The sequence below is a fragment of the Jaculus jaculus genome, chromosome 16 (genome assembly GCF_020740685.1).
Source record: "Jaculus jaculus isolate mJacJac1 chromosome 16, mJacJac1.mat.Y.cur, whole genome shotgun sequence".
NCBI classification, from domain to species: domain Eukaryota; kingdom Metazoa; phylum Chordata; class Mammalia; order Rodentia; family Dipodidae; genus Jaculus; species Jaculus jaculus.
The window spans coordinates 1,396,868-1,468,591 of NC_059117.1; the positions used below are offsets into that span (position 1 = coordinate 1,396,868).

The window sequence follows — 71,724 nt, forward strand, 5'->3', positions numbered from 1 at the left end:
CTGGGGAACCGAGCCTCGAACCGGGGTCCGTAGGCTTCACAGGCAAGCGCTTAACCGCTAAGCCATCTCTCCAGCCCAGAACTGGCTTTTAACTTGTTCTGTCTTGAACTACTTACCTGATCTTCCTGATACCATTACCTCAATTATCCAGTCTTTACTCTCTTATAGAAATTTTCTTCCAAAACAAAAATCAAATGTGCTCATGTTTCTACTTTAGAAAGTTTTATCATTCTTTTGAACATATACAAGTGCCAAAATCAGTAGCATTGACTGCCCTTCAGAGTCGGTCCTAGTCTAGTTTCATGTTCCACACAACAGGCCATACTTAAACCTCTATTTTAGCAACTTCAAACTAAGCTTCTTTATACTGAATTTCATTGACTGCTCTTTTCTCAAGTTAAACTTGCTTCTCTACCCATTATGTTCCTTCCATTTCCATGTATATATCTACTTTCTTTCTCCTTAATTTACCAGGCATCCTTGAGACTCATTGTAAACTGTTTCTAAAATCTTTTTGAATGATTTCACTATGCCATTGTCTTCCCATTGGTCTGAAGCATGTTGAGAGTAGAGATGTTCTACTTGCTTCCATTTATATCTGGGGCTGCAAGCAGTCATTGTCACATGCTATGAGAATCCTATAAATGTTTATTTTAACATGCCTCCAATAAGGAACACAATCAAATAATAAAACTAAATGCTTTTTCTTCAAGAAATCTACATTTTTTATTATTTAGATCCAACTGATTTTGGGGGGCCTAGATTTTTAAATTTTATTTTTTGTACATCATTCCCTTAGCTTTGGCCAATCATCCAAGCCTGACAAGATGGTTTTCTGTGACCAGCTTTATCAAATCTTGAAGTTGTTATTCAAGGAATATCCTTCTTCTTCCAGGTGAATCCTAGTACCATTTATTATTGTGCTGCCATTTTTCTCATCCAAGCTATACATAACAGTTCTGGATAGGGCCTTTTGTATGGTGTGTACCTTAATCTCTGCATGGCTAAATTTATGTTTTCTATGTTTCAACTAGCATGTGAAATCCTCAAGACAGATATCAAGTATCACTCAGATTGTGATAATCCCTTCACTTTCCTGAGTTTAGTAAACAGTATAAAAGTTCCATTATCCCTGATGGTGGCAGGAGGAAGCTGACTCTGGAATCAGAAGGTCTGGAATATGTGGCAGCTACCTACTTTGGATGAATTTAGCAAATTTTAGGCAAGCCCTCCAAGCTAAATTTTAGGCAAGCACCTCAATTCACACATATAGAACATTTCATGTATAAAATGGGAGAAATAATAGTACTTATGTTATTGTGTTAATTACTTATTAATTGCTGTGATCAAAATACATGACAATGGCAATTCAAGTAAAGAAAGGTATGTTTGTGGCTTCTTGTTTCACAGGGTCCATGTGGATAATGCTGCTCCCAGAACCATAAGTTATTATAGGAAAATCTCAGCACCAGGAGTGTGAAAACTCCCAGAATTGTTGGTCAGTGAGAGTCTTGAGGCCCCCAAAATAATATGTTCATGTTCTTGATTGGCCAAAAGCACTACATGGTAAGAACCTATTGTTGAAAGCATCACATGCATCAATTGCTGAATAAAGAAATCAAGGTGGAACCAGGCTGGAAGCCTCTTTCCTCCTGGCTACCTCACAGTGCTAAAAGTGCTATGCAAGCTGAAGAGAAAAAAAAAAAACAAAAACATTTCAATCATCTTAACTACTAGTGGACCCTATAAGCTAAATAACCAACCAACCATAAATAATGTGTCCACTGGTCCAATAGTAGCGTGACTGTTCTGAGGATAACCAGCTGTTGCAGTCAGGTTCGCATTGCTGGCAGGAAACACTTGACCAAGAACAGCTTGTGGGGGGAAGAAAAGGTTTATTTTGGCTTACAGGCTTGAAGGGAAGCTCCATGATGGAAGAGAAAACAATGATATGAGCAGAGGGTGGACATCACCTCCTCACCAACATAAGGTAGACAAAAGCAACAGGAGAGTATGCCAAACACTGGTAAGGGGAAACTGGTTATAACACCCATAAGCCTGCCCCCAACAATACACTGCCTCCAGCATGTGTTAGTTCCCACATCTCCATCAGCTGGGAACCTAACATTCAGAACACCTAAGTTTATGGGGGACATCTGAATCAAACCACCACACCAACTTCTTTCTGATTGGCTTTGAGACCCACTCCATGGAAAGGAGTGGGTGCCTGATACTGAAAACCTTTCAAAAGTATATGGCTGAGAAGATTATAGTCCCATGGAGGGAAGCTACTACTGTTTTTTTTTTGTTGTTGTTTGTTTTTTGCTGTTTGTTTGTTTTTGGCTAAATGGATACATTGTGCCCACCAAATTGCCCTCTAAATATGTTTGTGTTCACAGATCAGAGAATTCTCACCTTTGGTCAGAGAATTGTTTTTGTAGTTGTCAGTGAGTACTGAGGAGACTTGAAACTCGTCAAAGTATTGACAATAAGTAACTGCTGAGTACTCAGCACTAAATGAAACTTCTCTACAACACCCTCCAAGGCGGCTTAAGAAACTGGCAGAAAGAATGTAGGAATAAGAGGATGGTTTTTCTTTGGTAGATGCTATTGGTATTCTTTTGGGGGAGCGAAAAGTCTCAGTCAGTCTCTGCAGGGGTTGGGAGAAACACAACACTTCAGGCTATTTCCACCCACCCTGAGGCTCTTATAATCTATCTGTCCCTTCTCCACAAGATTCTCAAGGGAGAGTTTAATCAGTAAGAAAGTTCATAGAGCATATACCTGGGCTTTCCTTGAGCCATCACTCTAATTGCTCCATGATATGAATGTGAACCATAAAGTTATTAGAATTTCCTATGATCATGCAAGACTGAATTCTCTCTCTCTCTCCCTCTCTCTCTTTCTCTCTCTCTCTGCATGTCCCTTTCAACATGACTCTGCCAACACAAGAAAGCTATCACCAGAACTGAGATCCAAGATCTTTTCTTTCTTTCTAAGTGGTCTGTCTACTTCAGACACTTCACCCTATAAATGACAACACACACCAATGTACCGACTGCCACTGAAAAGTTATAAAATAACACTTGTTAGGTTTTAAAAGACATCTCACACAGTAACAAAGAATCCCTTACTTAACATTTATTTATTTATTGCCATTTTTATATGGAAACTGCAGACTTAACTACAAACTGTAATAATGAAAATCAGGTTTAAGTGAGAAAAACCCCTGCTTTGCCATCAAATATTATCCTGGTAAAGGGAAAAAAATGCAGCTTCATGATTGTTAAATATAGTATACTTTTAGGCATGTTATAACTACAACCACGGGATAACACACGTGTGCATGCACTCATATTATTACATAAATGCAGTAAACTTTGTATTCACTGTAAATTACTCCTGTTATAGGATAATTACAGCATTGTTGGGATTGAACTTCATTTTACAAGCTTAACTATGAAGTAGAAATTTAAAAAATCATTTTATGAATGAAATATTCAGTGAATTGTGGACCCAATATTTTTCTCCACATGTTCCTGAGGTAGTAATTCTACCCTAAAACAAGTAAAAGTATATTTCTATTGCTGCCCTAGAAAAACTCTTAAAAGGCTTGATTATTGATCTTAAAATATCTATGAAGTTAAATTTTATTTAAGGGGCATTTGTAAATCATTCCCAAATATTTGGCTAAAAAGAGGCTTATTCTCTTATCCAATTGAAATCTTGAAGTTAATTTCACTGGACATGAGTGACAGACATTTCTTACATTCAGCTGGAGGAAGGCCAGACCTACATACTGAAAAGCTGAAACACATCATGTATGGAACAGGCAAATTCCAAGCCAAGTGACCAGAATTGTAGAAGTGATAAGGGTGGAGGTAGTAGAGGAGACCAGCAAGAGGTGAATGCTGGGTGCCTTTTTAAATTTAGCAGAATTCAGTATGGTGGGGAATGAAAAGCATTTCATAGAGTAACATGAACTTTTTCTCCTTTGAGGATTTGAATAATTTTAAGTGTTCCAATGTTAAGAAGGACAAGCTGTAGTTTCTAGTAAAAAAAAAAAAAAAAAAAAAAAGTCACCCTAATAAGACAGCCATTGGAAGCAAAAAGCTTAGGCAGGACAGTCATGACTTAGGGCTTATAACTGTGAATGAGTGAATGAGAACAGGATGGTTTCTAGAGGAAAGGTCAGGGATAGAGTGGTTATGACTCTATATGAGGGTTTTGTCTTCTTCAAGCTGGCAGAGCTGAAGGCCAGTGGAGAGGTAAGCACTCCCCAGTGCTGGCATGCATCCTGTCAATTTTGAAATGGCAAGGCTGCTTTGAGAAAGGTGGAAATAACTTGTTTCTGTGAGGCAAAAGGATACAGCAGTACAGGACACAGGGTGTCCACAAAATAGCACCCACCCTAGTTGGTGCTCATGTCACCAATGCTCTGTAATGCTCTGCTTGAGATGTGAAGCAGTGGCTGCTCCTCCTCACTACAGGAGCCAGTCCCTGTCTGATGTATGTTCCCCTTTATTTTGTCTATGATAGCCATTAGCAAGCATCTCTATAAGATCTCTGACTGAAAAGCCTTCCTGTGTTCAGAGTAACTCAGGTATTACTTCTCCAAGAAGGGCTGGAGAGCCACCTGCACAGTGAATAAGAGATCTGCTCCTGGGCCTCGGCCACTGCTTGCTGCTGCTTAGTCAGTGGAGAAACACAGGACACTGGCCTGCCCCGCCTGTATTGAGATCCCGCCAGATGGAAAATGCCTCTGGTCTTTTTGTTCCTCTCTGTGATTTGGCTTAATAACTAGAATGGGCAAATTGGAAAAGAAAAGGACACTCACCGAGCTGAAGAGATGGCTCAGTATTTAAGGTACTTACCTGCAAAGCCCAATAACCCAGGGTTGATTTCACAGTACCCCTATAAGGCCAGATGCACAAAGTGACACATGCATCTGGAATTCTTTTGCAGCAGGTAGAGCCCTGGTGTGTCTATTGACATGCACTCTCTTTCCTTGCAAATAAAAAATATTTTTATTTTTAAAAAAAGGCACTCACTTTTTGGTTTCCTTTTTCTATAGAATGAGGATGTGGCCAGGGCTGGGAGTTTCAGGCTTAGGGGTGATACATTATGTGGGCAGGAGCGGGACAATTTTGTGTGGGGAGGGGGATGGGAAGTTAGCAAACATTACCATGAAATCTTTACAATCTGGGACATCTGGGAAGCAGGTGTAACATTCTCCCAGAAACTGTGCCCTCCAGTGGCTGGTTTGCATGGGCTTCTCTGTTCTGTGTGACTCTGGGAATCAGCATGGGTTATTGCAGAAAAGAGATGCACAGTATTGGCTTATAATTTGAATGAATGAATGAATCGAGAACATAATGTTTTCTAGAGAAAAGACCAGAGCAATATAGAAGGAGTGAACATTCCCCAAAGCCAAGGATGTTAGAAGCCCACACCTGATGAGAACTGAAGATAGGAACACATGCAATAGATATAAGAACAACTTTGATGTTATTTGGGGTCCTGATTGGAGGAAGAGACCTGTAGGGAGAAAATGTGTCAAGATTGACTATGAAGTTTCCCTCCACCCTAGGCAACTAGGTTTTAGGGAGCACAAAGGATAATGGCTTTGGAGAGAGGCTAACCAATTTGGTTTTGATTACATGGATACTTTATTTACTTATTCAAAAAGAGTTTTAACTCCTTTATGACCAAGCTCATTTATACTTATTTAAAAAGCAAATGCAGCTGGGCGTGGTGGTGCATACCTTTAATCCTAGCACTTGGGAGGCAGAGGTAGGAGGATCACCTTGAGTTTGAGGCCACCCTGAGACTACATAGTAATTCCAGATCAGCCTGGGCTAGAGTGAGACCCTACCTCAAAAAAACAAGACTGGTAGATAAATAAATAAATAATAAAGCAAATAGATAAAAGAATAATTAATATGAGATGCTATTAAATATGTTTATTCATACAGATAAGCAATAATATAGATTGTTTACAGCATAATGAAGTCATCATATATTTCTCTTGATAGCTAAAGATGATGCACATCCAGAAGATCCACAGTAACAAGGTGACCTAGAATAATACTTTGTATACTGGAAGTCTCCTTGGTGATTAGCAAACACCTCAACCTCACTTTAGGCATGAGGACACTAAGGACATGTGAGGCTAGTGTCCTTCACTGTGCACCTGTTGAGGGTACTGAGTATGTGGCAGGCACTTCCTTGGTACTACAGACATCAATAGAGAACACAGTACCCGTACTCAAAGGTTTATTATCAAGACAATGAAAGGTAGCTTTCAGGGGCAGGAGTTCCTCACCCAGGATAAGGAATATCATGAGGAAAGTGTGCTCAAGCTGAAAGGTGCAATTAGTTCAGTCATGGGAGCAGCTATTAGCAGAGATCGTCTGCAAGCTGATCTGCGCAGGGTGAGCAGAAGGCGTATAGACGTAGTGGATTGTGAACCAGAGTCCAGGCACAAGCCCGTCGACCCAAGGAATTCTAATCCTGCCTTGGGACATACTACTTTTCTGAATCTCAGTTCAGACTGTTTTAGAGGCTACCTTTCCCTGGCAAGTATGTAAGTTTAGGACAGAAATCAACAATTTTGCTTATAAAACTTACTTATAAAACAGGAAGCATTCAGGGCTCATTCCTCATCACATATAGAGAGTAAGGTAGTCTTAAGGTCTCCTGTTTAAAATTCCCATTTCCCTTTTAGGGAAGTTATTTGTATTATTATAGCTTTTAACTTCCCTGTAGAATACGTAAACCCTTTGGGACATGTCATAAAACTGAAGTCTGGGTGGAATTCTAAGGGTCACTTTGCAGTGGTGAACAGCAGGAGTAGGGGTCATGGGAACAGCTGCTGTCCTGAGGCAGTCAAACAAGAGGAATTCTTGTAAGGAACTTAACAGTTCTCAGTAAAACTGGCCCAAATCATTCTGCATTTTATTGTCACCTGCAATTTTTAATGTCAATAATAAAATACTCGTCCCTCCCCAGGCAAATTGTTCCTCTGATCTCCTCTGACTCCTTCACACGCCACCACATGTACTTAACACATGGCACACAGCAAGCACAGACCCAAGCCTGATGGTTTCAAGATGTCTTAAATGTCCATCAGCCATCAAATCAGATTACATGGTCACATGTTCTCCACTCAGTTTCCTCTATAAAGGAAGCCCAGCAGCCAAAATCAAATGACCTAGGGAAATCCACATTGGTGCTTATCTTCCTGCAATTTTATTCATCTCCAGTGAAGAGTCCCATCCAAACTGCTCTCATTAGTTTCCAGCCAGGGTTCCTGTCACTACCCACAGGTGCTCTAGGAGCAGTCCTCACTCATCTTTTTCAGTTGGGCTGTCTGGCAAGTGCTCGGTGGAATGAACACAGAGGGGTCTTTGATGCCTAGTTGAACATCAAAAAACCGCGTGGACATGAGAACAGTGTAATTTTTGATGAAGGTCTCCTGGACGGGATAACAATCCTTGGCTGTGTAAACGCCAATCCAAGTTTCATCTGTGGAGGAAGAAAATTTATCTTTTAAGAGAAAAGAGAGGCAAAGTGCCTGTAGTTTTTCTTATTATGGTAAAATGAACACAACATAAAATGTACCAATTTAACCATTTTTCAGCATACTTTGGAAGCATTAACATTGTTCTACAACTACCATCACCATCCATAATTAAACTCTTTTTTTTCCCCAAATCAAAATTTATATACCTTTTAGACATATTCCTATTCCTAAACCCATTCCTCTCCCCAAATCTCAGGATACCAGCATGCTTCTGTCTGCATGGATCAGGAGTAGCAAAACAAAGGCTAAGTCTGTGAAGGCCAAAGTGACAGAGATGTGGAAGTGATGCTGGAAAATGGCACTGTGTCAAATAATCTGCTTAGGTCATAGGGCCACACAGGAGCAAAGTACAAAGGGGAGCTTTTTAAGGAGTTGAAGCAATTTATTTAACATTTTAAGTTTCCCTAACAACAACCTTCCTTAAAAGACTTAAGTTGTATTCCCCGATCATGCATCCCAAGATACAGTGCTCAAATTCTTTCCATCCTTACAGGATCTAGCTGATTTTCTGTCAGACCACTCTTGGACCATGATCTGCTCCTGAGGGCCACCAATGGAGTACTGGTCTTCAAAGGTGGAGTTCAGCGGAATGTCAATAGGATCCCAAGTTTCTGTCAGGGGGATCTTTGAACACTGTTTGGTGGCTTGTTCAATCTGAAACATCACTCCATCTTTATAGAGCAAAATATATTCAAATAATCTAAAAGATAAAAAAATTAGTTTAGGATATTTTTGTTATAGTCATCGTGTCTTTTACCAGCATAAAGTCTAGAAGGTCTTTGACACAAATTACTTTAAAAATAATCACTACATAATAATTTATTTCTTTACAAACATGAGTCATACAAAACCACCCAAATAATTAAAATTCAAAAGTTAAAATTAAATATTCAAAGCTTGGGTGAGGATTCATAGGTTAAAGATGTTTACTTTAAAGCCTGCTAGCCCAGGTTCAATTTCTCAGCACCCATGGTTAGTACAGACCCAAATGGCACAAGCATCCGGCATTTGTTTGCAGCAACAAGCGCCTCTGGAATACCCACACATATACACAAGAAAATGTATGCACAAAACATACACATGTGCAAATAAATAAAATATTTTTTAATTCAGTATTCACTGAATGAATGATAATCAATGGCCTGTTATATAGAGGTAGGATTTCAGCACCAAAAGGACATGGCCCCACTTTCCCGTTTGTGATCATATGTTAAGCCATAGGGAAAAACTAGGATTTCATTCTTGGCTTGGTTGAGTTCTTACAGTAGTAGGTCAAGGAGTCAGAGTCACAGGTTACCCTGAAAGAGAAGCAGGAACTCACAGAGGACAGATGGAAAAAGTACTTATACCTCCTGGATGGCATCCTAGTCATGATAAAGGCACACCTCACCTAGTCTGGAGAGCCGGGTCAGCAAGGACAGACGCTTAGGCATCCCCAGAACCTAAATGCTTTCAGCCTTCCCTGGTGACCATATACAAGTCCTGCATGCAGGAGGTGAGAGTTGAGAGGAAAGTCCTTCAGGGCTGTGCCAGAGTCACTAGGTACTCTGTGTTGTATCCCTCTTTAAGCTAAGCCATCCTGGCATTGGGTAAAACCCAGTGGGTTCAGTATCAGTTCTAAACTCAGACCACTTCTTCTGGGTGAGCAGAGCAAGTGTTGAAGCCTGACTTCAAAAAGAGAAACTTACAACAGCCAAGGGCCAAAGAACTAAGAAAAATGCTTTTCACAAGAAATAAAGATGACCAACCGTGGGATTGAATGTAACTCAGGGGCAGAGTACTCACATAGCACATATAAGGCCTGGGCCCAAACCCCAGCACACAAGGAAAGCATACCACTATTCAGTTATGACTGCAGTAGCAATTACTCCACTATGCACTGTCAGGGAGAATGCATCTTCTCCATCCCAAGTCCGAACATGGAATTATTTTCTTCTGTGTCCTTAACAATGAAAACTACCTATACAGTCAAATTAATAGTGCTGTGCTGTGTTTTGTTGTAGTAGGTTCCACATTGCTGGGATGAACTTCCAAACCAGGCACAGTTTAGAGGAGGAAGGGATTGATTTTCAGCTCACAGACCCAGGGGATGTTCCATCAGTGGTGGAAGAAGCTGCTTCCATGCATCCAAACAAAGAGGAGGCCACAGCAAGAAGCAGCCTGGACCCTGCCCGAGTTGAAACTGCTCTGCATATCTTGAGGCTGGAAATCCAAGCTGGTCCCAAATACACTTTAGGGTTGGACTCCAAGATCTGCCCCCCAGTGACACCTCCTCCAGTCAGGCTGCTAGAGATCCAAGTGACAAGCTTTAATGAAACACCAGAATATATGGGGTACATACCAAACTATCACAGTTTCTATGGCTACTATAAACATGATGCTGTCTTATAAATTTAGATATATCCCACTTAGATCAGAAAATATATGAACTGGCTTACAAGAATAATAATAAAAAAAGAACAAAAACAAATGAAGAAAAGCACCTCTTGCTTTTAGGCTTGTGGGAAGGTAGGACATGGTGAAGCAAGTAACAAAGCAAGCTTTCCTTCTCATGCTCTTCAGAGAGAGAGAAAAAAAGGAGAGAGAAAGAGAGGGAGAGAGAGAGAGAGGGAGGGAGGGAAGAGAGGGAAAAGGAGGGAGAGAACAGAGGTGTGTGTGTGCTAGAGTCTCAATATTCCCATCAAAGGCATACCCAACTTCCTCCAACTAGGTTTATTAAAGGCTCTATGACATCCCAATATTGGCACAAATTGGAGACCAAGCCTTCAGTACATAGGCCACTGAAATATAGCCAGGATCCACACGATAGCAAGCTGCAAACAGCTGCTCTGAGAAAGGCATGTGTGGGCCAGCCACCTGCAGCAGAAAAGAAAGGAACACTAAGAAATGGATTTTTTTCTAACGTCACTACTTTTGAACTCTTCCCATTCATAGAAGTACAATTTAAATTTAAACTGAAAATTCTGCATGAGAAACAATGCTTATGCAATGTTAGCATTAGTGAAACCAGGTCTAATTTTGAAGTGTTTAACTATTTAAGAAAAGAGCACCTTAGAGTGAGGTTATGCTGAGCATGTCTTAAGTAAAACTAAAACTAATCATTTCAGGGCATAAAAAACAGGAATGAATAATTCTTTTTTTTTCCCCCAAAAGCCAATATAAGTATAAGTAGCAGTACTGTTACAGACATTTGAGGAAAGAAAAGTCCCATAATTCTCCAGGGCCTCACATTTATGTGAATACACAGACAGCTGAGATGCAAGTTTCTCCATCACAAATAGGTTATAGACCCCGAGGTTTGATAAGAAGGGAGAGACAAACACAGAGATCAGCTGAGGAGTCACTATTACAGAATGCTGAAAAGGTAATAAACAAGAGGCAGGATCAAAACATGGCTCTGTCCAGAGGTAGGAGTAAGGGTCATAAATAATGCTCCTGGGTACAGTCAACCAGAGTAAGGTTCTGTGGATGGACAGGCAGGAAGACAGCCCTGGGTCAACACTACCTCTTTACTGGCAAGACAGCAAAGAAAACAGAGTTCTTGGGAGAAGTAGACAAGAATTCCTACAAAGGCTTGCCATGCACTGCCAGGCCACAGCTGTGAGCAAGTTTACAGTGGGTCAAACCCAGCCAACGGATCACAAGGCCAATCTCTCCAAGACATCTGCAGGGCAGAGCAAGTGTCCATAATTTGGCTTCTCACTACATAGGACTAAAGATTTTTGGTGCTTGTGACAAAATTCTTGACATGATAATATCTTTCATTTAATGCTAGATTGATATTCTAATACAGACTCTGTGATACTTATGTCTTCTAAAACTCTGACAACATGTAGAAATGTTATATCTTCACAAAATAGGTTTATGGGTTTTGTAAAACTGATTCTTGTTCAAGATAAACAAATTCAAACAAACCAGAAATTAAAAGGGGGAAGTATAAGTTGTCCAGAAGTTCTTGTTTTTAAATATCATTTTATTTATTTTTCTTTTAAGTGGCATAAAAATGAGTTTCATTGTGACACTTCTAAAAAAATATTTTTTATTTATTTGTGAGCACAGAGAAATTGAGAGAGAGAGAGAGAGAGACAGAAAGTATGGGCACTCCAGAACCTCTTGTCCCTGCAAACAAACTCCAGACACATGTTCCACATTGCACATGTGGCTTTATGTGGGGAAGCCAATGAGTATTGGTGAACCAGTGAATTTATTGGGATTGCTTACAGGAGCATGGATGACTCAAAGGCAATTGCATCACCAAAAAGTCCACCCTAGCATAGGTTACATCTCACATGAGCTGATTCTCTGGAGTTCACTGAAGTCAACTAGCAGACACCTCTCTGGTAGAAGAGTCTTCCACAAGCAGTTGCTAATCTTTTATATAACCTTAGGGAGGGGTCCTCATAACCTTGTAAGTTTTAGATCTCCCACACTTGTTAATCTCCTGAGCCTCCTGAGCTCTCCCCACAAGGGGGGAACATCTCAATTCAGAGGAATTTGATATATAGTTATAAGTAGTATTTCCATAAATACAGCTATTGGTTGTGCAAGCATATTTTTAAAAATTTTATTCATTATTTACTTTCAAGTAGAGAGAGAGAGGAGAATGAGAATGAGTGTAACAGGGCTTTTTGCCACTGCAAACAAACTCCAGATTCATGCACCACTTTCCATATCTGGCTTTAAGTGGATACTGGGGAATCAAATGATGGCTGTCAGGGTTTGCAAGCAAGTTCCTTTAACTGACGAACCAGCTCTCCAGCCACAAAGTTTTATTTTTAATATATGTAATATGCTTGTTTTACAAAAATGAGATTGTTTCCTACTTACAACTAAAAATCAACAATTTGTTTTTGATATCTTTCCAATAAAATATTAGAGAGCTATGGAATAATTTGTTCCTAATTTGTTATCATGAGATATTTTAAATGTACAGAAGAATTAGAAGATAATTACAATGACCATGTTTATATCTTACAAATACAGTCAAATATTGTTTGCATCTTGCCAGATTTACTTTCGCTGTTTTCCAAATATTTCTTTAAAACAAGGTCAAATTATCCACATAACCATAGTATTTTCAGCTATTGGATGTTGATATCACTTCATTAATCTTTGAGTGATTCCTGACTTTCTGTGGCACTAGTGTGCTGGGCTCAACTACAGCTCTCCTTGCCCTGGTCACACTTCATAGGAAACAACTTAGAAACTGGCATCAATGCGCTTTCATTGCTTTGAGGGTCTTTCAGTGGTCAGAGACTCCTATAAGTTTATAGAGGCCCTTTTTAAACCATGTTACATGTTCATGGATGGCCAGCTACTTTCCATGTGTTCATGTGTTTCATATAGTCTGTCTTTAGCTGTGTCTAAGCCTACGTCCATGATATGTTCTGATTTTAAAGGGCGTATATGTTCATAGATATATTTTAAGATGATGGTGGGTTGTTGGAAACAGGTTTACAATATGTCTAAAAATAAGTTCAAGGGCTTTAGAAATGGCTTAGTGGTTAAACACTTCCCTGTGAAGCCTAAGGACCCCAGTTCGAGGTTTGATACCTCAGGACCCACATTAGCCAGATGCACAAGGAGGCAAATGTGTCTGGAGTTTGTTTGCAATGGTTGGAGGCCCTGGCATGCCCATTCTCTCTCTCTCTCTCCCCGTTCCTCTTTCTGTCTGTTGCTCTCAAATAAATGACTAAAAAATTTTTTTTAAAAGTTTTTAAAAATAAATTCAAGTTTTCTTAAATATGCTTATGCTCTTAATGTTTACAAAATGCTTAATTTTCTGTTTCCAACAATAGATTTCTTACATATTTCCATAATTTTACTAATATTTACTAAATGGTTTATAAACAATGATTTTAAATTCATATATTTTCCATTAAATTAAACCTTTATTTTGTTTGATAAATAATATCTGTTTCTGTACTTACAACAGTAAAGTTTCTTAAATATTATTCTGCTCTTACATATTTTCCCACTGGGTAAAGCCTATATTTGTTTGATGGAAAACTTATTTTATTATCATTATTATTATTCTAATAAATAAAAATTTGGCATAATTATACAAAGTCTCATGGGCCTATAAAATGAATGACTAGCAAGAATAAGTGGGAAAGATTAATCAAAGCTTTTAGCTTTTTCAGCCTGATATACTATCATTAGTTCTTCTAAGGCTAAGACCTCTTTTGATATAAGTAAAATTTGTACAAATAAGTAAAAATTATAAGCTATCTATATTAAGCACTATTACAAAAACTTTTTTTTTTTTTTTTTTGGCTTTTCGAGGTAGGGTCTCACTCTAGTCCAGGCTGACCTGGAATTCACTATGGAGTCTCAGGGTGGCCTCGAACTCATGAGATCCTCCTACCTCTGCCTCCCGAGTGCTGGGATTAAAGACGTGCGCCACCACGCCCGGCTTACAAAAACTTTTAAACCTGTTAGCTAACAACTTTAAAATTAGTTAATTTCTTAAATTTTCTTTTAAATAATTCAAAATTATTCAAGATACTTCAAATGTTGCTTCAATATTATTTTCTTATACTCCCTAGATGATGTTACTACCAAGATTAAGTGATTTAATGGTCACACTAGTCAAACAGTGGTTGCCTTACCAAAACAAATGTTAAAAATACATCTTGTATTTACATATATACAATACCATCCTATTAACTACCACTTCCTTTCCTCTCTCTTCTCTTTATATCTTACAATGTGCTCCCCCCAGACACAAAATAGCCTGGATATCCATGACCTCACAGTGCCTGACACTACCTACACAAGGCCATCATAATAGGAGGAAAAGATCATGACATCAAAATAAGAGAGAGGCTGATTGAAATGAGGAGAGGATATAATAGATAATGGAGTTTCAAAGGGGAGGGAAGGCATTATCATGGATATTGCTTATAATCATGGAAGATGTTAATAAAAAAAATTGAAAAGAAAAAAAAGACATCTTGGTACCTAGATTTCATCCACAGTTTGTCTGGGCTTGATCATCCCCTTAGTTTACAACCACTTGGCATGATTCCACCTTGGTGGTCACTGAATTGTCTGTGCTTTGTTTGTCTTTTGTAGTCAGAGGAAATGGCTGAAAAATACTTGCCTGCTGACAAGCAAAAGTCTGGATCATCAGACAGTTTTTAAAAGAAAAGTAAAGGGGAGACATGAATTTCTTGCTTGTCAACAACAGGTTGAACTTTGCACAGGCTACTCCCGAGGGCTTGGAAAACCATGAGTGTTGGGTGTGCTCCTGGGACACAAGGAACTCAACAGCTTCTACAAAGATTTCCTGGTGTAATAAGCATGTTCCACAACAAAATTTTTGATTCCATAACCCATGACCTGAGAGCAATAAATATTTTTTGGTTTAGCCTAAACTGTCCACAACTTTTACTGCCTTAAGCTCTCAGTCAAAGCTGTACATAAAGTCAGCTGACTTCATCACTCCACTGGAGCCCCTGGCTCTCCTTCAGGTTTCATCTTGGGTGTCCTGTGCTCATTTCATATCTTCTAACACTTGTGCATACTCTTATCTTTCAGATAAGATAGCAACTGTGTGATGTCTACTTTTCCCTACCTTGCTTCTTTCCCGCTTCATACACACAGTTTTCTTTTTTAGGGGAAAGTACTTACTTTAGCATACAAAGAATTGGGTTTCTTTATGTTTTCTTCCACATAAATTATTTATTTTCCCTTCCCTATCCTTTCTCCCAGCCCTCTACCCATTCCCTATGCTATGGTCATAGCCTGGCTTCCACTTTCATGTGTCCAGAGTTATTTTGACCAATCCTCCCTTTCTCAATACCTCTTGCTCCTCTTTTATGTACCCCTACCTAGTCTTTTAGCCTGTACCTACTTCTACAGTCCCTAATTGCCTGCATAGAAATATTAAAAGTTAAGATCTGCATCTGAGATAAGACATGCGATTCTTGTCTTTGTGGACCTGGTAAGTAACTTAGTCTAAGTCTGTTAATAAAATCTTTCCCAGTTCCATCAACTAAATTGTAAGTATGTCTAAGTTGTGAAAAATATTATGATACTGATACTTTCACTAATGTTTCATTGGAGTAGTATCCATGAATTATTTCCATTATTTCCAACAATGCATGCATTTTTGGCAATAAAATAATACATATCCTTATAGTGATAATAAGAAAGGGTTTGTGCATTGCAGGCATAATAAATGTTTTGGTATTCTTAAGGTATGAAATTTGTCTTGGTTTTAAGTTCTTTTGAAGGAGAGCCAGAATATATTGGCAATTCAGGTAACAGTTTAATTGGTTCATCTTATTTAGTTATTTTGAGACAGAGACAGAGAGAGAGAGAGAAAGAGAGTGGGGGGGAGAGAGAATGGGCACATAAGATTTTTCAGCCACTGCAAATAAACTCCAGATGCACATGGCACCTTGTGCATCTGGCTTACATGGGTAGAGGGGAATCAAACCTGGGTCGTTAGGCTTTTCAGGTAAGCACGTTCACCTCTAAGCCATCTCTCCATCCCTCCACCTCTAGTTGAATAATCTTAATCACAGTCCCTAGCTGAAAATAATAGTGTTATTGTTGACATTGCCAGCATGCAATATACTGATGATGTATGCAAAATCTGTAGCCACATGTCAGTGCTTCATAACGTGTCTTCCACAATGAAAATGAAAGTTATCCCTGTCACATAATCAACATCTCTATGCTTTTGCACCATATAGGTTGATTTATCAATTAGTGACTATTAGTAATAATAACGTTTTGATTATGAATAATTACAGTCATCCCAAAGTGTCATGAGGTTTAATTATACCATGTTTTCCATCAAGGGGAAGAAAAATGTGACTTTAAGGCATCAATATGTAAGAGTCTGGAATCACATGAGCTATAGCATTTCAAAGATAATTTTTAGTATGTTTTATTTACACACAGGGAAACTGGCAGCACAAATATTTGGCTAATTGAAAATAAACTTCTGCTTGTTTATTTTCATATGAATAAATGACAGGAGACTTTTAGGCAAGATAGGATCTTAATCTGCAGGACACTTTGTCACTAATACCTGATGTCTATTTAACCTCAGTAAGGAAATCTCTCTCTGTTTGTCTCTGTCATCTCTGTCTGTCTCTCTCTCCTGTCAATAATAGCTTCTTCTCATTACTCCCAGGCTCTTGGACTCTCTTCAGTGTCTTCTTTGCAGGCTCTGATATTAGATTACCATCTAAATGTGAGCTCCTTTTCTTCTCTTTGTTCCAGCTTTGTAATTTGGCTAGTCTATGACTGTGGTTTAATGTTAAACTGTCCTTAACTATCATCCCTCTCAGTTTCGTCTGCTTAGAAGATGTCAAAATGAACTGTGGCTTTAGACATCACCATCAATAAGTTTATGTAATTCAAGTAATAAAGACTCTTGCCTATCCTCATGAAAACTGCTACTAATAAACAGGGGTACGTGTTTTATATAAATAAGTGCAAACCTATGGGATCATTCATCCTTAGCCAAGTTAATTATCATAGCACAATAAATTTCTTCTTTATCTGATGGAAAAACTAAAAAAAAAAAACCAATTGAGATTCCATCTTACCCCAGTCAGAATAGCAGCCATCATGAAAACAAATAACCACAAATGCTACTGAGGATGTAGGGAAAGGGAATCCTTATTCACTGTTGGTGGAAGTGTAAAATGGTGTAGCCACTATGGAAATCATCATGGAGATTTCTGCAAAAGCAAAAAGTAAAACTACTATATGATCCAGATATTCCACTCCTGGGTATGCACTCAAAGGAGTATACATCCAACTACAGTGATACTTACACATCCATGTTTATATTGTTGCTCTGTTTACAATGGCAAAGATAGGCCATCAATGGATGGCTGTATAATGAAAATATGAAATAAACACACAATGGAATTTTATTTAGCTATGAAGAAAACTGAAATTTGTAGGTAACTACAGTTTTCTTTATGGCTATGGCATAGTATATTTTGCATAAATGACATCAGTTATTTAGTCAGAATCCTGATGTTGAACACTAGTTTGTTTCCATTCTTGCATGAACAAAAAATAAAACTCACAATAAATAACTTGGTGCTGTGATGTTTGGAAATATATTTTAAGGAAAGACTAAATGGATTAAAAGGTAAAGGCATTAATGAATGTTAAATATTAGAAGATTTTTCTCCATATAACTATGGTATTTTGCACTTTCACCAGCAACACATCAGTGCCCATTTTCTTTATAATTCTGCCAACAGATGCTGCCATCAAACTTGGATGTAGGCCCATTTGATAATTATAATAAGGAAATGGACTAGCATGGCTTTTAAAAATTATTTTTAACATATTATGTATTGGTCATGTTCCCATAGGGTTATACTCTTATGTTTCCTCTCCCCTGTCCCCATGCCACTGAGGGCCCTCCTCATTGGGATTATCAATATTCACTGTGGGATCACGAATATACCCTCGATCTGAATGTGTAGGGGTAGGGGGACAATGCCTCAAAGAACTTTAAAATATAGATGCATAACATCTTGGCAATATGCCACACAAATCTGTAAAATTTGAGGAATTTTACCAAGTGCACAGTCTGGAAGCTTTCACCTAGGTCAAGATAAAGCATTTCCTAAGCCTCCCTCTCATTCCTCCCTTCCAGGTCCTTGCCCTCTGGACAAGCAGAATAATGAAATTCACCATCACTGATGGGCAGTGGAGCAAGTTTCATGTCAAAGCAGAATCTCACTTTGTTTTCTGTGAACTGACTATTCATTTAGTTTTCCAGTTGATTCTTCCTAGTTTCCTACAGCATTTAAGTTAGCATTTTGTGTCTGATTTGCAGATTATTTTTCTCTGCAATGAAAATAAATTTACATTTTATAGAAAAATTTCAAGTTTGGCTTCAGAATTTTGTCACGCTGCCAAATTCATAAATGAATGTACCCAGGTTTTCTATCATTCTGTGTGGTTTTATTTTGCTTATATTTAGAAACTTAAAACATCTGGAGCTTCCTTATTGATGGTATGATACAGCACCATTTTCTTTTCTTCCAGACACTCTAGCAGCACTGGTTGAAAACCCTAGCTTTGAGATCTTACCTTTATCATATACTAATTTCCAGATGAACATAGATCTATTTTAGGAAGTTGTTTGTTCCACTGGGGTTCCTTTTTATTAACAAGAACTACATCGATGCATTAGAAACACTCAACAGTGTGTTTCAATGTCAGTCAAGGTTACTGGCCATCTATTGTGGTCTTTTTCAGGGCTTCCCCAAATATTTGGAATTTTAATTTTTTCATCATAATATTTAGGACATGCAATATTCAGCTCAAATAAACCCAACTACAAACTTTTATCATTTTTACTTGGATTGGTTTTAATTTATAGATTACTATTAAAAGAATTAAAATCCTTACCATGTTGAGTTATTATGTCTAAAAAAGTTTACTTGTTTTGGTAAATTATGTGTATTTCAGGAATAGTCAAAATTATTCACATGCAAGGTTTGCACATTTACTTTAAATTACCCCTATATTGTTTATATTTTATTGGTGATATGATTTTACTGTTTTAATTTTTATTTTATTGATTTATTTATTTGAGAGAGAGATACAGAAATAGGCAGGTAGAGAAAGAGAGAGAGAGAGAATGGGCACAACAGGGCCTCCAGCCACTGCAAACGAACTCCAGATGCATGTGCCACCTTGTGTATCTGGCTTACATGGGTCCTAGGGAGTCAAACCTGGGTCCTTTGACTGCAGGCAAGCACCTTAAGTGCTAAGCCATCTCTCTAGCCTGCTGATACTATTTTGAATAGAACCTTCTCTTCCAGGTTTATTTATAGCAGGCAACTGCCTGTATATATTAATAATATAGACTTTTCTTATTATTTTATATTCAACCTTATTGAAATCTCTTATTTTTGAATTTAGTTTTGATTATTTTGTGTTTTCAAGGTCAACTCCATTCATATCACTAAAATAGATTTTTTCTTTTACCTCTCCTTGTTAACTCTCATGACTCATGCCCAAATTAAAAAAAAAAAAAATCAGGGGTGGAGAGATGGCTTAGTGATTAAGTGCTTGCCTGTGAAGCCTAAGGACATTGGCTCAAGGTTCAATTCCCCAGAACCCACATTAGTCAGATGCACAAGGGGGCACATGGGTCTGGAGTTCGTTTGCAGTGGCTAGAGGCCCTGGCACACCCATTCTCTCTCTCTCTCTCTCTCTCTGCCTCTTTTTCTCTCTGTCTGTTACTCTCAAATAAATAAATAAAAATGAACAAAAATTTTAAAAGAATATAAAAATCATATGGTTCAAGCATATATTGATGAGATTTGCTGACACCTGTTGCAGTAAGCAACATGAATGAAATAAGAAAGAGTCATTGTCTTATAGATATTACCTATCTGATTCCTGATAACAGTCCTATGATAGCCTTCCTATCCTGAATGAGCAGTGTCTAAGCACTTGGATAATCTTAGAATCCAAAATAGTGTGGCCTGGGTATGAATTCTCCAATCGGGCAACTGCTATAATAGCAAGAGGCAATGGTTTTCCTATTGTAAATTGGAATATTCAAGACAAAAAGGAAAAACCTGTGGTGGAGTTTACATAGTGGCAAATTTAGCTGGTTGCATGGTACTAATATTTTTATCATTTTAATAGATTAGAAAAAGTGAGGCTAAGATTACAACTTAATAGGAAACACCTGGGCCAGCCAGGATAGGACTCAACAACTGATCAGACTTATTCTAATTCCGTAACATTAGGCCCTTTCCCTGACACCTTAGGGAGAGCCTATGATTCTTCTGATTCACTTAAAACCATTAAATTACAGGCAAGGAAGTATACTGATATTATATTGTGATTACAAAAATGCCGTGGCTTCTATGGAAGATAGTAGTCCAACATTAGACTTGTTTAGCATTTGACATAATAGATGAGTAATACATGTGGGCTCTCTGACTCTCAGGAGGAAAATCTGAGCTACATCTACTCCATTCTGGCATATGTGAAGTCTGAGTTACACCCTACAGTAATTATGAGACATAAAAAGAAAAACACTTTCAAAAGTTATTGTGCCCTTGATACCAATCATAACTAACAAAAAGAAAAATTACTTGAGAATTCAACCTAATATAAAGTCAAACCAAATAATAATTTATGTGCATAAATTAAGAAGCTATATGATGATAGACCTTATGTACTGGACCACAGTTCAAAAGAAGAAAAGGAATTGAAGACCTTCCTCTTCTAAAAGTATAGCTTAGTGCATAGTAACCACACATAGCACATATTCATTTGTATTCATTCATATAATGGAAGATAGCAAACATGATTGATTTTTCATAAGACAATGCTTCAAGCTTGCCATGGCCACTCAAAGAGGAATAGCTTCCTAAGTGCTGAGAAATTCATAATGCTGTGCTTCACGGTAATCTTTAGAACCATATTACAGGGGGTGCTGAGAAGTACTGACCAGGAATATGTGGTTAGAAATGCAGTTTTCAGTTGAAAAATGGCAGTACCTATAAAATCTCACACCCCCCTTCAGCTAATTTAATGAAATTCCAACATATAAATGTTCATTGTTTTTTTTTAACTACTTTGGGACTTGATATTGACCATATTTATGATAAAATAAATAATATGTGACTACATGAATATCTTTCTGATTAAAATAGTGATTATCAAGACAAAAATATGTGGAGGTGGTATAAAATAAACAACCAAAAATAATATTACAGAGTTTTAGAAGGTGTTACTTAGGATATAGGAACCAAAACTGAAGAGATGGAAGAGTTAAAGAAAAAAAGAGAAAACTGAAAGACAAATATAAGAATGCCAAAATGTGTAAGAAGAAAGATGCTACAAAGAATGGAAAGCCCGGGCTGGAGAGATGGCTTAGCGGTTAAGCGCTTGCCTGTGAAGCCTAAGGACCCCGGTTCAAGGCTCGGTTCCCCAGGTCCCACGTTAGCCAGATGCACAAGGGGGCGCATGCATCTGGAGTTCGTTTGCAGAGGCTGGAAGCCCTGGCACGCCCATTCCCTCTCTCTCCCTCTGTCTTTCTCTCTGTGTCTGAAGCTCTCAAATAAATAAATAAATTTAAAAAAAAAAAGAATGGAAAGCCCCCCTCCTCTCAGTCTCATCACAGCCTTCATTAGAGTCTCGAGCACTGATCCTACTCTCTCCTCGGGAAATGAGTGATGCTGGGTGGCTAGAGCTCATGTGAGCTTCTCCCCTCACTTCCACATGTGTCCACACCCCCCCTCCAGGCCAAAACTAGGTATTAGCCACAGAAAGAATGGTAACTCATCACTAATAGGGGCTTTGGAGCTGACCTCACTCCAAACCCCTGGCAGGGCTCGGGAGAGCTTCCCTCTACCATCCTAAACTTAAAACCTCTCTTGTCTGACCTCACCTGCCTGCCTGCATCTCTCTGACTAGGGACTACCAAACCCACACTGAAAAAAATAAAGCCAATATTTCTCTAGTTATTTCACATAGTTGAAAAGGTGGGAAAGTTCCTGGCTCTTTCTACAATGCCAACATTACACTAATGCCAAAAGTAGACAGAGACATAAAAAGAAAAGAAAATTATAGACCAATATCCCTTATGAATGTAGATGTAAAAAATCTCAATAAGATTCTTGCAACCTGAAAGCAGGAACACATCAAAATTATCATCTACCTCAATCAAGGAGGTTTCATTCCAGGGATGCAGGAATGGTTCCACATATGGAAATCAACAAATGTAATATATCACATAAATAAAGACAGGTAATCATATAACCATTTCAATAGATGCAGAAAATGTCTTCAACAAAATAGTACATCCTTTCATTATTAAAATACTGGAGAGTCTAGGGACAGAGGGGTCATATCTTAGCATAATCAGGGCTATATATAACAGACCTAAGGTCCATATTATACTAAATTGGAAAAAATTTGAAACATTCCATATAAGGTCTAAAGTAAGACATGGATGCTCAGTCTCATCAATGCTTTAAAACATAGTACTTGAAGTCTTAGCTCAAGCAATAAGACAAGAGAAAGAAATAAGAGGGATACAAACTGGGAATGAATAAGGCACACTAACCCTATTTACAGATAACATGACTCTAGACATAAGTGAGACAAAAGTATCCACCAAAAAAAAAAAAAACCACCTAGAGGTTATAAATTCTTTCAGTGGCTGGATATATTATCAACATACAAAAATCAGTAGCCTTTGCATATACCAGTAAAAACATATGGAGAAAGAAATCAAGAAAGCAGTCCCATTGACAATATTCCCCCTTCCCTAACTAAAAGTCTTGGACTATCCCTAAGTGGGTGAAAGACCTATGCAGTGAAAGCACAAAAACACTGAAGAAGGAAATTGTGGAAGACACAAAAGGATGGAAACACATCCCATCTTCATGGATTGGAAGAATTAATATGAAAATAGCCATCCTACCAAAATAAAGAAATCCAATGCAATCCCAATCAAAACTCCAGCAATATTCTTCACAAAATTAGCAAATAAATAAATAAATAAATAACCTCAAAATTCTTATGGAAAGGGCTGGAGAGATGGTTTAGTGCTTAAGGCACTTGCCAGCAAAGCATAAGGACTCAGGTTCAATTCCTCAGTACACATGTAAGCCAGAGACACAAGATGGCATGTGCATCTGGAGTTTGTTGGCAGTGCCTAGAGGCCCTGGCATGCCCATCTCCCTCTCTTAAATAAATAAATAAAAAATTTAAAAACATTTATGTGAAAGTCCAAAAGCCTCAAAAGCCAAAAATATCCTGAATAAAAGGAGTACTAGAGGGGCTGGAGAGATTGCTTAGTGGTTAAGGCACTTACCTACAAAGTCTAAGGACCCAGGTCAATTCCCCAGACCCACATAAACCAAATGCACAAGGTGGTACATGCTTTTATTTTGTAGTGGCTAGTGTCCCTGGCACATCCATTCTTCCTATTTGCCTCTTTATCTCTCTATCTCTCTCAAATAAATTAAAAACAAAAAGAAACTGTAGGCTTTATCACCATACCTGACTTCAAGATATAATACAAAACTATAATAAGTAAATACAGAAGCATACTGGTATAAAAACAGACACATGGATCAATTTATTAGAAGATCAAGGCTTAAGTTCTAGTAACTACAGCTACCTGATCTTTTACAATGAGGCCAAAAACACATACCGGATAAAAGATAGCTTCTCCAACAAATGGTGCTGGAGAAATTGGTTAGCCACATGTAGAAGAATGAATCTAAAAACACTTCTCTAACCTTGTACAAAAATCAACTCCAAATGGATCAAGCACCTCTTTATTATAAGACATGAAACTCTAAAACATCTAAAAGAAAAAATGGGGAGAATACTCCAAGATGTAGGCCCAGGAAAATCCTTTCTATATAAGAACCAAGTAGCCCATGGAACAGGACAAACCCCAGCCACTGGAATTTCATGAAACCTAAAAGCTCTTGTATAGGTAAGCAAACCATCAATGGAGTCAACAGACAACCTATAGAATGTGAGAAAATCCTCACCAACAAGCTATTCATCCAACAGGGGTATAATATCTAAAATATACAAAGAACTAAAAAAAAAAGAGTATCTACTCAAAAAATAGGGCCTGGAACTGCTCAAAGGAAGAAAAACAAAACAAATGACCAATAAATATCTAAAAAGATGTTCAAAATAACATCTTTAGCTTTCAAGTAAACGCAAATAAAAACATAATTGAGATTCCATCTCACTCAAGTCAGAATAATTATCATCAAAAAAATCAAATGACAATGGGCTGGAGAGATGGCTTAGCAGTTAAGCGCTTGCCTGTGAAGCCTAAGGACCCTGGTTCAAGGCTTGGTTCCCCAGGTCCCACGTTAGCCAGATGCACAAGGGGGTGCATGCATCTGGAGTTCGTTTGCAGTGGCTGGAGGCCCTGGCGCACCCATTCTCTCTATATATATATGCTTCTTTCTCTCTGTCTGTCACTCTCAAATAAATAAATAAAAATATTAAAAAAAATCAAATGACAACAAATGCTACCAAGGATGTCAGGAAAGAGGAACCCTCATCTACTGCTGGTGGGAGTGAAAACTTGCATAGCCACTGTGGAAATCAGTAAGGAGCCTAAAAAAATCTGAAAATAGGGCTGGAGAAATGGCTTAGTGGTTAAGGCATTTGCCTGCAAAGCCAAAGGACCCTGGTTTGATTCCCCAGGACCCATGTAAGTCAGATGCACAAGGGGCACATGTGCCTGTAGTTTGTTTGCAGTGACTACAGGCCCTGCCATGACCATTCTCTCTCTGTCTGTCTCTTTTCTCTCTATATATATTCTTTCAAATAAATAAGTAAAATTTAATTTTTTAAAAAAATCTGAAAATAGATCGACCATTATATACCACTCCTGGACATATACCATAAAAATTCCACTCTTTACTACAGACAAAATTTCTTAGCTATGTTTATTGCTGTGCTATTTATAGTACCTAAGAATTGAAAACAGGAGAGATGCTCATAAGCTGATAAATGGATAATGAAGATGTAGTACATATACACAATGGAATTCAATGGTAAGAATAAATGAAATTTGCAGGAAAATGAGGTCACACAAGCTCAAATAATCAAATGCAACATGTTCTGTCTTATATGCAGTTCCTGACATGAAACAACTTGATTTGTTTGAAAGTTATAGTAAGCATCAGCGGTACTGGCAATAAACCAGAATGAGGCCAGAAAATAGCGGAAACAGCAAGGAATTAGGTAAGAGATTCTATACAGGCAAGTGATGAGACAGAATACAAGAGATGGAAGAATCATGGGGGAGACAGGGCAAGGGAGGTTGGGAGTGACTAGCACAAAACTAACAACAACATAAATAAGTACCGTAGGGTACTTCCTCCTGTTTATCTAATTAGTTCCGGTGGGTATCCAAGTGCCTTGATTGTAGCTTGCATTGTTTTGGGGACCTTATTGAGCTTTCTGATCAACACCTCTATGGGGGATGTAATCCATTTCTGGTACTAGAATTTATCAGACAGAACCTATGGTTTTAAGGTTAGATTTTCTCCATCTACTACACAGTACTTCTGCCTGGACAATTCCCCATGCTCCCTTATTAAGAGTTATGTATTTTGGGCTTGAGAGATGGCTTAGTAGTTAAAGTGCTTGCCTGTGAAGCCTGAGGACCTAGGTTCAATTCCCCAGTATCTATGTAAGCCAGATGCACAAGGTACCACATGCATCTGGACGTTTGTTTTGCAGTGGCTTAGAGGACCTGGCATGTCCTTTATCTCTAACTATCTCCCTCCCCTTCAAGTAAATAAATGAAATTTTTCTTTTAAACTTTGAGCCAGGCATGGTAGCACATGCCTTTAATCCCAGTACTTGGAGGCAGAGGTGAGAGGATCACCATGAGTTCGAGGCCTCCCTGAGACTACATAGTGAATTCCAGGTCAGCTGGGCTAGAGTGAGACCCTACCTCGTTAAAAAAAAAAAAAAAAAAAAAAAATGAAAGCGCTGTTTACCCAAATTGATCCATGCTACACTAATTACTGGCCAGAGAATCTGCTATTTATACAGATGGCAGCAAATACCTCAGAGAACCAAGATCCATCGTTATGACAAGAAAGCAAATACAACTGCCTAGCATGAGAAAACTACATCTCTATCATATTTTCCAGGGCCCAGAAGACACTACAGAGGAAGTGGCCATTTAACCTCAAGCTCTACTCTCACTTCTAGCCTGATAACCTTCTCCAGGGAGATGGTGGTAGTCACTGAGGACACTTAAAGCTCATCAAAGAAAAAAGTCAGAGGATTCAGAGAGTTCAGCACTAAAGGAGACTCATAACATGCCTTCCAATGCCCAGGGAACATTGTGAAAGAGGAATGTAAAGAATGTAAGAGCCATTGGGTATACTGAGACACTGCTTCTTTACCAGAAACTGTTGCATTCATGACCCCAGAGTGCATACCAACAACTCCACTGAGAAGGGTCTTCAATGGAATGGCTAGAGGGTATAATCCTAAACACTTAAAAATAATTTAATTTAAAATGGAAATATGAGATGTAGTATTTGAATGAAATGTTTCTCATAGGCTCATGTATTTTTAATACTTGGTCACCACCTGCTGGCAAAGGCGGAGTTTTATCAGAGGAGGCATTGTTTGTGAGAGCATAGAGCAGAAGGATATGGAAGACTAAATCCAGCACTGAAATGAATGAAAGTTGGCTGGAGACTGCAGTCTGGTTTACCTGCAGTTGCCACCACTAAGAATCAGCCAGCTGTTCTGCACTGGGACAATAGGAGGAATTTGAAAGGAGGGGACCTGAAAGAAGGAATTTTCCTGCTCTTCAAAGTCAGCTCTATTCCTTCCTTTTCTTGGGTTAACAAATATGGTAGCCTACTTGGTACTGTTTAGAAGTATGACAAATGCAGGAAACTGAGGGTCATTGGATTTGAAATGAATTTTTTGGAGATGGTCTTAGGCTATGGGAAGCAGGGTCATAGTGCCTAAGTAGAGTCTACCAGGGCCTGTTGCATACAACTATGGATGAAGTGGAGATCACAAGATTTGGGAGGTGCCAGGACTATGGGACTCCTCGCTCAGGATGGATTTTTTTTCCTAGGTGGTAAGCAACTTGGTTGGAGGGGTGGAATTTAGATCACAGAGATTATTTCATGAGTCCTAGATACTGAACATGTAGCTGCAGGATTTGATTTATGTGGTGCCTGCTTTATATTGTTATGCCTCCTTTTGCAGTGGGAATGTTCACTCTATGCCATTAGGTGCTAAAAGTATTTAACTTATATTTTGATTTTACAAGGGCCCAGTTAAAAAAATGGTCTCTGATGAGAGTTTAGATTTTTGATTTTGACAGTGACTAGACTAGACTTTTTAAAGCTAAAATATACATTTTGCATTATGAGAGGATTGTGAGTCTCAGGGACAGAATGTGGTAATTTGAATGAAATTTCCCCTTTAGGATCATGTGTTTTTAATGCTTTGTGCTTGGCTAGTGGCAATTTGGAGGAGACTTGTTGGAGTAGGTGTGTTGGTGTGGAAAAGCTTAGGGTTGTTATGGCCACCTCTCCCTTGCCAGAGCTCAGTTCACTCTTCCTGCTTCTATAAGCTGCTATGGCAAAATGTGATGTCCATCCTCTTCTCTACCATCCTTTCTCTGCCATACCAAAACTTCTCCTAGAGAATTTAAGCCAATATAACCTTCCATAAGCTGCTTTTGGTCTCATGTTTTGTCCCAAGAATGTGAAGGCAACTATAAAACTAGACAGACTTTCTTTAGCACTAGATATAACCTGGAGATATCAAATTCAAGAAAAATAGAAATAACTGACGAAAGCTTGGGAAGAATTTAAGAAAACATATTAAAAGTAGTCCGAAATCAGTTTGGTATCAGACTTCAATTCTAGAATTGAATGCCATAAAAATATTAAAGCAAAAAAACTACTTTTATCTGCTCAATTTGATATATCCCCAAAGCTACAATGTAAACAATGGCAAAAAGAAAAAAGGTTTCAGTAATTAAAAAAATATCTAAAATAAGTAAGTAACCCTGGTGTCCTCTCTAAATAAAAGTAACTAAATAAGTTCTTTTTAGCTGGTTGAAACATATAAAAAAAAAAGGACTCATGCAAATAAGAAAAGTGATAAACAAGCAATTTCAGCAAACAATAAAGGTGTATAATTGGTTATATTTTGTTTTCAAATAGAAGTTAATATAACCAAGTTCCTTAGACATTTGTACAAAAACACACACACCATAAAAATTCCTCTGTGTGTCTACCAAGCAGTGAAGTTGACCTTTCAGAAACTGGATTCAGATTTGTGAAAGCAGAAAGGCAACAAACCACCAGAGCACTTTAAATTCTTTTAGCATATTAAGTGAGACCTAAATAAGTACTTGGCATATTCAAAAGGAACCGTCCTCTAAGGTCAAAAGAGTGGATTCTCAAGTGTTCTTTTACTTAACTCCTCAAGAAGAGTTTAGATCTCATGATGGTGGCTTCTCTGAGGTCCTAAGCATCAACTAGGTCATACCAGAAGGTGGGCAGAAGGAGCACCACTGTCCTTGTGAGAAAGCAACAGATATGTGGCTTGATTCTGAAATGTAGGTGCCACCACATCCAAAAGAAATCACATAAGGGCTGTAGAAATGGCTCAGTGGTTAAAGACACTTGCTTAAAAATCCTGGGTTCAGTTTGCCAGTACTGATATAAAGCCAGATGCACAAAGTAGCTCAGGCATCTGGAGTTTGCAGTGGCAAGAAGCCCTGTGGCCATATTCATATCCTTTCTCTCTCTCCCCATCTCTCTCTTGCTGACTACTTATAAATAAAGCAATTTTTAAAAAGAAACCACATGAGAACACAGTAGTACTTCCTATGGCATTTTCATGGGTCTTCAATCTGAGGTAAGTTCTTCTTCCTGAATTCCTTTGTCCCCAAAGGATATGAATTGGTAGAACCATGCAGGCCCATTTCTTGATTTCTTCTGAAATGGGAAGTCCTAACTTCTCATTCTTAATCTACAGACTGCACTGTTCAACTGAGTTCTGGGGCAAGACTTTTGCTACAGACCCTGATAGCTTCCATGTGCCCCAGTGCTTCCTCAGAAGACACATTTTCCTTTTTCCATCTTAACATCCTACCTAATTCATTGGCTCTTGATGAGGCACTCTAGGCAGAGAGATTCTTCCAAGAGGTATCTCAGCAAAGAGCTTTAAGGGAATGGTTCAGAAGCTGTGGAGCCCATGCAGATTGCCTGACTCACTCATCACAACCATCTCTACAATTATCTGTAAGTCTTGCTTTGTTTTGCCCTACCCTACTCTGCCCTGCCCTGTATGTATGTATGTATGTATGTATGTAAGTATGTATGTATGTATGTATGTAACACAATTCTATGAAGAATTACTATGTGCCCAGAAATTATTAGTACTGGGGATTAAATATCATCAGATTCCCCCCCAACACACACACACAAAATCTTCTCTCAGTTCAAACAAGAGTGTCCATAAAGATCAAACAAATTAATTTACAAGACAAAGTCACACAGTGGTAGTGTCCTGAGGAAACAAAAACAAGAAGTTCTGGAGAGTGGCATGTGTGTAGGGGTGTGTTGAATGGTCATAGAAGGTGAGAGGTGATAAGCTGAGTTATGAAATGAGGAGGAGTCAGGAACTCAAAGATGACAGATTTATCAGAGTGGGTGAGCTTCCCAGACACTGATAACTGAAAAGAAGCCCATGGATGATAAGCTGAGTTCTGAAATGAGAAGGAGTCAGGAGCTCAAAGATGACAGATTTATCAGTGGGTGAGCTTGCATGGACACTGATAACTGCAAAGAAGCCCATGGTGAAGCAGCATGGACCATGAGATATGTGCTGTACGTATTGTAAAAATCTCCTCAATATTCAGAAAACATGAATATCAGTCATATTGTCTGGGGACATGTGGGTAATTTTCATTACTTTCTCTTTTTATATTTGTTTCAGATATACCTCCTCCATGAATAAATATTATCACTATTATTCATTCTCTCACTAACTTGTTCAAAAAATTCAGTCAGGTCTTATTTTAAGATGCTAAGATAGCAAACCAAACAGTAATCCTTGACTCAGGGAGCCTTACTGTGGGTAAGGGGCGGCAAGGCTAATTAGGGAACAAACTTACAAATAACAAACAATATACTAGATAATAGCAAATGCTTTTAACATATAAGCTGTATGAGTATATGACAATGTTGAGAGGAGATATAGCCAAACTTGAGAATGGACCATACAATGTTTAAGGGAAAAGAATTCTAAGTATAAAAGAATGCTTAATACAAATTCCAAAGGGGGTAACATGCTAAGGTTGTGGGCTGACAATGAGGGCCAGGAGATAAGATATGAGGGTATGGGAAGCAGATTCCACACGTCTTCCAGTCCTGGTAAGGATATCTACTTCCACAGTAAGGACATTAAGGAAAATGCAGATGGAAATCACTGTAGTGTTTAGACTGAGACGTAGCATTTTTTTCTTAAAAATATAATCACTTAAATTACCATTTTGAGAATAGACTAAAGGAGACCAAGATAAAAGTAGGGGATTTTATTGGAGTCTGTTATGAAGATTCAGAAAAAGGATGGGTTGAGTCCAAAGTAATAGTAGAGGTATGGTCAGATTATGTGAATTTTTTTTTAAATTACAGTCAATCATATTTGCTTATCAATAATTACTTTTGGCAAGTGGAAAAAAGAGAAATCAAGGATGGCCCATGAGTTTTAAGCTGAGCAACTAGAGATATTTCTTTTTATTTTTTTATTTATGTATTTGAGAGTGACAGACACAGAGAGAAAGACAGATAGAGGGAGAGAGAGAGAATGGGCGCGCCAGGGCTTCCAGCCTCTGCAAACGAACTCCAGACGCTTGCGCCCCCTTGTGCATCTGGCTAATGTGGGACCTGGGGAACCGAGCCTCGAACCGGGGTCCTTAGGCTTCACAGGCAAGTGCTTAACCGCTACGCCATCTCTCCAGCCCAACTAGAGATATTTTTACCTGAGATAAGAAAAACTACCAGAGGATGATTACATCTGTTTTGTTTGCTTTGGAATTTGGGTTGGCTGATCCAATGATATGCAGAAAAAATATCCATTTTGGACATGCTAGGTTTGAGGTGACTATTAGACTCCGAAGGAAGGAGTTAACTGGGGAGCTGGGTCCATGAGTATGACCTCAAGGGAAACCTCCAGACTAGAGAGAAACATTAGGAGGCCTCCATGAGGATGGCATTTAAAGTCTTGGTTTACAGGATATCACTAAGATACGAAGTATAGGGATGGACAGCCCAGCACTGGACCTTTCTGTCATTAACAATTCAAAGAAGAGGAGTAGGAACAAGGGAGCTTGAGGAGAGAAATGAAGCAAAAGAGGAAAGCCAGAAGGGTGGTGTGTTGCAAGCCAAGTGGAAGAAATACATAAAGATGGAGGAGCTGCCAAACAGTAGAATGAGCACTGGGAAAGGATGAGGGCCACAGTAACGTGGAGCTCCTTTTTGTGCCCAGAGCATTCTCCATGAGCTTGAGTGATAGAAGCTTAGTTGATGAATCCAAGAGAGGCTGGTTAAATTAAATTGGAAGGAGTGTAAGACTTGCTTTAAATAGAAAAGGAGAGCAAGATTTTAGTTGTTATTCTACAAGAAATCTTTTGCTATAGATGGGTAAAATATAAAAATATTACAAAGTGGAAAATAGAGGAATTTTACTGGAATTGAGAAATATAAGACTATCACATTTTTTCCAGGAAAAACAAACCACTAATTGGTGGAATATTTTCAGATCTTTGGGCACTTTGCCCTTGACCACCTTCTTTAAGGTCAAAATCAGGAAGAAACAGCTCAAGGTTAATGGAGAGACTAAAAGATGTGTCCAGAACCATATAGTGACCACTTCTAGGTTCCATTTATGTTAGTTTTATCCTCTAACAGCTTCTTTTCTTATCTTGGTCCAGGAAATATAATGGCTTCTTTACCTCCTGGGATTATCCACTTTGCCACTTCCTTTCCCGTACTGCCCACTTCTGCAGTATCCTGAAGCCCAGGGTCTATAGACACCCCCTAAATGAAGCCTCTCAAAGCAAACAAATTTTTCCAAGAAACTCTCCTTAATAGAGAAAAACCTCAATATTGCATATAAGCATGGTTTATTCTTTGAGGATCAAGACGCCACAAGCATTCAAAGTTCCTGAGTTAATAAAAGAAAATATAAGCTTTAGTCATCAGAGAGGAAGAAAGAAAGACAGGATGGAGGAGGAGTCATCCTTCCAAAATCCTCGAAGTCAAGATTTCTTAAAATGAGAGTCCAATCTATGCACAACAGGGTTCATAGTCAAATAAGCTTGTTGAACACTTTATACCCATCTACCCCTCCCCATATACATAGATTCCCTCTGGGGGCTTACAATATGACATGCTGAGAAATCCAAAGTTTAGCAAACATATCCATATGGGAAAAATGTAATATAATCTTTCCCTTTCTCTGGTTGAACAATTTGGACTAAAACCATTAAGGAAGGCCAAGCTAGTAGGTTCTTCCTGTTTTGTGGGGCAGTGGTGTCTAAAGCCTTAGTGGGGTGAGGCAGACATCCATGTGGTGCAGAGATATTTTAGCCTGCATTGATTGGTTATCAATACAATTGAGCATGAGGGTCCTGTTTTATCACTGTGTGAGATTTACTGTGTGAAAAGAGGTTATAAACCTGAAAGGGCCAAAAGAAGAATGTGCCCTGGTACATTGGATTAAAATGGAAGGCATCTTCTTAAATATTTCTAAATAGATTAGAATTAAACATTTGGAGATAATTATAGACTTAAATGTATACATATCTGAAGGGGTGTGTGTGTGTGTGTGTGTGTGTGTGTGTGTGTCTATAAAAATCAGTGACTCCTTGTTTTTTTTTTAATTGAGACAAGCCTCTGAGCAGTACCAACTGAAAGCAAGGAGCACAACCAGGACAACCAGGTCACCAATTTTGACTTCCAATGTCTTTCTCCAATATAAGCAACCAGGACTCCTTGAGAAATTATTTATCCTGGGCTAGAAGCAGGGAAAATGTTGATCTTGGAAGATTTTACTGTGCCAAAAAATAAGGAAGTGCTCAGAAGAATAAGATGTTCTTGAGAACATCAAAGCCACTGGAAGAGGCTCCCTGGCCATATCTGAGAAAGCAAAATGCTGTGAGAGCAAATGAGAAAGAATGAGATCCTTGATTACATAGTGCAATCAATCAATATATAAGCAGTAAGTTTCATGAACTGTGTGTGTGCATCAGGTCTAAAAATGTCCCCCTCAAAATGTACATTAATGAGGGAAAAATGTGTCACTTCACAATGGAAACACCGATAGACAAAACTCAGTCACCTGGCCAGAGGCAACATCAGCAGCAAGCACTGTTACCTGTGAGATATTTTGTCAACATTGAGTGACTTGAATCCACATTTGAGGAAATATAAGACAAGCCTAAAAAGAGGATCATTGAACAAAATAAAAGGCCAAATATCTTTAAAAGTAGCAAAGTGCAAGGAAAAGCCTTAGGAGTTGTTCCAGACAGAAAATAATTTGAAGCACAGCACCTTACTGCAATGACTGGATTTAAAATATGTTCATTTGCTATAAAGAACACACCAAGGGGCTGGAGAAATGGCTTAATGGTTAAGTGTTTGCATGTGAAGCCTAAGGACACTGGTTCGAGGCTCGATTCCCCAGGACCTACATAAGCCAGATGCACAAGGGAGTGCAGTGCATGCATCTCAAGTTTGTTTGCAGTGGCTGGAGGCCCTGGCATACCCATTCTCTCTCTACCTACCTGACTCTTTCTTGGTTGTTCTGTCACTCTCAAATAAATAAATAAAAATAAAAAAGAACACACCAAGTTAACCAGCAAACCTGAATTACACCTGAATTTCAGATGGAATATCTTCTCTAAATCAATGTTTTATGGTCATTCCAAAGGTATACATGGAAGTTCCCTTGTGTGTAGGAACACAAGGAGAAGTATTTGAGGATCATAAGTGTAAGCCGCCAATGCACTCTCAAAGAGTTAAGGGGTGATTAGAGAGCTCTTTGTAATATAATTGCAATGTTTCTGTAGGTGAGCAATAGTTTCAAGATAAAATGACACTATGTGTTTGTAAAATAATCTTTATCTTGTGATAGAGAGATTTCTCAGTGGTTAGGGTGTTTGCCTGAAAATCCTAACAATCTGTGTTCAATTCCCCAGTACCCATGTAAAATCAAATGCACAAAATAGTATATATATATATATATATATATATATATATACACACACACACACACACACACACATATACATATGGAATTCATTTGCAGCAGCTAGAGGTCTTGGCATGCCCATTCTCTGTCTGTCTCTCTTTTCTCTATATTTCTGTTTGAAAATAAATAAATAAAAATATTTTTTAAAAACTTTCTTTCCCCAAATACCCCAAAATTTTGAGGTTAGCTAGTGTGATATCACCTAGAATTAAGCTCTCTCATAAATAATGCTATTTAATTCTTTTTTGTTCTTAATACTTTATTTATCATTATTATTTGGCAGCAAAAGATCATTTTATGAGATTAAAAGACATGCCTGCAGAAGAGCCAGTTTATGTTTGACTAAGGGATAAAAATTATCTAGGACAGGAAGGACTTTCTTGGCAAATAATGTTAGAGTAGTCTTAATAGTACATGAAACACAACTGTAATTACAGAAATGAAAGCCAAATCACACTGAGTCCCACTACACATACTAAGGTGGTTAAAACAAAAAACCAGCCTGACCTAGTGCTGGAAGGAACTGGGGCAATAGGAACTCTCAACACGACTGTCCTTAATGTGAAATGGGAAAATCATAGTGGGAAAAGGTTCAGCAGGTCTTCGTGTAGCTATCTGCATACCTATCTCATAGCCTAGACATTCTATTCCTACTTATTTATGAAAGAAAATGACAACATAGGTATAGAGAATCACAAATTCACAAGTCATATTTATGACACACCCACGTGTAAGCAACTAACATCTGCCTATCTAATCCTTAGTATGAGGAAGGCTTGAGGGAGAAAATAGTCCTCTCAGTTTAGGGTAAAAGAATTGAAAGACAACCTTTTTTTTTTTTTCTTTAAGCATAAGTACAGACATGAAAGAAAAGAAAGAAAATAATTCTGTATTTATCTACACTAAGGGACAAGATAAGAAAAAAAAAATTAGAATCTGTGTCAGTTCATGTCAAGTTTCACCATGTTAGGAACAATTAGCCAGATGCAACAGAAACACCAATATGCTTTCACAATATCAGTTAATCCTGTATTAATCAAGTTTTAAGAAAAACAACACCTAGAAATTATTTACTATCAGAAGAGATATGACTCATTGAAATTCAGTGCAAGGAGAACTACTAAGATTCTGGGAAGTTAAGGAATTTGTCATGGTAAAGCCAGCATTAGAAGTCATGATTCGTGCCCTTTGACTAACATGCACAATTTTGCACTTTCCAGTACATGCATCTGGTTTCCTATAAAGTCAGAGTAGATAACTAGTTATTCTGCTTTCAGAGGAAGTAAAAGGTCTGGGAAAATTAAGATAGACATAAACTAAGTAGAACTTGACTGAGAACCTGCTTTTCACCCCATCTGTGACATATTTTTCATCATTTACAAATATCTCTACACATATACATTCAATGCCTCTGTCTCTCCACATGAGTAGTTTTGTTAAACCTAATCCTGAACTCATCATGTGGAGGCAGCAGGAGGTTACTGGTAGTCTCACAGAGTTCATCCAGTATTCACACTGCTTCTAGAAAGTTTGCCATATTGACTGAAATACAAAAATAATCTTCTTGCTTTTCTTTCCACCTTCGGAACATAATTCTTGTGAGCTTAATCAAGGAGTAAGAAAGGCAATTGGAACCAGAAAAAACAATAGTATCAAATACTAATATTTCCCATTCTATGTTCAGGCTTGTCTTATCTGAAGTCTGTTAGGTTTTTTTTTCATATTTTCCATCATCTCAGAGAAAAGTGAGCCTGGAAAATCCTAGTCATTCTACAGTAACTGTCAGTGGGATTTTCCATAATTATCTGGGTGCAAAATAAAAATCTTAAGAAGTTGATCCAGTTCTAAAATGTACTTCTCAACTTACTAATAAATATGAAGAGACGATCTATACATATTTTGTTCAACTAACATCTGGTTGCTTGGCTATACTAATAGTACTTGAAATCATTTTGGGTTTGTGCCAGTGAAATCTACATTGGAAGAGTTTAAAATGTATTTATGCACTAAACATTCTTTCCTGCATCTGACTTAAGTCTAGTAAGAAAACTGTGAGACAGAGCCTCGACAAAAACTTGGAAAAAAGAATAGTTTCTTTCTAAAAATCAGTCTAGGAAATAACATTTAATAGCTGAAGGCAGAGTGATTGAAAATCATGAGAAGGAAACAAAAGTTTTCAGACCAGCAATATAGGGTTGTGAGTTCCACTGAAGGTGTGGAACACATCTGTGAAGACCAAACTAACCAATCATGGGCTCATGTAAGAAGGAGGGTTACTGACCCAGGCTTGTACAGTGCTGACCTATATGCTGTGTTGAGAGTGGAGTCAGTCTGAACCAGAAGTGCAGGTAGTATGGAGCAAGTCCCAAGGCATCATAACTGTGAAGGTGAATGCATGGCTTTGTTCTCACCTTGTTACCATGAAGCATCACTCTGGACCATCATGTCTTACTGACTATAGGAAAGACAATATTGCATGTAAGACCAAGCCTAGAATAAGCAATCATCAAACCTTTCTTCAATGTTTTTGCTCCACCTTTTGGAAAATAGTCTCCTAATTATAATTTGGTAACCCACATAGTTTTGACTGCAGGGAGAGAATTATTTAGTCTTGTGGAATGGAGATTGTTAGTTTCATTGCCAGCTATAAAACTCACTGAAGCCTGCATACTTTTGAGGCTATTTACAAACAAGGATTCCTATATATACAGCTGTATCAAATTTCTGAGCCCACAGTGCCTTAAAATCACTAAAATTAAGTTCACTAAAATGGTGCAGTTGACAGGAATAAGTGTGACCATGCACCAAGCATCTTCTGTGTGCACTTAGATGTACTTTATACTTTTGAGCTTATCTAATCCCTATAGTCACGTAACACATTACCTGTCCTAGGTATTTCCATTTTGTAAAAAGGGAAACTGAATCTCAGAAAGCTGAAGTAATTCACCCAAAGATCCACTTTCAGAAAGTAAATTCAGAATTAGGGCTATCTGACTTTAAAGCAAAATTTCTTTTTATTCATTTTTATTTATTTATTTGAGACTGACAGAGAGAGAGGGAGAGAGAGAGAGGCAAAGAGAGAGAGAGAAAGAGAGAATGGGTACACTAGGGCCTCCAGCCACTGCAAACGAACTTCAGATGCATGCGCCCTCTTGTGCATCTGGCTAATGTGGGTCTTGGGGAATCAAGCCTTGAACCAGGATCCTTAGGCTTCACAAGCAAGAGCTTAACCACTGAGCAATCTTTCCAGCCCCCCAATTTTTTTTTTAAAAAGTATTTTGAGGTTCAAAACTATGACAGCATGGGGAGGTCAGCGGAGTCCCATCCGGCCTGTGTCATCCCTGTGTTGACTTCCTTGTCACCCTCTCCTCCAGGGACAAGATGCTCCTGAAGGAGAAGCAGAAGACATAAAGAGCTGTTCATGGAACAAAAGAAAAAAAATAATAAAAACTTCTTCTAGTTACTGTTCTAGAGCAGCTAACTACAGCTTCACAGACTGACATAAAGAAATCACCAGGAAAGTCTTTAAAAAGTTAATTTTCAAAAGAAAAATGAAGACCTTGAAATATGAAGTAATTCCAAGAAAGCTAAAATACAAAAAGTACAGTGTATCATTCACACTAAAAGCTACTTGGCTGTAAGGCTAAAGACCAAGATTTGAAAAATTCATGGCAACAAGCAGCCAAAGCCTTCATCTACAATTCTCTCTACAGCCCAGGAACCAAGAGAACTACTGTAAATACATTCCTGTCTCTAGATTGCAAGAGTTGCCTGCTTAAAAAGCCACAGTGCTGATTTTGAATAGCACCATGGGAACCCAGAAACAACAAAATGCCAAGAGATTTAAATGATAGTGGATGCCTAGAAAAATGAAGAAACCATATAAGTGAGCTGAAGCTAAAACTAACTGAGCAATCTGTGGTACGCATGTACAGAATTTAAAATCATTTATTTACTTACTTCTCAAAATCTAATAATTTATAAACCATTATTAAAACTGTAAGCCTATTTTTGGAAGGCTCCTAGCTACATTTCTTCCTTCTAGAATACAATTGTGCCATATAGACTTTGGAGGTCCTGAAGGAAAAAGAGGTTAAGACAAATTGTTTTGCTTTCCTTTTGTCCACTAAATTAAACATAGGCAGTGCCTATTCTATAACATTAAAAAATTATTTGCTTGAGAGAGTTTTTATATAGGTATGTCCAGGCCTTTTGTTGCTGCAAACAAATTCCAGACAAATGTACCATTTTGTGCATCTGAATTTACATGGGTACTGGGGCCTCAAACCTGGGCTGGCAGACTTCAAGTACCTTTCATCACTAAGCCATAAGCACAGACCTTCAAAAATTCTTAAATTGTCAAGAATACTATTTCTGGAGAAGAATGAAAGTTCAGCCTTCTCCTGGTCACACTCCTTAGTATCAGCATTGAGCTTTGGGCCATTCTAGGCCATCTTCACCATGAGTTCTCACCAGCAGACTGCTATTGTACCAGCTTCACTTATAAGCATATATAACGAGCAGTGTCCTATCCTCATCCAGAGTGAAGAAAGCTTATCCCTACCTTATGGAATACTCCATGACATCAGTGTAATTAGCAACAGATGCCAGCAGCAAGCAATGGTTTTCTATTTGGTTTTGTTTTCTTTTTTCTTGTTGTCAAGGCAGGGTCTCAATCTAGTCCAGACTGACTTGAAACTTACTCTGTAGCCAAATCTGGTCTTGAACTCACAGTGGTCCTCCTACCTCATCCTCCCAAGTGCTGGGATTAAAAATGTATATCACCATACCTGACAGAAATAACCTTCTATTTTTACATTTTTCCTCAAATAGTTTATTTATTTACTTATTTGAGAGAGGGAGACAGGCAGGTAGAGAGAGAGAATGGGCACACCAGGGCCTCTAGCCACTGCAAACTAACTCCAGATGCATGCACAACCTTGTGCATCTGGCATGTGTGGATACTGGAGAATCAAGCCTGGGTCCTTAGGCTTCGTAGGCAAGTGCCTTAAATGCTAAGCCATCTGTCTAACCCAGGAACAGCTTTCTTGACTCTTCCTTCTCCCTTCCAATTATGCTACCACCTGACCACTTATGTATCCTACAGTGTAACCTTTTCAGCACTTCTCTAATGTTACTCCTCTATCTCTGTAACCTGCCCACTCTTCTACGTATTATACCCCTAGCTTTCTGTCTCCTTGACCTCTACAAAAATCTATTGACTTTTCTCTTTTACACTTCCTTGCATTGCTCCATTTTACAGTCACATCTTTAGAATACTCCCAGTGATTTTAATGCCATCTAATCATGGCTTTCCACCTCTTCAATATGATCTCTCAGCATACTCTGGGCTTTCAACCCCAGAGTATTGGGCCTTTATGCCTGGGAATGTACTCAGCCCTGCAAGCACACTCTTGGATCACACCATACCAGGCCAGGAAAACATCTGTGTCCCCTCACCTAGTCTTCTTTCCATGCTGCCCTATTCCGTTCACTAATATCTCACCTGCTTTGTGAAGTCTGGGTGCCTCTCACAGCTGTAGCCAGCACACTTCCACTAATCCCTCATTTTACTGCATAGGGATATTTAACTTAATTGATTCTAGCCCTACCTCACTGAAAGTAACCAGAGCTGCTCTGTTGGCTCAGAGTCTTCCATGAATGAAGCGTTGGTCAATGAACAATGGGTAAATGAAGATATCCAATTGTATTATACTTACTGTACCTAATGGAGATACCTCACTGTATTGTAGTCACGATAACTAATGATAATACCTAACTATCTTGTAATTACTAAATCTAATAAAGATACCTCACTGTATTTTAGTTACTATAACTAATGATAATACCAAACTATATTGTAATTAGTAAACCTAATAAAGATACCTCACTGTACTGTGGTTACTATATACCTAATGAAGATACCTAACTATATTGTAATTGCTATACGTAATAAAGATACCTCACTGTATTGCAGTTAATGTACCTAATGTAATGTAAACCTAGGGAATCTCATATATGTGGTCTAGTAGGTGTCAGAACCTATGCCTCAGTTGTGTGGTAATGAAAAAATTCTTCAATCTTGTGAGACCTTGTAGTCCTGGGAATGGAGATTACAAGCCTACACAGTTAAGTTATAAAACTCAAACCAAATTGTGTAATATTTCTTGTTTCAGCACTAGTAAGCTACTTAACACACATTCAAATTGTGATTACTATGTACTTCAAGATCCAATAAAAAAATTCATGTTTTTGAAATTCTGCACAAATTTCCATTCTTCCATTCCTCCCAGGCCCTCATGTAAAACTGTCCTTAGGTATCCAGGGAGGACTGCTTTCAGGACCTTTCAGAAACCAAAGTGTGTGAATGGTCAAGTCCTTTCTGTAAGAATGAAAAAGTAGGGCCAAGAAAGAGGCTGTGGATAATGTGCTTGCCAGGCAAGTATGAGGACTGAAGTTCAGATCCTAGAAACAATGTAAACCTGGACACTGTGGTGAGCATCTGTGATCCCATTGTGCCTAGGCTGAGAAGGGAAGCAGAGAGAGGAGAATCCACTGGAAGTTTGTGATCCATCTATCCTGGCAAATGAAACAATGAACAAGAGCCTGCCTCAAGCAAGTGGAAGGCAAGGACCCACATCCAGAGTTTTTCTTTGACCCCACTGTAGCATGTACATGCTCTCACTCACACACAGCTGAGCACACACACCAAAAACCAAAACCAAAAAAAAAAAAAAAAAGTTAAATAAAAGAATGAAAGAATGACAAGGTATTTGTATGTAGCCTACATATAACCTCCTGCATGCTTTAAATCATCTCTGGGCTACTTTAATATGTAATGCAATGTCAGTGACCTGTGCTGTCTTGTTTAAAGAAGGAAAAAAGAACATTAGTCTGCACAGAATGTGTGGAAGGTTGTACTCTTTCCATACTTTCCTCAAAATGGCTACAAATACTTCAGCCAATGCTTTTGGATGAATTGGCATTATCAAGTCCTATTTTGAGCTAGAAACTAATGGTACCCATTTACCCCCAATCCTACCACCAACTGGAGCTTATGGACACTCACAAATGATACAAATGCCATAGAGGCCAGTATGACTTTGAACAAACACAGAGACAGGAAAAATGGGACAGGGAGACAGGTGGTGAGCTTAAATTAGAAACCATGTCTTAAAGGGACCAGAAGCAAAATGATATTCCAGAAAACGGGTGCCCTCTGTCATAATAAAGTGGAAAGGTGATTACCATTAGTGTGGGGGGTGAGGGAGGTACAGCCCTTTGGGAAATATTGTGCAGCCATTAAAAACAGGGGGAGGGGTGGCAAGTAAGAACATGTAACATAGGGTGTTGTTTTCTTTTTAAATGATATAGGCTTTTGCTTTTTAGCACGTAAAACTAGCTTTAAAGAAGAAAAAAAGACCTTAAAGGAGTAAATGGAAGCTTTAATAATAATAGGGCTATGTGTTTGCCCAATTTTCATAGTCGACCCTTCCCCCCTCTTTCATAGTGTCCGTAATTCCTCTTAAAGGTAAAACAGAAATATTTTAAAAAGCAAGCATTCTGCAGATGACTTCGGAAAGAAATGAAATGGGGCAAGGTCAAAGGCAAGTCCTAGGCTACTGGGGGCTCCAGGAGCCAGGAGCCTGACTCAGCAGCGAGGACTTGGGTCCCCAGCCCTGGCCTTCCCTGCCCAGCCCATACCTCTTGCAGGGGATCAGCGCCTTCCGCTCGTCCAGCACCCTTACACGCTGGTTGAGGCCATCGTAGGACAGCTGGGCGCGGCTGTTGTGGCCGGTGCTCTGCAGGTAGAGAACCTGCCGTCCCTCCCACTGCTGCGGCGCGGCGCACGGCCGCGGCGTCCTGGCCTCGGTTCCCAGGGAGCCCGCGGAGCCCAGGCCGCACAGGCAGCACAGCGCCCAGACCCAGACCCACAGGCCGCCAAGCAGCCGCGCGCGCAGGGCCCCGCGGGCCGCGCTCCCTGCAGCGCAGTGGGTCATCTCCTAGGCTCCGCGGGGACCCGGGCTCCTCCCGCGCAGTTTCCACCAGGAATCAGAGGCCCTGGTCCAGCCGCGGGCCTGGCAACGCTCGAATAAATCGCGTGGAACTATTTCTGCCCTGGCCACTGCCTACCGCAGCTCCTCTAACCTGCTCAGTGCTGCCAACAGGAAACGCTGTGGCAGCGGTGCCACCAGCATCCTGGGGGCATCGCGATGGAAGAAGGCTGGGGCGGAGAAAGTGGAAAGTGCAAGAAAAGGTTGCGCATATTCAAAACTGCTGCACTCATCAAGTAACCCCACACAGGGGGCGCTTTCAAGGTCAGTATGGGGTAAAGAACTGATCCACTTGGTGTGTCGCTGTAGCTTGCCTCTTGGTAAAACTACCACTTGTCTTCAGCAAATTGTGTCAAGAAGTCCTTCCTGAAGAAATGATACCAGTTACAGTCGTGCCACGCCCCACCTCCCATCCATGGCCTTTGCATATAGCCTGGAACTCAAGGGCACACATACCCTCGCCCATCACTTGGCAAAGCTTCAAGTTTTATGGTTTGTATATCTGGGGGTCTGCTATCTTCTAGAACAAAATTAATTGTGTTTGTGTTTAAGCAATGTTGTGATCTGTAATATAGAATAAAAAAAATTGAAATTGCCTACTTTCCAGATTTATAGCTTTTTTGATTTGCACGTAAAGTCGATGCTGTGGAAGAGAGAACCAGTAAGAGGTTGAGCGCATTCCTGAATGGGGGGCACGAGGATCAAAGACAATGGGGGCAGTGTTGGGGTTCAATCACTTATCAGCAGGGCAATTCTCAACCAGATCATCAGGGCGGGGCTAGAAAGAAGTGGAAGACCAATCAGGAAAGAAGCTGTTATAATCCAGGCTAGAGATCCTAGTTGAGTAACAAATGGGCATGAAGACTGTAGGTGGAATTGGTAATTACAGAGGCCAATGTCAACTGAGGACAGAGGTTTCAGGTTTGGAACACCGGGTGTTCAGCCTGAGTGAGAAAGAAAGTATAGACTGGGTGACTTTGAGTTGACTATGGGAAGCTTGGAGAAATGGCTAAGCAGTAAAGGCGCTTGTTTGTTTGAGGTGACTGTAGTATGTTCAGGTAGGCAGTTGGGTAAAACTTCAGAAACCAGCAGAGATTTGGAGTTTGGAAGCCACAGGCATGTAAGTGGTTACTGAGGCCAAGGAGAGCAAGAGTTCCAGGTGCAAGTTTCCCAGCCCCACCAGGAGACATTTTGCAAAGAAATTTCCAGCCCTTGGTGTCAAAACTGCCAAGATTGAGTAAACCTGGAGTAGAAAGGTGAGTTGGGGAGGAAAGAAAGCTGTCCATGAGAACAGATTTAGGAGGGGGAGAGAAGTGGTGAGTCAGCAGAAAACAAAGGGAGTTATCACAGAGAATCACTATGGCTAGGGGCACTTCCTCAGCTAGAAGGCAGTGGATTGAGGGCTACAGCAGGGGCGGGAATCCCAGCCTCCCTGGAGGCCACAAAGACAAAGGACAACAAACAGTATATCTTGATGACTCACTCATCTGCTCTTCCTAACTGTTGCCAGTGGGTCTGGAGATGAATCTGGACCCACATAGCACTGAGCTACCCCTGGAAGTCCCAAAGACTTGCCTGTCTGAGCATTTCCTCTTTTGCTTTCTTTTGTTCCTTTCTCTCTCTCTCTCTTTTTTTTTTTTTTTTGGTAGGGCTGGGACTTGAACCTAGCACTGAGCCATATATTCCCAGAGCTTGCTCTTTTTAAAGGACGTACAGTCAGAGACTCTCAGGACTGTACATGAAGCTCTGATGTGGAATCTGCCTGGTTCAATACACAGCATGCATCAGGTTCATCCAGGTTCCACAGTATGAGACCTCTAAGGTTTCTGTCCTCCACTGCCTCACAAAAAAAAAAAAAAAAAAAAAAAAAAAGGTGGAAAGTTCCGCTTTCTCTTGTTCTTCTAGTAGGAAGCCAAGCTGAACATGAATTTTATTCAGCAAGTTATAGATTCAGGATTTTGCTAACTGGAAAAGGTTTCAGATGGCAACTGGGCTTCCCCTGCTTGGTTGATATTTTCCTAATCTGGTTGGCATCTTGGGAGCTTAAGAGATGCGTACAGACAACTGGAATACCCGTAGGTTGGCACGGCCCTACTGGAATAGTCTGGGCTGCCCCACGATAGCACCAAGTGTTTTAAGTGAATCCTGAAAAGCCTGTCTCTCTTTTAGTCTTTTAACTTTCCAAGTTAACTTCATGTTCCCTAAAAACCAAGAGAATGCTTTGTCTGTATTTGTCTCCATGCCTGTCCCATGGAAGAGTGCCAGTAAGGGTCAGCTGTGCTTGTTTTTCCCCCAGCAATTTTAATACTGTCTTGGTGAAATTCAAAACTAAATTATTCAGGGATGGGTATAAGCTTGGAAGAGGAAAAAATAAAATAGTGTTAAATTAAAATTTCAAATGAAATCATAATTTTAACGAGTGACATTCAGAAACACGTTTCTATGTCGCTAATTCCCTAAACAAATATACACTCGACATCTTGCTGCCTGAAATTTGAAGTGAACTTACAATAGCGTCACCTCTCTTTTCTGTGACTAGCGGGACCACCTGTTGGTTTGAGGCTTCTTCCTAATGTGAAGAGAATAGAGAAAATAAAAAATGCATACTTGTTTCCGGTCTCAAGTAGATTCTTGTTCAAGTAACCATATCCGCACATATCAAACATCAAGATGTTAGGCTGCTGAGTTGGAAAAGTTTTTCACAATGCGGTATCACAATTTGTCATTGTTTTCACAAGGAAGGGAGGATGTTTCTCAATAGAAAGCAGACGAGGCCGTTGTACCTCTGGGTAGCTGTAGGTTGCTGGAACAGACACAAACCAAGTGGCATTGTGGAAAATCCTGAACCAGAACTGAGTCCACTAGCAGCACGAACAACAAAATTCTAGATACCACTGGGGGCGAGCTGGGAGGTGGTTTATATAAACTGTCCATCCTGTTCCAACTTTCCCTGTACTGTTTCTCGGTGTTTCTCTCGCCCCCTACTGGAAGAAACAAATGATTACAAACAAAATTAGAGGGCAGCAGCTCTGTGGATCGACCCCCAGCTCTCCCAGCTCTACACTTGAGGGAGGCAGAAGCTCAGTTTCTCTCTCTGTGAGTGAGTGAGTGAGTGAGTGAGTGAGTGAGTGAGTGAGTGAGTGAGTGAGTGAGAGAGAGAGTGAGTGAGTGAGTGAGTGAAAGGGGGGGGGAGATTGAGATCTTCCGCACCCTCTGGTATCTAGTGTTCAAAAGGACTCATTGCAAGACTCTCCATTTCTTGGTCCTAAAGAAAAAAAAAAAGTCTAGCCAAACCGAAAAAGGAGGGGGAGATCAAGGATTGCTTCCCTTGGCTGCGGACGGGCGGAGATGATGTCACCGCGTCTGCTCCGCGGGTCCAGGGGTGGAGCAGCCTAAGGGAGCCCGCGTCGCGCCGCGCCCGCAGCTGCCCTGGGAGCGTCAGGGGAGGCGACTGGATAAATAGGGTCCCACAATGGCCGTGGCCGGTTGCGCTCGGAGCTGCGGGGTCAGGGACGGGAGCTGGCCGCACGGGTCTGCGTCCTGGTGGCTGAGTGCAGGTGCTCGGTGCTCCGGGGGAGCGGTGATCTGCGGCCAGGGGGGTCCTCCTAATCTCCCTTGTCTGCCCAGTTGAATTTGGGGACAAAAGCTCTTCCTGCTTTCGGAGGACTTGCTGGTCCTCGGAGAAGGGATAGCGAGGCGAGTGGGGAGAGCAGGGCTTTCCCGCGTGTCTGCGTGGGGCGCAAGTGAGCGCCATGCCCCGCTGCGCCCTCGCGGCGCTGTGCCTTTGGCTGCGCCTGGCGCCGGGAGTGCTCGGCGCGCCTTGTGAGGCCGTTCGCATCCCCATGTGCCGGAACATGCCCTGGAACATCACGCGGATGCCCAACCACCTGCACCACAGCACCCAGGAGAACGCGATCCTGGCCATCGAGCAGTATGAGGAGCTGGTGGCCACCAACTGCAGCGCGGTGCTGCGCTTCTTCCTGTGCGCCATGTACGCGCCCATCTGCACGCTGGAGTTCCTGCATGACCCCATCCGGCCCTGCAAGTCGGTGTGCCAGCGCGCGCGCGACGACTGCGAGCCCCTGGTGAAGATGTACAATCACAGCTGGCCCGAGAGCCTGGCCTGCGACGAGCTGCCGGTCTACGACCGCGGCGTGTGCATCTCTCCCGAGGCCATAGTCACCGACCTCCCAGAGGGTGAGTGCGCAGGGATGGAGAAAGACCGAAGGGGTACCGGCTGCCATGGAGGTCACATGAGCACCGGGAGGCCACACCTACAGCTGAGGTCAGCTGAGGCTCTCAGAAGCTGGATCACTGTGGGAAGACTCTTTCCCATGGATATCTCACAGTGGGGGAAGCACAGGCACTCCATTGGGGCGAATTTGATTTCAAGAAAGCCATTGGTCCACAGATACAACCGTATGTGTGAGCCAGTGATAAGCAGCTGACCAATTGTTTAATTCGCCTCATGTTGAAGTCAACTCCACCAGATGGGCGAATACTCTCCATTTAGCATCACACACATGCATACGACCTTTCTAAGTGCAGTGATAGTTATTACTCCCCACCCAACTAAGAATCCTAGATGCATATGCTCTGTTTCACTTTTTTTTTTTTTTTTTTTGCCATTTTGTGGCTTTTTGTTGGCAGGAACAAGTCTAATTTCACCTGAAATAAAACCATTTTTTTGCATATTTATTGTGGTTCTAAGTCAAGTTATCCCACATTTAAAGAGATTGGGGCTGGGGATGTAGCTCATTGGTGAAATGCTTGCCTAGCAGCCATGGAGCCCTGGATTCAGTCCTCAGTGAAGTGGGGGGAGTGGAGTGAGGGGAGGCAGAAGAAGCACTAGGAGAGGAAAGGAGGACTGCTAAGGGAGCAGCGGTACTGCCGTGTGGCTTTGGGAAGGAGGGATGTGATTGATCAGGCCGGTGTCGAGGATATACATCCACACCAGTTTGTGTTAGAATATGCTATGTCTCACCTAGAGAAACTCCTTCAGCCTGGGGACGGCAATAGGAAAAAAAGTAATCAGTAGCATGCCGCTTTATAGTAACATTGTGTTGGACTGCTGTGTTGCTTCCAGTTGGATGAGGATACCCATCCACTGACTACACCCACATCGCCCTGTTGTGTTTCAGATGTGAAGGGAATGGACATCACGCCAGACATGATGGTGCAGGAAAGGCCTCTGGACGTTGATTGCAAACACCTGAGCCCAGGTGAGCTCCTACTTCAAGGATCCTCACCTTCTTCTCGGAATGATTTCTCTAACCACTTTCCTGATTATTTTATCTCTTTTGCTCTTTTAGATAGATGCAAGTGCAAAAAGGTGAAGCCAACCTTAGCAACTTACCTGAGCAAGAACTACAGCTATGGTAAATCTAACAAAGCCGTTCACTAAGAAACTGAAATCACGGTATAGTATCCCTGATAAAGCTGGGCCTGCTGGCTGCAAAAGTGAAGGGAAGTATTAATGATTTTTCACATTAATTATGTAGTTTCTAGACAGCTCAATAACAACCATAAATTCTTGGTTTTCCAGATAAAGCAAGGAAAAAAAAAATAAGTAAATGAAATGAAAGTTGTGCATGTCATGAAGTTTGATCTCTTGCCCCGATTTAATCTCTGTGAGAATTGCTGAGCAGAAAAATGGCAAGCACCTTTATTCTCTTTCTGAGGTTCTGTTGCCACAGGAAGGATAGGAGTGTGGTCCCATGTTTGATTATCTGAGGCCCAAAGAATTAAGATCTGCCCATGTACCTTCTCTCTTATAAATGGCTACAAGTATTTATTGTTTAAAAAATTATATGAAAATGTGTCAATCAAGAGATCCTATGGCTATAGCATTGAATAATTTCAGTGCCCTCCTCCTTCTTATTTGAAAGAACCATTTAGTACATTTCTTCAAAGACAAAGATCCATCATGGTATTTAAATTTTTTAAGTATTCTAATTCTACTGTCATCATTTGAAAATAAATTTAAAATATGTCCTTTTAAAATGTCTTGGTCAATGTAGTGTATTGGCCAACTTGGTTTTCATTATTTCAAGCCAAAATTTTATTTTATTTTAAAAATAATTTTACTTATTTTCAAGCAGAGAGAGAATAAGAGAGGGAGGGAATGGAGATGCCAGGGTCTCTTGCCAGTGCAAATGAACTCCAGATGCATGCACCACTTTGTATATGCGGCTTGACATGGACTTTGGGGCAATAAACCCAGGCCAACAGGCTTTGCATTTAACTGCTAAGCCATCTCTTCAGCCCTCAAACTGAAATTTTATATTAGTAAGAAACTTTAGAATTTATCACACATGAAAGTAGGAAGATAATAGAAATTTGGAAAATAACCTATCCTTAAGCTGCCAGATTTGAGGATCATACACAGACAATGTAAGCAATGCAGTAATGACAATAAGTGCATTGTCTTCCCAAATATCTGTTTCTTTACACTTATTCCCTTTAGATACACTCCTAACTTCATCTACTTAGTCCCTTATCCACCAAGCCCCATCCACCTTTAGTTTAATTAAGATGGTCTCCAGTTGGGGTGGGGGCCATGCCTTAGAGCCACTTTCCTGTTGAAACCTTTGCTGTTACATGCTTTTGTCTCCTCAGAAAGCTGCTTCCCAGGATACAGTGCAAAGCAAACAAAGTTACAGAAGCAGTCCTAGCAGCAAGGGCTTCATAAAGCCATCTCTGCTAGCCCTGGTCTTGATTTGTTAGTGAAGTTAACAACTCCAGAATAGCAGTCAGAGTGTCTGGTAGCTGAAAAAATTATATTATTCTAGAAATTTTCTCTGTAAAATAGAAGTTTAAGCATAAGATGGGTGTTTGAAGGAATATAAACTTGACAGTGATTTGCAAATGTGAGAATATATGGCTCTGACTCCAAATAAGCTTCTCTGCTTACAAGGGAAAGCAGACACATGCAACATGTTTCTGAGAGTGGTTTGCTGACCTACCCAGACTAAGTTGGCTGCTTAATTTCATTTCCATCTTTCAGAATAATTGAAGCATTTTAAAACAATTTTGACAGAATTGGATGATGAGCATTGATACTTGCATATATAATTACATGGGCTTTCTGCCTGCACTGTGGTCCATGGACAGGACTATAATTACAGGAGTGAATTTGTAAGAATGGTTCAGAGGTGGCTTAAGTATGTCACATCTAACTTTTCCCCAAAGGCTTCCATAACAACACTCAGAGAGATTTTTTATTTGCAGTTATTCATGCCAAAATAAAAGCCGTGCAGAGAAGTGGCTGCCATGAAGTCACGACAGTGGTGGATGTAAAAGAGATCTTCAAGTCATCCTCACCCATCCCTCGAACACAAGTCCCACTTATTACAAATTCTTCCTGTCAGTGTCCACACATCCTGCCCCACCAGGATGTCCTCATCATGTGTTATGAGTGGCGTTCAAGGTAGGCTCCACCAGGCACAGGACTGCCTACTGCTTCCTCCCAAAATGCAAGTGTCACTTAGCAGGCGTGGTTTTAAAAAAAATAGCAAAACAATGCAAGTTGGCAATTGTTTTTTAAAATTTTATGAGAGAGAGAGAGACAGAGGGAATGAGTTGGTGTGCAAGAGCCTCCAGCCACTGTGATCAAACGCCAAATGCATGTGCCACCTTGTGCACATGTGTGACTGTAGTAGATAGCTTCAGGTTTGCTGAGATGAACTTCCAAACCAGTCACAGTTATAGAGGAAGGGGTATTTATTGAAGCTTATAGGTCCAGGGAAAGTTCCATAATGGCAAAAAAAAAAAAGTTGGCCCCCTCTTAAAAGACCAAAGAGGGAGGGAGGGAGGGAGGAAAGGAGGGAGAGAGAGAGACCACACCACAAAGTATACTTCAGGAACTCCAGGCACAAGTAGGCACTTTGTTTATCTTTAGATTGGAATTTCAAGCCACCTTAGGGCTGGGCCCTAAAATCTGCCCCGTGACACCTCCTCCACTCAGGTGGCTGCAGATCTAAATTACAAACTGTAATAAAACACTGAATATATGGGGGGCCATCTATTCAAATTACTATAGCAACCTTGTGCATTTGTGTCACCTGTGTGTCTGGCTAATGAAGGACCTAGAGAGTTGAACATGGGTCCTTAGGCTTGCAGGCAAGCACCTTAACTGCTAAGCCAACTCTCTGGCCCCAGTTGTCACTTAAAAAAAAGTGCCTTAGTTTTTAGTGAAAACTTCTGCTGGGATATGTATTGTCTTAATATTAATTTCTAAACTTGATATCCTAAATTTCCAGTCAGTATAATAAAGGAAAATTAGACATGTATTAAAATAGAATCTTTAAAAACCTACACCAGAATCTGTTAAGTGACTTAAAACATATAGGCTAGTAAATTATTTAGAGTAAAAACAATTCTTTTTAAATAAGTCAATCAATTTTCAAAGTTCCCTCAAGTAATTTAAAGGTTATTAAGTAGCCATCTGAAATGAAGGTTCATGTGTTTTCCCATGTACATGTCGCAGCATCTGCTTGATAGATGATTACACACAAAAACACATAAGATGACTCTGAACCTTGGAATGTAGAGTTGTCAAATCATCACAAAACAACGTATGAATAAATACATACACACAGCTTTAGCTGGGAGGTCTTATCCACTCACATTCTTTTTCTGACCCCAGTTTGATTCCTCAACATATTCCTTATAATGTTAAATTCTTCAGCCAGATACAAGGACATACCCCAAAATTTGTACTGTACTTCTCCAGCAAAATCAGACTTTTTTTTAATATATATAAGACATTCTCTCTGATTCTCTGGCATCCATGCTTATGTATTTTGTCTTGATATAGCCCAGGACTCCATTCTTCCAAAAACAACAAAGGCATACTTCTGTTGAAAATGGCCTAATTTGTATAGCTTCTTCCTATGTCTTCCATCAGATTTTGCATCCCTCCTTTGCTGCTGTGAGTTCTTGGCTTTCTAGCATCTGTTTTCCTTGAGAAACAGTTAATTCTGGGTTCATCTGTGTCCTATTTTCACAAATGATGGTAGTGTGAGATGCATTTACAGACATACCAGGTCACTAGATCATTTTGGGCAGATGAATGGATTACAAATCCATCAAGGTGCAAATATTTTGGATGTGTTATTTATTTGTAAAATACTCATTTGAAAAAGCAGTATACTTTTTACTGTAATCTAAAATAAATTCAAAATGGATTAAACTGAGTAAACATTTTAAATCCTTATCAAAGAATAATTTAAGGGTTATTAAGTAGCCATCTGAAATGAAGGTTCATGTGTTTTCCCATGTACATGTGTGATTAAAAATGTGACTACAGTAAGGCAAAGAACTTAGTAAACACAAGAGTAATGAAACAAATCACAAAGGGAAATTTCACAGTGCACTTTGGCCACATAATTTTTATGTACATAAAAATCATAAATACAGTGGCTGGGGATATGGCTTAGTGCATAAAGCACTTGCTACACAAATTTGGATCCCGAAACCAACATAAAAGCCAGGCTCAGTGGCACCTGTCTGTTACCTTGGAACATCTAGAGTGAGATAGAGAAATAGGAGAATAGCTGGAAGTTTACTTGTCAGGCTGACAAATAAATACACTGGTGAATAATGAAGAACCCTGCCTCAAACAAGATGAAAGGCAAGGACCAACTGTAGAAATTGTCCTCTGACCCCAACACACATGCCTGTACACACAGGCATGTACTTACACACATGTACAGATGAAAACAAACAAAAATAAATTACAAACAAGAAATAAAAAAACAATATTTGAGAAAATACTTTATAACAGATATGACAGAGAAATTAAGATACTGGTCTAAAAAGAGTTAATGTAAATTAATATTTAAAATCTTAGAGCACAATGTAGAAATGTAAGCATAAATTCATAGACACATTCCACGATAAATGTAAATAACAAATAAACATTAAAAAGACCTTTGTAGGCTAGAGAGGTGGCTCAACAGCTAAAGGTACTTTCTTTCAAAGTGTGTTGGCCTAGGTTTAATTCCCTGTACCCACATAAAGCCATGCATCTGGAGTGCATTTGCAATGTCAATAGGCCCTGGCCTGCTCATTCATTTTCTCTCTCTCTCTCTCTCTCTCTCTCTTTCTTTCTCTGTCTTCTCACCAATAAATTTAAAAAAAAAATAAATACCGTTGTGGTCTGGAGAAATGGATCAGCAGTTAAGGCACTTGCCTGCAAAGCCTAACAACCCTGGTTTGATTCCCCAGTGTTCACATAAATCCAGATGCATAATGTGTCGCATGCATTTGGAGTTCATTTGCAACAGCTAGAGATCCTGGTACACCCATTCTCTCTCAATCTCTCTCTCTCTCTCATACACACTCTCTCTTTCTCTCTCTCTGTGTATGTCTGTCTCTCTTCTCTCTCCTCCCTATACTTGTAAATAAATGAAGTATTTAAAAAATACCTGAAAGACTTTTGTAATTCTAAAGCTCAAATAAACAGAAGATTTCTTTTTTACTCAAATAGTAATGTTAGTAAATTGGATGAATATGCAACCACTTGGTAAATAATCAGTTATTCTGTTAAAAAATTTTTGCTATTTTTTGATTCTCTGTATATATGTTCATGCTGTGAGTACAGGTGCACGTAGGCCATGACATGAGTATGGAGGTCAAAGGACATCTACCAGTGTGGCTTCTCATTTGAGGCAACAGGGTCTTACTGTTCACAGCTGTATTCTACAGGCTTGATGGCCTGTAAGTTTCTGGGACATTCTTCTGTCTTCACTCCACTTCTTGCCGTAGGCTGGGACATTCTTCTATCCCCACCCCACTTCTTGCCACAGGTACACAGGGATTACTGATACATACTACTGTGTTTGGCTTTTCATGGGTTCTGAAGGTCCGCACTCAAGTACTCATGTTTGCATTGGAAGCATGTTATCCAACACAGATACCCCAACAACCAATATAAGAACCCTTTGACCCAGTTATTCTACTTTCAGAAACCTCTCTTAAAGGAATAATAGTAACCAACTTCACACTAAGCACACTGTTATGCACAAGGCCATTCACCACATCACTGCCACACAGGAAGCACACTATTATGTAAAAGGACATTAATCACAACACTGGTAACATTAGACAAAAGGGGAATTCAACAGGAGATAAATGGCTATATTGATATTCATATTTGCACTATTATATTGTTTAAAGTAGATTTTTTAATTTTCTTATATATCCAAACAAGAATGTAATAGTGAAAGAAATGTATGATTTGAATATATAATGGGGTCTAAAATATATTCCAGAAGAATAATATGGGAAAAATTCATAAATGATAAATTATGGATATGTAGGTCATGGGGATAAGGGCTGGTAAATTATAATTTTCTGTGTTGAGTCCCTTTACATTTATAATCAAGAGCTGTTTAACAAAATATTTTATTTTCAGAATGATGCTTCTTGAAAATTGCTTAGTAGAAAAATGGAGAGACCAACTTAGTAAAAGATCTGTTGTAAGTATGACTAGAAAACTACATGTAATGAAATTCTACAGAATTGGGGAACTGCTTACTTTCTCTCATCTCTACACTTTCATAGGAGCCAGCAATAGCAACAATATTTGTGTTTTTTAATATGCAGCTTATAGCTGTTCTTACTTGGAACACTTTATCAAGAACAGTCATTAAAATTTATGGTAAATTTGTTTGTGTTCAGTTCTGATGTGCCAGTTCTTTCCACATCAAACTGTGGGCTTTTTTTTTTTTTTTTGTAGTTTTTTTGTTGGGTCGTTCCTGTATTACAACTTAACTGTTGGAGTAAACAGTGAAAGACTTGAATGCAATAGTCACTGAGATTGAAACAAACATACATTTGTTGAGGTGTAAATACCTAGTTCTAAAACATATCATAACTAAATGTACTATATTTAAAATAATGTAAGACAAGCTGCAGAGATAGCTCAGTTGGCAAAGTGCTTGCTGCACAAGTCCTAAGTTTGTTCTTCAATACCCACATAAAAATGCAGGGCATGGTGTTACACATCTGTGATCTCAGAGCTGGAGAGTCAGGGAAAGTGGGAGCCCCCTGGCATCATGGCCAGACCATCTAGCCTAACTGGTAAGCCCTGGGTTAGTGAGAGATGCTGCTTCAAAACTGGTTGATGGCTTCTTGAGAATCGACACTTGAAGTTATCCTCTGGCGTGCGCACACACACACACACACACACACACACACACCATGGAAGACTTTTTGAAAGTATCTTATCAACAAAGTAATTATGTTGTGGCAAAATCCATAGTTCAGGTAGTAATGTCATAATGATACTGATAATCGCATTAGAATTAGAACTCTCCCCTGGGTGAAAAATCCTACAGACATTATCCTATCTATGATAATTTAAGCATCCTTAATCCTGAAAATAAATCTAGATATATTCAAGAGAATATGTATTTTCAGCTTCACAAAAGGAACTGCTCCCACCTGTGGTTTCTTACGTTTTCAGGAATAAAACTTTCTTGGGCAAGGCAAGAGACTATATTAATAATTGACATAGAGAACAGCTACAACAGAAGAATGTATCTGAATTCCAGAAATCAACACTGCTGTGTAAACCTGAGCTAATATCTCTCAGAGAATTATTATTTGCTCAGTCTCATGTATTATGAGACAGAAATTGCCAGCAGGCTATGTTTCCTAGGTTCCTAAGAAAGCACCAGTGGAGAAGAAAGGAAATGCTTTCAAGCATCATAGCTGCTAAGCACTGGAAATGTAGTCCAGTTGGTAGAGTGCTTGCCGACTAACATGGCCAAAGCCTTGGGCTCATCCCCAGTAAGACAAAAATGGGATGTGGTGACACATGCCAGCAATCCCACTTGGGAAGTGAACACAGGAGGGCAAGAATTTCAAGTTCATTCCCAACTACATAGTTCTAGGAACACCTGAGATGCATGAGATCCTGTCTGCAAAACAAGCAAATAGAACTACAGTCATTCATGCCATCCTCTTGCAGCAAATATTCCAAGTTCAGTAAGAACTTGAGGAAATACCACCATGTGAGAGCAGTGTGCAGTAATAACTGAATTATAAAGCCAACTAGAATTGATCCTGCCATAGGAGGGCAAGGATAGTATCTTCCTTTTCATTATATTTCCAGTACCTACAACTATGGCTGACCTATAGTCTGGCTGAGAAATTTTGCTGAATAAAATATGCTCTAACAAAGAAGGGCCTGTGTGTTATGGTCGATAGCAGTGTCTGGTCAGAAGGGCTTACTTCCACTAGATTCTGAGATGAGCTTTATAAAGGAGCCAGCTTCTGCTCTCTGGTTATCCACAGAATGACTCATTGCCAGTGGTCTGGACAGCTAGTACTTTAGTGAATTGCACTACTTGCCCTTTATCTACATTTTTGTGTCCCATGGTTTATTACCTGTGGTCATTTGCAGTTCAAAAATACAACAGAATATGATATATATTTTGAGAGAGAGAGAGACCACATTCACATAATCTATATAGTGCAGGGCTACAGTTATCTTACTATTGCTCTTACTTTGCCTCACTTTTAAGTTAAACTCTATCATAGTTGTGTGTATATACATATATATATATATATACATATATATATATATATATATATATATATGTAACATGGTATATTTTAGAGTTCATTATTACACATGCTTGGGAGACTTTGGAACACATCACCAGTAATTAAAGTGTGTAAATGGGTTTTTTGTTTTCCTTTGGATGTAGCTGAACACATAATTTGTTTTTTTTTTTAAAAATACTGACTGGGATTAGGGAGTTAAGAACCCACATTCTCAGAATCCACATAAATACCAGGTGAACATGGCCATCACCTGTGGCCCTACCATTTAAGAGGCAGAGACAGGGGTCTTCTAGGTGAGTGAATGATGTTGACCTCTGATCTATAGGCCCCCCCAACACACACATACACACACACATGCACACACACACACACACACCCTCACAAAAAACGTTTGTTTATGGCCTTGGATCAGTAGTTAAAAATACTCAGGTGGGAGTACCTGAGCTGGAGTTCAACTCCCCCAGAGCCCACATAAAATGCTGGGAGTAGTTATACTCAGGTCTGTAACACCAGTGGGTGGGACACAGACCAGAGCGTTTCTGGGGCTCACTGACCTGACTGTAGTTCTAAGTTGAGGGAGACCCAGTCTCAAGGAAGCAGCTCTGCAGTAAAGAAACGCAGAGCTCCCCTCTGGCTGCCACAGCACAGAACAGCACACACTTCTACACACGCGCACACACACACACACACACACACACACACCCCACACACAAACTGGACTTTGCAGGAGACATGGTAAATTTCTGCTTTTAGCCATGGCAGCCACATTTCACAATACTGGCTGTGTAGGAATGTTGTATTGTAGTCCTATTGACCAGAGCTGCATAGGGGAAGGGCTTGAGTGAGAACTTTGAATTCTAGCTTGACTTTGGACCAGCTATGTGAACCTTTGTTTACACTGTGACGGTAATGCCCCAAAGGTCTGTTGTAGGTCTAAAAGAAATGAATGTCTTCACATTTCAAGCACTTTCCCTTGAACACATGAGTCCTAAGTGTAGAGGAGTTATATACTTTGTAGCTGTCATGCCATTGCTGTGAAAATTACAGTATTATAAAACTTGCACTGATAAATTCTGATACCATTTTAATAGCCTAAAAGAGTGACATGCATTTGATAGTAACATTGACAAATCACTTTCCAGCAGTGGGAAGAGAGGCTGCGGGAACAGCAGAGAACAGTTCAGGACAAGAGGCGGACAGCCGGACGCACCAGTCGCAGTAATCCCCCCAAACCAAAGGGGAAGCCGCCTGTTCCAAGAACAGCTAATCTGAAGAAGAACATCAAAGCTAGAAGTGCTCAAAAGAAACCAACCCCCCAAAAAAGTGTGAACTAATTGCTTTCCAAGATGGAAACATCCTGGCCGGATAAGACAGTATTGCCTGAGACAGGTGCGGAAGGACACACACTCTTGCCTTAAGGACTCGCTGCAACACTTCTCACAGGCACATTTGCAGCTCTTTTCTTAGTAATATGCTTCAGTTTTCTTGTTAATATTCTAGCCGTATAGGTGGCTGGTCCTCTAGTATGGAAGGTATGAGAGTATAGCTGGTCAGAAAATGTTGTGCATCAGGAGTGGCCTGTGTGCATATTCTGTGGGACCTCCATGGGAGAGAGTGTGCTCTTATTCAGACAGTTTGGCCTCATGAGGATATTGTAAAATTAACACTTTATTTCAAAGAAAACACTTAATTTTTAACAAAATACCTTACTTCTGTTTCATTTCTGTTAGGAGGTTAGTGGTATTTTAAATGTGATTGAAGACAAAGGTTGAATAAAGCAAGCGGAATGAATGTTCAGAAGATCTTTATGTGTTCACTGTCTGCAAAACAAATTTTCTGATGAAGAGTTTTGGTTTTTAAATTTAGAACTGTAGGAGATGGGAAATTGTAATGCTGTTTGTAAGATTTTCAGTTCTGTTTCTAGACAAAAACTTTAAAAAATTAAATTTATAATGACCAACCAATAAAAAGGAGATGCAGACATAGTCTCAGTTCTTATTTACCAGTGCCCATACCTGGCTAGAGATGCTCAGGTTATCATGTTTCTAGTCAGTATCCTGGAAGCAACATTAGAGATAGAGTGTTTCTTTGTCCCACTATGATTTTTGTATCAATTAGTATGTCAGGCCTGGTGATTCTCACCCACAAGAGAGCTGTGGTCCTCATCTCATTTCCCAGGACATCTTGGTATTGTGACCACCACCAGCAGAGCATTTTTCCCTGCCACTGCAAATGCTCACAGAAGTACCTATGGAGACATGGTGGTGGAATGCCCACAGTGGTTCTCAGTTGGTTATAACAGCACCCCCCTAGCTCTGCATCTGGGTTGCTAAGGTCTTGAAATGATATAAAAGCCTACGTCTAATTTCTTCATTAGAGTTACCATCATCCCTGTTTGTCAGAAGAGAGGTAAGTTGTATGTGGAATTTATAGAGAGCTGCAGAAATGAGCTATGTGGTAAGGTAGGGAATGAGAGGAAACAGGGTTAATAAAAAGTCTGAGGTATACACCTATTTTCTGCCAGAATTGCTACCCCAAGGTGATAATTAAAACAACTAAGTAGATTAACTCACAGTATCAATGAAATACTCAATGTGTGACCCCTCTAAATCCAAACTTCTTTGCATCTTAAGGAAATCCTGATAGGTAACTCACACAGCAGCCCTTAAAGAGCCAGTGCTTGTCTATCTCACCTGTTAGCATAGGAGGGACTCTTCAGCAGAGGGGATGGAATTAGAACTCATTATACTCTGTGGAAAGGGAAAACAAAACACTGATAAGAATATTTTAACTGTAAAATAGAATGTAATAAAAGTTGGGGAATGACTTTACAAACCTAAGTAATGTTTACATTCAGTATTTAACTCAAGCTATATACCAAACACAGAAAAAACTAAATTTGAAAGCTAAACTTAACTTTAATGACAGATAAAGATTAGCCAGGCAACTGGCTATTATTAAAAGAAGGCTGAACTGAGCACCAGACAACTCAGAATGAGAATAGGAGGGAACAGGAGGCCTATAGTAAATGCCATGAAGTTGATGTCATCTAAATCCCTGAGATAAGAAATAAATATAAATATATGGAGAAAAGAATGGGGGTCTTATAGATGGAGGGATTATTTAAGAGTGTGGATTCTTTTCACAGGACAGAATATTTATAGTATTTATCAAATTTCATAATTGTAGTTAAGAAGAAGCATCTCAAAATCAAAGCAAAAAGAATCTCTTTTAAGAAATAGGCATGGACTTCCAGTTAAGATGACAGCGTAAGTACCATGCCAAAGCAGGCTGGGGGGGGGGAGCAAAAAAAACCCCAGCAAAGTACATACTTTTACTAAAAAGTGAGGAAATTGAAATGGCAGCGGAGAAGTAGGAGAGATCCAGAGAGAGCCCACACAGGCTGGCAGAAGCAGTTCCATCAGGTCCACAGGAACTCAGTGGCTTCATGCCAGCCAGCCACCAGGCTCTGCTTCAGCCACAGGAAAAGCCAGGTGAGGGGATTTTCCACTCACACCAGAGCTCTCCACAAACTCAAGAAACGTGAAGGGAGAATGACAGTGAACAACAGAGGAGCAGATCACAAGGTAGAAGAAAATGTGGAGCAGCAGTAGAACTAGAGCAGCATTGGCAGTCTCCCCTCCCCTCCCCCACCACCAGTGCCCAGCTCCAGTGAACAGAGCAGCAGTCCAGGGACCCAGCCACGCCTACTTTAACCAACAGTGGGACTCAAGCTGGAGCAGCATAACAGACGAAATTCATCTCAAAAGGTAACTGGGATTACACCAGGTCAGTACCTGCCTAATAAACCTGGTATATAGGCCTGAACCAGAAGTGCCAGGGATGGGATACCTTCCTGTGAGTTGTTGGCCAGGGAGGACCCTGATGCCCCCAAAACATAGGTCTTTGCTAAGGTCCTTGGCTTCCCACCAGGAATAGATGGTAAGACCCTATTGCTGAAGACTCCACATACCTGGGCTGCAAGGTCACTGAGAAATCCTGCTAGAACTGAGCTGATAACCTCCTCCATGTACACCAGCTAATAGAAAGCTGGAAGAAGCCATCCTACATGCAGTTCAATGGGAGAAAGAGATACCAGTGAAGATACTCAACAGTGGACACTGCAAGCCTTATAATTGGCCAGCCAGGCCAAATGAGCCAACAGGTAGAATAGTGGCACATCTATCGTGGTGGATACCAACTGCCCTCCAATCGGACTGGAGGCCTGCTCCATGGGAAGAAATACATCCCTGATACTGAAAACTTAAAACAGGGGTAGTCATGAGCCCTAGAGGTATAACATCTGCTGATGTCTGCATAAATGTATATACTATGCTTATCAAACTGCTCAGTAAGCACTTCTCTTAATATTCATACCCTTATATTAATACTACTCACTTTGGGTAGAGAATCTTCTCTTTTCAGATGGCAGTGACCTTGGAATGACTCAGAAGGTATCATAGTGCTGGAAAGAAGTGACTGGAGTACTGAGTAACATCTCAATCACACCTTCCAAGGCTCAGGGTCTAATGCAGAAGAGGTGGTGGAAAGAATGTAAGAGCCAAAGGAAGGGTAGGACTCCTTACAATATGCTCCCTCCAGATATAAAATGGCCTGGATATCCAAGACCTCATAGTGCCTGACACTACCTACACAAGACCATCATAAGAGAAGGAAAAGATCATGACATCAAAATAAAAGAGAGACTGATTGAGATGGGGAGGAGATATGATGGAGAATGGAATTTCAAAGGGGAAAGTAGGGAGAGGAAGGGTATTACCATGGGATAGATTTTATAATCATGGAAAATGTTAATAAAAATTGAGGAAAAAAAAGAAATAGGTATGTTTTCATATAGCACAGTGAACATATATGATGCACAATCATTCACTAAATACACAAAACAGAAAGGCAAAGACTTAAAACTCTACCTAATGCCATGCTCTACCACACATAGGTAACCACTAAAAGTCTCGGAATGTAATGCTCTGGATGTTTCCTATGCATTCATATGATAATTTCATTAGAACAGGGTTGATGCCACTTCATTTGCCATGGCTATAATGTGTTTTACAACATTCAACAAACCCTTAGGCCATTGAACAGCCAAATTGTTCTTAACTGAATGTACTGGGTGACACAATAAACATCTTGATAGCCAAATATCTGTGCATCTCTTTAACTAGTTCCTTAGGTTACTATTGTTTAAGTAGATGTGTGGAGCAAGGGTCTTGATCGCATCATAGATCATTCTTAGAATGCGCAGATGATAGGAGAAGGAAAGTTCCAGTATACCATTTCTCTCCACCCCATAATCTTATATGTTTAACCTAGGAGCTAGAAGGAACCTGAAGGAGTTTCCTCTCTTCACATCCGAACATCAGCTATATCTACAGCACTTACAACCCTCCAGGTAGCTGCAGAAAAATGATGTGGTGTATAAAACTTTATCATGGGCCAGGCATGGTAATATGTATGATATATGTCAGTAGCCAAAAGTCATATGTACAATTGCTGAGTCAACTGTATCTCTTTACTGAAGCACCAAAAATTGTGACTGAGTCATTTAAAGTAGTTTCCAATGGACTAACAAGTTTGGCACTGTTTTGGCTGTTTCCATGTCAGGAGATCCACGGCAGGGAGCATAAAGGACAGACACCGAGGTTCCCGCCTGACAACCACAAAATGCAGCAGAGTATACATTACAAAATCTGTACATCTCTGCAGGACATCTGCATACAGGGAATAACAGCTGAAGAAGGCATGCTGGCAAGTATCTCAAGTATCTTGACCTCAAATATCCTCCATGTGCTAGAGATGAGGTCTCTCAAGTGGTGCTAGTGGGATGTAGTGGCACCTTCAGGATCTGGGGCCTAGAAGGATAAGGTTGGACCACTGAGAATGTGTTCTTGAAAAGGACATTGAGATGCCTACCCTCTGCTACCTCTTTTGATTCACAACACCATGAAGTCAGCAGGTTTCTCTGCCACATACTACTTGCTGTGGTCCACTAGAAGCCACTGAAACACTGAGCTATAACAAAAATCATTTAAAAAATTATTTATTCTTTTACATAGGTCTAGTTTCATAGTTTTCTATACCTTCTCCCCATTTCCTCGAAGGTCCTCCTCTGTAGGGTTATTGGTGTTCATTGGGGGTAATTAAGACCTCTGTCAGTCTTTGAAGGGTGGTCTATGCCTCAGGATATTTCTACCTGCCCTGTGGCTCTTAGAATCTTCCTGACCACTCTTCCACAACAATCCCTGGGCCTTGGCAAGTGTATTAGCAGTTGTTTCAGTGTTGAACTCTCTGTAGCCTCTGTATTTCTACTGAAAAAAAAATCTTTAAAAAGATTTTTACTTATTCATTCATTTACTTGAGAAAGAGAGAAAGATGTACAAAGAAAAAGAATGAGTATGGGTGCACCAGGCCCTCTTGCCACTCCAAACAAACTCCAGATACATGCACCACCACTTTGTGCGTCTGGCTTTTTGTGGGTACTTGGGAATTGAAAGTGGGCAATCAGGCTGTCAGGTTCTACAAGTGAGCACCTTCAACTACTGAGCTCTCTCTCCAGCCAAATCATTATTACTATGATGATTCTGTTTTGATGGATTGTTTTTGTTCCCCCAAGGGAGGATCTCACTCTACCCTGATCTTGAACTCACTATGTAGTCCCATGCTTGTCTCTAAGTCATAGCAATCCTCCTACCTCTGCCTGCCACAAACATGGATTAAAGGCCCCTACATCCAGCTCCTCTCTCTTTTTTTAATTTATTTATTTTTTATTTTTTTTTATTTGAGAGCAACAGACAGAGAGAAAGAGGCGGAGAGAGAGAGAGGAGAGTGGGCGCGCCAGGGCTTCTAGCCACTGCAAACAAACTCCAGACAATTGTGCCTCCTTGTGCATCTGGCTAATGTGGGTCCTGGGGAATCGAGCCTTGAACCGGGGTCCTTAGGCTTCACAGGCCAGCACTTAACTGCTAAGCCATCTCTCCAGCCCCCAGCTCCTCTTTTTAAACTTATTATCTTAAGTATTTTGTTATGGCAACAGAAAGCTAAATAACACATAGACTAATGGAGCCAATATTTTTGAAATTCTGTGCTAAAGAATAGAGATGGGGATAGGGAGATAATTCAGTCAGTAAAGACCTTCTCCTACAAGCCTAAGGACATGAGTTCAATCCCCAGAACCCACATAAAAAACAGGGCTTGATGGGATGTACTTGAAATCCCAGTATTGGAAAGACAGTGACAGGAGGATCCCTGTGGCTTACTAGCCAGCCAGTCCAGTCTACTTGGTGAGTTTCAAGCCAATTGACCTGTCTCCATAAAAGTGGACAGCACTGGACACCTCCAGAGTAAGAGCACCTGACATTGGCCTCCATGACGTGTGTGTGTGCAAACATACACACAAGTATGTGCACTAACATACTCATGACCCTCCCCACATACACACTCCAATCACACAAATAGGGACAGTTCTGCCTCAATTAATAAAAGCTTAGCTGTGACTGGCTGCTGAGAAGACACACTTGTAAAACAGGCATCCCATTGCCCCCTTTCTAAATCCATCCCCATATTGGACCCAAATTCCACTATCATGCATATCTGATCATGCTTACAGTCTCAACTCACAGCTCCATGATTTTTGTGCCCTTACTTTCCTGAGGCGTGAAAGCTCCACACTTCTTGCCTTTTCTTCCTCAAGTGCAGATGAAACTGAAGGGGTCACTGAGTTGGAGTTCTGAAGTCATTCTAGTTTCTTTTCAACTTTTCTTCCCCAAGCTTAGAAAAGATTTCTAATTACTGCCCCGCATACCTGCCTCATGCTTGTGTGTCCCTCTCAATGCACTCAATCCACTCAAGATCCAGATAATACAAGTTAGTATTTCTTTGGACACTGTTAGATTTCTGGCTATTTGCCTCAATACAGGAAAAATGGACATTAGTAGATTTCTAGTTATTACCCACAATCCAAACAAATGGCCTCTATGTCTTGCACATAAAATATATGTATAGATAAATCCATGTATTTCCATAACTGAGGATAGCTTACCATCTGCTGGCAAAACATGGAACTACTTTTAACATCCTGGATCTTCCTTCTGGAACCTGGGGGATATCACAGAACACAATCATGTAATGAGCACTCAAACACCACCAGGGTGTGTAAAACAGGAGCGGTAGCACTCAATTTGAAGGAATAGGAAAGATAAAGGAAATGAGGGAGTTGATATGGTTATTTCTCTGCAGAATCCAAGGAAGCTAATGATTGATACAATTTTTTTTTTTAATGAAGGGGAAATACTCCAACCAACAATTCCCATATAATGAGATACATATAATTTGACAATGCTCAAAGATATGCTTCTCAAACAGTGTTGGAAAACTAGAGTTTTAAAGTACATTATCTCTAACTAATGTCAGATGATCAAGTTTGTGGCTTAATTGTATTAATATTAGAATTCAGAAACCAAATTGTTCACACAACAATGCCACTCTAACTCACCATCCACTGTGTCCTTTTGAGTTTAACTAGAAGTAGGGTGTCATAGGTAGTGTGTTAGGAATTCCGTAGAAGCCTGAATATGAGCTCAGGAGGGCATCACTGCAAGAAAAACCCTTCAGTGATAGTCGGAGGTGCCCATTCTCTCTCTGTCTCTCTCCCTCTTTTTCTGTCAAATAAACAAAAAATATTTTTAAAAGGAAAAAATATGAAAAATAATGGAAACTTTGTTTTATATTCATCTTCAATCTATGGAGATAGTTTCATCATATTACCTTCATAGCTAAGTGGCCAAACAATCCCACCTTGAGAGCACAAATTATGAACGTTGTTTGCTATATGCCCCCTTCTAGAATTTTTGGCTATAAAATTTAGTCACATTTTTGACCAGTTTCTAAATATCAGGGCCTTGCAACCTTCATTTGCTCTAAATATAACTCCATCCCAGGCTTCATTCACTCTGAACTTACATGCTTCCAGTTTAGTTTTGTATCTTAGCAGTTGGGTTTTGTACCTTGCTATGTATTTTTATATAAACCACTGTCGTGGTTTGATTCAGGTGTCTCCCTTGAACTTAGGTATTCTTAATGCTAGTCTCCCCAACTGAGGGCAATTGAAAATTAAACCCTCATGGAGGCAGTGTATTGTTGGGGGCAAAGTTATTGGTATTATATCCAGTTTCTCCATGCCAGCGTTTGGCATACTCTTCTGTTCCTATTTTCCACCTGATGTTGGCCAGGGAGTGATGTCCACCTTCCCCTCATGCCATCATTTTCCCCTAATATCATGAAGCTTCCCATCGAGTCTGTATGCCAGAATAAACCTTTTATTCCACAAGCTGCTCTTTTGGACAGCAATGCAAACCAAACTGAAACAATAATGTTGGTACCAAGGAGTGGTGTCATTTGCTGCTAGACACCTGTGTGGCTTTGGCCTTTTGGAGATTATTTTCAAGAGGAATGTGAAAAAATTTGAAACCTTGGCCTAAGAGACACCTTACAGTGCTGCAAGTACAGCTTGGTTGATTATTCTGGTCAGAATTGCAAGACCTGAATGCAGTAAGAACTATGGACTGTGAGGTTTGGCAAATGAAGATGGAAAGGAGCTTTGTCTGGACTGGGCTAGAAGCAGTTTGTGTGAGAGGCTTGCTGTTATGCCTGTGTCCTGAGACCCTGTGCAGATTTTCTGTGCATAGAAATGGACTGGTATGTGCAGAGGGGTATGGAACAGAATGAACTCTCTGGGCTGAAACTGTTACCAATTCAGGTGCAATTATATGAGAAATTACAGCCATTGAGATTGGGCCAGTTGACCTTCATTGGGACAACAGGAAGAACGTAGACTCTTTTGAAGGCTCCTGAGTGTTCAAAGAGTGTCCAGTTCTTCAAAGTCTGCATTATTCCCCCCCCCCCCCGCAGTAACAAATTGGCACCCTACCTGGTATTGTGGAGTATAAGAAATGCAAGAAATAGAGGGTCATGAATTTGCAACATGGTCTTGTGATTTGGAAATGGCCATGGGCAGTGTGAAGCTGGTTTGCTGGATGCCTTCATGGAGACCCAATGGAGCCATGAGGATGAACTTTGGGTTTCAGTGAAGTCCCAGTGGAGATGCCAGGACCACAAGATGACTGCTAAGGAAAGCTGCCGGCCACAGTGAAGTTTTCCAGGACCGTGAGTAGCCTAGCTGGAGGGGTGGAATTGGAATGCCATAGACGCATTGCTGGTTAGAATTATTGGACTTGGAGATTTGTAACTGACTAGAGTTGTTGGTCTTGGAATTACAGAGTTTGATTTAAACAAGGTAAACTCTGTTTAAATCTTGTATTGGTTGCCTATTCCTTTGCTATGCCCAATGCCATCTTTTGCAGTGTGAGTATTTATTCTGTGCTAGTATAGATTTGGGAGGAATTTTTTTTTTGGTATTATGGCTTAGCTTAAAGACCTTGGATTATGGGGATGTTTAAACATCATTAGAATTGATAAAAAATATGGGGACTCTTAAAGTCATACTGAATACATTGTATTTTATATCATGTATGGATAGCAGTTTATGCAGGCCAGAGGTGGAATGGGTTGGTTTGATTCAGGTGTCTCCCATAAACTTAGGTATTCTGAATGCTAGTCTTCCCAGCTGATGGCATTTGGAAATTAAAGCCTTGTGGAGGAGGTGTATTGTTGCTGGTAGGCTTATGGGTGTTATAGCCAGTTTCCCCATGCCAGTGTTTGGCACACTCTTCTGTTACTGTTCTCTTACCTGATGTTGGCCAGGAAGTGATGTCCACCCTCTGCTCATGCCATCATCTCCCCCTGCCATCATGAAACTTCCCATCAAGTCTGTAAGCCAAAATAAACCTTTTTTTTTTTTTTTTCCTCCAAGCTGCTCTCAGTTGGGTGATTTCTGACAGCATTGCAAACCACCACCTTATGTCCTTTCTTGAAATCGGAGTGAATATAAGGATTAAAACATGTTTGGGGATTGCAATTTTTATTGTTATTATACACAGTTATACAATTTTTCATCTTATGTCATCTTTCCTTGGAAGAATCTTTCTAATGTTTCACAGACAGTTGTGCCACATGGTCTTACACTGATGTTATACATTGGTGTCACGGTCTCAAATATCTGTGAAAAGACAAAAAATATACCTAATAAAATATGTAGCAATCTTAAAACAGTTAGGAATTTCTATATCTTGAAACATAAATCTTAGCATAATCACAAGAGAGTGGAAGCAGGATCCTCTTCTCTACTTAGACACTGCTTGATTAAACAGGTAAGCAATTAATGGGGACTTATAAAGCAACAAGATAATGCATAAGCTTTTGTGACAAGATTAAAAATATGAGCATGTAACAACAGATTTTTAAAGGACATAGTTAATGGTTCAGAATTGATGGTTGAGCTGGGTGAGGGAACTGGAATTTGCTGAGAAAGACAAGGAACTACTGGTGTGGCTCTTTACTGGAGAGGAAAGGATGGGCATAGACTGGAGAATATCTACCTTATGGGTCCAACTGTATTCTGAGAGCAGATATTCCCACATAAAGAGATTATTGTTGCTCTGGCTGGTTGAAAATGATTTTCCATTATTTGTAATCACTTCAAGAACTTTATTAAAGGCCTACCTTTAATATATTTGATTACATGCAGCTTCTTTAAAATGTGTCCTAAGACTAAAGTATTTTTCTATCATTTGGGGATTTTTTAGCCTTCTGTTGCAAAGGATTCATGTGTTCTTGACAGAACCATTATTTCTTATTTTACTTTTTTCCTTACTGTTTTTGTCTTGGACATACAGTTCAACCATTTACACATATACATTAGTGGTATTAATTGTATTCATGTTATTTCCTACTATCACCATAATCCAGAATTTCCATCACCCAAAACAGAAATTCTGTACTTATTTATCAGAAATCTCCAAAAGTATACCAACCCTACTTGTAAATTCTGTCTCTATAATTGCCAGTTCCAGATATGTGTGGAATTATTTATTTAATATTTATCCTTTCATGTCTATATATAATAAAACTATTTTTAAGGTTCATTCATTTTAAAGTATGAATCAATACTTTGCTCTTCCTCTGGATGAATAATATTTAATTGTATTTAGACAACATATTTAGCTTAATCCATTCTTTGTTTTGGGCTATTAGGTTCTTTTTACTTGATGGCTATTGTGAATGGGTTTTCTATGACCATTGATATACATTCTAGTGCTGCTTTCAGTTTTGGTAGGCAAACTCTAGGACCAGAGTTACTAGGTCAGATAGCAAAAGCATACTGAAATTTTGAGGAACTGTTATATTAGTTACCTTTCTTGTTGCTGGAACAAAGTGCCTGACAAGAATTAGTTTCTGAAGGAACGGCTTACTTGGTTTGAAGTGCAGGGTTCCAGCCCTCATGCAGGAAAGACGTGGTGGCAGGAGCATGAAGCCACTGTCCACGCAGTGTCCCAAGCCAGCAAGACGAGAGTGTGAGTGCTGGTGCTTGGCCAGCTCTCTCCTGTCGGGTGTGGAACACAGGCAGAAGGCCGCTCATTGCTTTCGGGTGTGGGACACAGGCAGAAGGCCGCTCATTGCTTTCGGGTGTGGGACACAGGCAGAAGGCCGCTCATTGCTTTCGGGTGTGGGACACAGGCAGAAGGCCGCTCATTGCTTTCGGGTGTGGGTCACAGGCAGAAGGCCGCTCATTGCTTTCGGGTGTGGGTCACAGGCAGAAGGCCGCTCATTGCTTTTGGGTGTGGGACACAGGCAGAAGGCAGCTCATTGCTTTGGCAGCAAGCAACATGAACTGCTTCCGGTTCAGGTCCTGATATTCCTCTTTGAAACCTCATGAGCCAGACCTCCACTTCCATTTCACTCAGCATTCCTGTCTTCTCAGTTCCTACTAGAAGGACCCATTAATCTCTACTTACAGTATTCAAGACCTTTTTTAGCCTCAAATTCCAAATTCCTCCCACAAACCAGTCCTAAAGGTCTATGACCCATATGGTCAGGTTTGTCACATCAATCCCTCCAGTTCTTGATATTATTTTCCCATATTAGTTACTTGCTCATTGTTGTGACCAAACATCTGTCAGGAAGCAATTTTCTTTTCTTTTTATTGCCTCTGCTTTCAATGTCATTTTTAAGGATAAGAGGGCAATCTGGCTGCAACATCTGTCACCCCATTGATCTCCAGGGTTGATCCAGCTGATCTGGCTGGCTAGGTTAGTGTCCCCTTCCTCCCTCACCACTCCTGGTGTGTCGTTCCAGAAGCTGCATGCTTGGTCAAAGAGGATGATATTCCCCAAATAGAGGAGGACCAGTCTTTGGTCAAGAGTACAAGAGTAGCTGTGCTCCCCTGCTAGAACCTCCAAACAAGCTCTCAATGTCATGTTTCAGAAGTCATCAACTAATCTAGTATCCCACAGGTTTTTCTTCTAATCTTTTCATAGTTTGGGCTTTTAATTTTAAATCTTTGATCCATATTGAGTTAATTTTTTGCAAATGGTGTAAGGGTACCAGTTCATTATTTTCAATGGGGATATCTTGTCTCCCTATAAGCATTTACTTGAAACTATTCTCTTCTCATTGAGTGATTATGAAGCCTTGTGCCTTGTCCAGCACCAATTGACCACAACTGTGAAATCTCACTTCGAGGCTCAAAATTTTATCTGCTTGGTTGTCTATATCTATGCCAATACCATCCTTTTTTGATTATTAAGGCATTGTAATAAGATTTGAAATCAATCATTGGGAATAGAGCAGCTTGTATTTCTACTTCAAGAATCTTTTAACCATTCTAAACCCCTTAAAAGTCCATTTTATTTTTTAGAGTCGTTTTTTTCTTTTATGCACATGTACTCATGCGTGCGCGCATGCACACACACACACAATTGAGCTGGGCGTAGTGGCACAAACCTGTAATCCCAACACTCTGGAGGCAGACATAAGAGGGTCCTTGTGAGTTTGAGGCCACCTTGAGACTACATAGTGAATTCAAGGTCAGCCTAGGCTAGAACAAGACCTTACCTCGAATAAAAAATAGATTTTAAGAAACAAATAAAGTTTTGTTAGTAATTACTTTGAATCTGTAATTACTTTGAGTAGTATTTCATCCTTATAAAATTTTGAATCCATTAATCCAGGATTTCTTTCCACTTGTTGTAGTAGTTTGAATGGATGGCCCCAACAGACTTAGGAGTTTTATTAAAGCTTCTTGGATTTCTAGCTACCTGGCTGGCAGAGGTGTCACGGGGCAGATCCCAGGGCCTCCAGCCACTGCAAACGAACTCCAGACGCATGCACCCCATTTTGCATCTTTCTAAAGTGGGTCCTGGGGTATCGAGCCTCAACCTGGGTCCTTAGGATTCACAGGCAAGTGCTTAACTGCTAAGCCATCTCTCCATCCCTTGTTTCTTTTTTTTTTATGCCCTTCTGAGCTTACATGTTGTTCTGTACATATACAGAACCTTCTAAACTCCCCAGCATGCACTCGCACTTTCTCTGATTATTAAATATTCTTTATTCAGAAGTCAGAGGGGTGAGGGAGTGTCTGTGGACCAGAGAAAGGAATGTGGCAGGGAAGATTAGTCTCAGAGGCAAAGGGTAGGGAATAGATACATCCAAATGGTCTGAGGGCCCATGTATATCTTTCCCACCCTGGCAGCAGCTAGCCTGGAACTTCCCCTGGATCTGGAAGTTTCAATAAATCCCTTCCTCCCATAACTTTTGCTTGGTTTGGAAGCTCATCCCGGAAGCATAAAGCTGAATGCAAAATTAATACACTGTTGTTGGGTGACGATGTAATTTAGGCTGCCAAAGTGGGAAGGCCAAAGCCTCCAGTGAAAAAACCTCAGATGCTGACAGAAGAATAGCCTAGGAGCCAGAAAACAGGGGAAAGGCCTCATGAGCAGCCAGGTTCTGCACTAGCGCTTTTGTAACACCTAATTTTTTAATTGTATATTTTTATTAATTGTGAACTTTACTATATAAACATGTCGTCTAGTGGTCATCATCCCATCAGGTCTTACTTTATATCCTCCTACTGCCCCAATTCTACCAAAGCTGGTATTTCTCCTGAGGTCATGAATGTCCCAGTCAGTGTTGGGGGAGAAGAACAATGTCTCAGGATGCTCTTTCCCACCCTATGGCTTTTACAATCTCTCTACCGCCTTCCAAAAAAGCTCCTGAGCCTTTGTGTGTGTTTTATAATCTCCTTTAATGTTAAGCTCTCTGCATCTACTGATTTTTTGCTCTGATAAGTTTGATAAGTTTTGAGTCTCCTCAGTCCAATGACCTGATTTCTAATGGTACTCTCTCCTAACTTTCTTGCCTGACTTCAGGTAATCAGTTATATACCTCAGCCATAATCTCTGGTCCTACACAATAGTGGATTTCTATCACTGAGCCAAGCAATTTCCAAGCAATGTGTATTGCTTTTTCAGCTGTGTGGTTTCCAGGTAAGTTGAACTATGTGGTGGCCTTATTCAGGTAGCACCCAGAAATGTTAAAACAGACACATACTCTAATTTCCTTGTGAAATCAGAGATGAGAATCTCAGCCTGTGAGTGCAGCTGCCATTTTAACAACATCACCATATGGCAGGGTCATTTTTAAGTAAAAAGCCATAAGGTTTCAGGTCGTCTGAAGTTGCTGTTATTAAACTATCATTCTCTAGGTTTAGGT

General features: G+C 39.9%; 2 protein-coding genes and 1 pseudogene across 2 annotated transcripts; 2 read left to right on the top strand and 1 right to left on the bottom strand.

Moving 5' to 3' along the window:
* Window positions 1–5,943: 5,943 nt before the first annotated feature.
* On the bottom strand, window positions 5,944–42,661 carry Epdr1 (ependymin related 1). Its single transcript, XM_004668828.2, has 3 exons — window positions 42,113–42,661; window positions 8,077–8,285; window positions 5,944–7,527 (listed from the first exon to the last, which is right to left on the bottom strand). The coding sequence occupies exons 1-3, from the start codon at window positions 42,406–42,408 to the stop codon at window positions 7,334–7,336; spliced, it is 699 nt and encodes a 232-aa protein (XP_004668885.1). The 5' UTR covers window positions 42,409–42,661; the 3' UTR covers window positions 5,944–7,333.
* LOC123455343 lies at window positions 9,707–38,298 on the top strand (annotated as a pseudogene).
* Window positions 42,662–45,918: 3,257 nt separating the features above from the next.
* Window positions 45,919–58,021, top strand: Sfrp4 (secreted frizzled related protein 4). The gene is made up of 6 exons (XM_004668849.2): window positions 45,919–46,659; window positions 47,604–47,684; window positions 47,775–47,840; window positions 49,693–49,891; window positions 53,882–53,945; window positions 57,183–58,021. Exons 1-6 carry the CDS (start codon window positions 46,215–46,217, stop codon window positions 57,372–57,374), a joined length of 1,047 nt encoding a protein of 348 aa, XP_004668906.1. The 5' UTR covers window positions 45,919–46,214; the 3' UTR covers window positions 57,375–58,021.
* Window positions 58,022–71,724: the final 13,703 nt, after the last annotated feature.

Coding starts and splice junctions, on each gene's coding strand:
- Epdr1 (XM_004668828.2), bottom strand. CDS start 42,408: ATGACCCACTGCGCTGCAGGGAGCGCGGCCCGCGGGGCCCTGCGCGCG. Junction 8,286..42,112: donor GCGCTGATCCCCTGCAAGAG/GTATGGGCTGGG, acceptor TTTATCTTTTAG/ATTATTTGAATATATTTTGC. Junction 7,528..8,076: donor CAGAAAATCAGCTAGATCCT/GTAAGGATGGAA, acceptor CTTCCTCCACAG/ATGAAACTTGGATTGGCGTT.
- Sfrp4 (XM_004668849.2), top strand. CDS start 46,215: ATGCCCCGCTGCGCCCTCGCGGCGCTGTGCCTTTGGCTGCGCCTGGCG. Junction 47,685..47,774: donor TTGCAAACACCTGAGCCCAG/GTGAGCTCCTAC, acceptor TTGCTCTTTTAG/ATAGATGCAAGTGCAAAAAG. Junction 49,892..53,881: donor TGTTATGAGTGGCGTTCAAG/GTAGGCTCCACC, acceptor TTTTATTTTCAG/AATGATGCTTCTTGAAAATT.